This window comes from Onychostruthus taczanowskii, unplaced genomic scaffold (genome assembly GCF_017590055.1).
Source record: "Onychostruthus taczanowskii isolate IOZ18803 unplaced genomic scaffold, ASM1759005v1 scaffold58, whole genome shotgun sequence".
Lineage (NCBI taxonomy): Eukaryota > Metazoa > Chordata > Aves > Passeriformes > Passeridae > Onychostruthus > Onychostruthus taczanowskii.
Window position 1 is genome coordinate 4,743,810 of NW_024503457.1, and position 72,089 is coordinate 4,815,898.

Here is a 72,089-nt window from a genome sequence, read left to right on the forward strand (position 1 = left end):
TCTGAAGAGCTGTATTCATTTTCCTGCCTACGTGTGCCTACTGCCTTTTAAGCTGTGCTAGGTAAGATGTCCATGTGAGCTTGGCAGGCCTGATACAGGACCTTGAGAGGACCCACTGCCTTTTGAAGTGGCACACTGGGGTCAGGCACACTCCACAGGACATCTCAGGTGCCACCACCCCGCGTACATGGGCAGCTGCATTGAGCCTTTGTTGAGGCCAGCAACAAGAAGAACTGCTTAGTTAACAGATCCAGAAAGCTTCTGATCCACTGTCTGGTCTTTAGACAACTTCCTTTTCCCCAAGAATATCATACATTTCTTCTCCTTTGCTTTCATGCGTGTTCCCAGCTACCCCAGTAAATACAACTTTTACATTTGCCACTGCATATAGTGGATTCCTATCTTGAATGTCAATATGATCACTTTGCAGCACCCTAGTAGGGTTTCAAAATTATGTAGGTAATTTATTATCACAGATATGAACTGGTTATTAACACCTGATAAACTCCTGTGAAAATCACAGAACAGAACATAAACATTTGGCTACAATATAAGATCAAAGTAGGGGTTTCTTGAGTGTGAGAACCAGTAACATTGAATGTCCAAAAAGATCATTCCATTTTTTAAAAATTATAAATTTCCTATGCCTTGTGAAAATTACCCTCATGTTTCCAAAGATGCCTGGAAGAAGATCAGTCCTTGACATTGCTGAATGAGTAATATGAGGTATACTTCAACAGATAAAATTGCTAGATAAAGAAATGGCATCTCTCTGGTAACATAAACTGCTTTTTTTCAAGCCTGACCTATTGCAGTGCCTAGAGATTTACACTAACATTTAGTTCAAACCTTCAACTTAGTGTTATCATCTGGAATTTCAGAAAAACAGGGCCTGTTCTTTAAGTCAAATCTCACTTCTCTCTGGATCCATTTCTTTATTAAAGACACATGACAAAGTGTATCTACATCTGAGGCAGGTAATGGATTTGTTTCTCACAGTGGCAGTAGGCTGGTGAGGATCAATGTACAATATTGCTTGTGAGAAGTAATCACATTTAAAAATCTACCTCTCTTGCATTCCTTCATGCTCTTGATCACGGATTTTTGGTACTTTAGAGAAACCATCTTTGTGCCCATTGCACTGAATCCATGAAAAGCAAATTTGAGTGTATGATGGCATTGATCTGTAGTAATGAAGTGCTTGTAAAAACATTGTTTGCTTTGCCTTGCACACAGTGCTAGAAGGTAATAACAGAACAGCTGCCATGAAACAGTGTTCCCAGGGCTGCTGAGCCTTGGAGAGCCCATCTTGGCAATCACCATCAGAAGTCAGTCTGGAGCTTTCACAGTAGGAATTCAATATCTTTTCTAAATACAGGCTTAAGATGGCTGTCAGTTCAGAGGAAGCTCTGTGAGGGGTGAAGTCTGGCACATCTGGGGACTGTCTGTACATTGGTCTCAGTGCTTTAAATGTGTCAAGACGAGGACTGGTGTCCTCAGCCCTGTGTCCATCACCAGAGTTCTCCAGGCCACTTTTGCAGAGGGGTTTGCATTAATGTTAACAAAGATTACACATAGAAAGGAGTTTTTCAGCCAGTTATTTCCTCACATACACACACACTCAAAACCTGCTAACACTGTTTCTAAGTAACTAAAACAATTTATACATTCAGTTCTAATTCAGAAAGAGTTTTAGACAGTAATACTGGCAAACTGCTTTGGAAAATACAAAGCAATTCAAATGTAGGATTTGCTGTGTGAAACAGTTTACATGTTTGTAGCATTTTACCTGATAAAATTGCTTATTTATTTTAAAGGGAGCAAAAAATCTTTCCCAAAATCACGGGGAAAATCATTCAGCCAGGCCTTCTTTGTATGCACCGTTTAATCCCTCCTCAATTTGGCCAGTAAAATACGCTGGAAGTATGTGCTTATGCCCTCCAGCCATGCTAGGAAAGCATTTGCTGCCTGGAGGCACAGACTGCTAGACCTGTAGCAGCACCACTCAGCCATCTCCAACTCCAAAGCAGCCAAGTTTGCTCCAAAGGCTGAGGAAAGGATGGTTTAGTGCTTTCCATCTTTCCTAACCAGAAAGCTGCTGTCTTTGCTCATCCCAAAGGAAAAAGAAGGTGGGAGAGCAGCTCAGATAACAGCACCATGGCTTTAGGACCCAGATTGTAGCAACCCCAGTGTTCACAGTGTGAGCCAAGTACCAGACACCTGAGAGCACTGAGGTGCCCACAGGGTGTCCCTGCTGAAGAGCCTGGCAAAGGGGTACCAGGGAGGGTCTCCCTGAGATGCCTGTGTTGAGAAGGAGGGTGAACTCCAGAGCATTCCTTAGCTGCTCTCTGGCATGTCTGTGTAGGGTTCTTGGGGGGAAAATATAGGCTTCCTCAGGATCACTGCTCAATACCATAATGGATGGCTAATTATAGGTCTTGCCGTGAAAGAAGCAGCCCCGCAGAGATCATAAGCTACTAGACTTTCAGTAGAGACCTTATTTCTGGGATATTATTCCCACAGGCCAAGGTACAATTACAGTGTTGGTTTATATTTCCTTAAAAAAAAAAAAAAAGTTAAATAGTTAAATGAGCAAAGTGTACGGTTTTAAATTAAATTAATCATCTTATCAAAGACTCAGACAGAGTTACACCTTTTGCTTCCTCCTTTTAATGTCAGTGATATCTGGGAAAGTCTCTGGTTTGAATCTTTGCACAGCATAGGGTAAAGGGCCTGAGCAGGTACAGGGTGGCAGGCTTGGTCCTGCCAGGTTGGGTGCTTTCTTTGAAATCATCAGGAAACCTGACCCTGTATAGTAAATGAGCAGAGAAAGAAGCCCTTTGCTATGCAGTATTCCTCCAAAACAGCACAGAGAAATTAATGTTGTTCCCTCTACACATAGGAGAACAAGTTCTTGAAGCAACTCAGGGGCCTACTTCATTCATATTGGGAGCCTTGAAATATTGTTATTTGCACCTGACTACTCTAAGGGGAGATAATTGCGGTACAACTCTTTGCATGCATCCTAATAATTGCCTAGAAATATTTTCCCACAACTTGTCCATAATTAGCCTCTCCCTAAAAGATAATCATGTGAAGAAAAGATTGGGAAAAATTAGCTCTGATTTCCAAGTAGTGAGAAACCATTTTGCTCTCTCTAAAGTGTCACTTCCTTGGGCAAAGTGACAGAAAGACTGATGCAGTTTGAAAGCTTTGGGCTGTCATTGAAGTGGTCTTTTCTAGGACACACATTTCTGACTTGGAAATAAAAATGGGCAGAGTTTGACAGAGTTCGGAGTGGTTTGCAAGCTGTTTCTTGGGAAAAGGCAGTGGAAGAGAGAAAAAACTATCAGAACTGAGGACTGTGCATGTCTGTCTGGGATAAACAAAGTCAGGGCACTGTTTTGAGGGTCCTTTGAGTTCATTCAGGATGCCATTGAAGTGCAGAAGCCCAAAGTCCATATGTGTCCAACACTTTGTGCTATATTACTGAGAAACAGCATGCAGTGGGATGGTGAGAGGTCATTAAAAATAAGGAAGATAATAGATAGGACCATAATTTTCAGTCTTACTCGTATAACTTCAATCCCAAAATACATGGAGGGATTTTATAAAAGGATACACAAATTGCATGTAATGGTTTTTCACAGCAGCATGCCACTGCCTTTTAAATATATGGTAGAAAACACAGCACTGTGTTGTGCTCGGAAATACCTTCCATTTCCATTTAGGGTTTGTGTGTTTAGAGCATGTGACTGGAGGGGTAATTGTTTAGGTTTAACAAAAATGGGCTCTGGACTGTACCTCATAGGGGAAGCTCAGAGATTTCATTTAGAAAGAGCAGCGGGACTTTGGTTGCTTGGCCACTCTGCAGGGAGTGGGGTGGTCCTTTGTGGGCCTGCATTCCCGAGACTTGAGCTTGATAACATTCCCTTTCTCAAGCACCAAGCATAAATAGGATGCCTGCTTTCTGATCTTAAACAGCACTGTCAGCAGCTTGATACTTCAAAGACCGTGCTGGGCTGCTGGCTGCATGCCAGTGCTCTGAAGGAAGGGTGCCCACATCACTTGGCACAGCAGCTGGTGTTTCTCTTTGTCTTGTCTCCAGTCACCAGTGCCAAACCTGCCCCTTTGGTAAATCCCAGGATCTCATCTGAGGCCGTGCCCACTAACCACAGGCCACATAAACAATAGCCTTTGCAAACATGATTAATTGCCTCTGAGATGCACAGCAGCCTGGGGAGTAGCTCAATCTCTAGCAGCGAAAAGCTCTTCCCTGAGATGCAGGTATATGGGAAGAAACAAGAGTGGAGGTGGGCACTTTAATTACAAACCCAGGAAGTCTGTAGCAGAAGCATCCCAACCTCCAGTTCTCTGAACACATTTAAAGGATGAAAGTGAGTGATTCATCATCACTAAAAAAATCATCACTGAATATCCCAGTCCTGGGGAAAACGGAGTATTGTTTTTAAAGCCTGTTGCTTTCCCAAGATATCAATTTGTGTGACAGGATGCTAGCTGTATTGTCCAAATGCTCTGTCAAACCTATCACAGTGACAAGGAAATACTGTGCTTCCCTCTGAAATTCCTTGAATACCTGGTGCCAGCAGTTCAGCTGATAATGCAGAGAGGGATGAAAGCAGACGGCCTTGTTTAGAAGAAGTGACTTTTCAAATGGGCTTTGACACACTCCCTTCATCTTTCTGTAACATGTCATTTCAATGCAAGCAACAGACTACAAATAAACCCTTTAGTACAGCAAAGGCTACAGCACTTCTCATATGTTCTGTAACTGAACTGCTACTTAATTGTTAATATGCTAGTGATTATTCCATTACTTGGAATGTATAGAATGTTGTATTTCAGTCTCTGAGCTCAGATTTGGCTCTTTTCAAGATACTTTTCAGGTTTCTGATCAAACTGCTAAGCATAGGTTTATGTTAGGGTAGGTCTCTGGTGCTTATAGTGGTATTGTTTTGATAGGGAAATTATACTACTTCCTTTGAGTGCATTGAACACCCACCAGTTTCATCTACATGATTCTCTTTTATTAACTCTGTCAACTGCCATACAGAATCTGCTCTTTGTGTCTCATGGCTCAAATCCAGCTGCCGCCAGCATCGCTGAGAACTTCACTGCAGACTTCAGGGGGGTTTCACCTGCACAGCTGTGCCTGATGCCTCACCTCAGGGACGAAGCAGTCTTGTTCATCCTCAGCTGCCAGGCTGTACTTTTGAAACAGGGTTGTTCAGACAACTCACGTCCTCTCAAGCATCTCAGCCCCTCCTAGTCTGGGAACAGTGGTGTTTATCCCTCCCAGGCCTGGAGTCAGGCACCTCAGCATACACCCCACCTCAGCAGATGGAAGTGAGTGCCATCACACAGGGAGCATGGGACTGTTCAGATACACAGCTGTGTCCCTCTTTGCCTTCCAGGGCAAAAAATGCTGGAGATTACAGATTTTAAATCCCTAATACAAGAGAAAAATCTCTAAAGGACAGGGGAAAAAAGCCTACCTAGGAAACAAGGCTGGGCTGACTAGGTCTGTTTAAAAGCACGATGCAAAGTGTGACCAGGAGCTACTGCATGCACACCATGTACTTTGTATGGCAGAAGAAATATATCCCTGTGGCAACAAGGGCCTCAGCACAGAGCCCGAGGTATGCCTTGGGCTTTGCCTCTCCTGGCTTAGTCCCAAAATATATTAAAGTAGCCTGGAAGCTGCTTTAACTCGTATCCAGCTATAAGGGCTCCAGTGGACCATGGAGGCACACAAGGCAGGGTGTAGTAATGGTTACAGGTTTTCTAAGTTATCTGAAGCATCTATGGCAACTTGTCAGACTGATCCATAGGAAGATAACTAAAGTCTACTCAGCTGCACATGAGCTCACCCACTTAAGACAGGTCCAAGGCTTTAGAGAAAAAAGCTTGTTTACATAAGAGAGAATACGTTTCCCATATTTGCTGCTTCCAAACTGATCTACAGCACTCAGTCTATCATGGGAATTATCCTTCTGTGCTTCAGCCTCTCCCTTTAAAGCAAGTTCCTACTATGCAACACAACAAACAATGCTGCTAGTCTACTTACCTATACACAGGTCATGCTCCAGCCTCCATTACTGCAGTTCACTTCCCAGACGGCCTTCCTTCCCTGCTGGATAACCTCCAGTAAGTGAGGCCAAGAACAAGAGCAGCACTACACAATAGCATGCTGTGTTTGAGCCACCTAAAGAAGGACCTGCCTGGATTTCCTACAGGTTGGAAAGGCAGAATTAGTCCTTCCTCACACTTGTAGAGCAGTTTCTCAGACATATATATATATATATATATATATATATATATATATATATGAGAAGACCTTGTTTTTCCATATGAGAGGAGACTCCCCTTTTCCAGCTGCAGCACAGTCAGGGAGTTTCATACAGATACATCTCAGATAAAGCTGCAGCTAGAATGCAGCTAGAAGGGCTGCCAACATGCAGGACTTAAGCACAGGATGGCAGCAGCAACTATGTCAGGCATGGGAGAACAATTACATGTGTGGCCCTCGGTGCTTTCGTAGCTTCATGGTGATGGGAGTCTTAGGCTGTTCCAGGTTTCTTCATGCTAGATGTTAAATAAATTAAGTAAGCAGATTGAGAATGCTCTAGCAGCCACCTTCAGAAGAAGCCTTGGAGGTATAATGTGCTTTAACTTCATAAGTTTTGTTCATATTACCAGTTCAGGTCCTCTCCTAGAAACATCCCCCCCCCCCCCCCCCCCCCACTTACAAACCTTTAGTATTATTTTAGCTTTTTGCTTATGCATTCATCATAATCTGTGAAAATCAGAGCTGACACAATGACAAAAGTTGCCACATTGAATACATTGTTTACTTGGCTTGAACAGTTATTTTTATAGTCTCTCCAGAGAAAGTTTCTTACTCAAATTTGCCAGAGGTACTCATCAAGTTTAACTAGAAACTTGGCATTTCTTCTTCCAAAAATTCTTTGAATTATATTTTCCAGCAACAGACTAACTGACAACATCTTGCTCCACTAGGCACACATCCTCCTGCATTAGATATCCTCAACATATTAACACTTGGAGTTGATGGAGGTGGTCAGCTGTTGGGAGCTGCATTGAACAGCCAGTAGATGGCTCACCTAGCAGGCACAGCGATCAATCTCCCAAATTCAATTCGGTGTAAACGAGGGAGAAAATTCCTGCCAGCTCGTGACAAGAGTGATTCTTCATTCCCAGACTGAGATTTCTCTGGTGTTCTGTGCTGTATATTTTACACACTGAATCTCTCACCATTTTAATTTTCCCCAAGGCTTTCATGATGTTCTAAGGGAAACAACTGCTCTTTTTCAAACTAGTGGGACGAGACAACATGTTTGACAGGAAAAGCCTAAAATTTATGTTTCTCTTGCTTCATGCTTAGACTTGAATTTACCAAAACAGCTTTTCCAAGAGGTAATAGTTCCTTGTTATTTATATCCACTGAACACCACAGTCATCTGTGTGATCCAGAACTGTCTGTCTGGGTTATTTACATATTGATAGCAGCAGACATTTTAACCTGGAGGAAGGGCAGAATTACTTTAAATTTTATTTGTGACCAGTAAGGAATAACCACCTTGCTGCAATTTTTAGATTAGAAACACTACCTCCCAAAAATTTGGGCTAGGTGAGTTTACCAGCACCATAAAATACTTTATGATATATGCCTTTGGACTCCAGAAACCATGGACCTGTTTGCAAGAGATCTGCAGCAATCACTATTAGTTGCCTATAGGGCTGCAAAACAATGCTTCTAGGTATAACAAATTTGTTAATATTAGTCTGACTTCCAATCTACAGTGTAGTGAAGGTGGAAGGGTGTGAGGAGAGATGGTAATCCAGCAGCCATGATTTCAGGGTGGTCAAGATACCTGGCCACAAAAAAGGAGCTGAGTTCTGCATCCTAGAAACATGTTTATTAGAACAAACTTTAAGGTGAGATTACTACCAACATCTGTTCCAGCTCTACAGAAGACAAAAGAAATAGGTTAAAGTCTGGCTATCCTACCAGCCACCAAAGAGTAAAGCTGTTTATAAAAGGAAAAAAAATCCCTCAGAATTTCTCATTCTACAAAGTCTCATCCATTCTGTTTCCAAGTTGTTTAACATTTATAGGTTTTAAGGATTAAACAGTGTATTTCTGCTTCTGGCTCTTCAAAGCTATTTGATGGATTTACCATTCTCAGCTCTAAGACAGTGATTTCACTGCATGTCCTGCCTTGCCTCCTGTCTCCTCCTGGTGTGTGGACACCAAGCTCTGTGCAGGCAGCAGCACCAGCTCCTCTCAAGTCCACATGTTGCCCAGGAGCACCCAGCATCAGTTCTTTTGGGGCTGGTTATCTTCCTAAACCACATGTGCCTTATCTGTGCCACCCTACTTCACTCCCCACTGCTGTACATGCCTGTCCCATCACAGATCCCAGATCAGATGTAGGCATCATTTTGCTGTGGATAAGGTTTTTTCTAACTTGCCCTGAAGAAGCAACATACACGTTTTTAACATAAAATGTAACTAAATAAAATATATCAAGTTGATTTGGGAGGTAGCTCTCAAAATCTGTCCTGTTCAGGGCGAAGGTTACTACACCAACTGACTCTAGGCAGCACCTCAAGGTGCTCTAGAAAGTACTGAAGGAGCTACTACCAGTATGGCCTAGTTGTGTGTGAGCTGATTCAGGCAAAGAGAAGGCTTCCTCCATTCCTCCAGCTGGCTTTCATGTACATACAAGCTTTTTACTCAACACAAACTCAAAACAATATGGTCCCATCCCAAGAGCTAGAATTGAGAGTAGCTGGCAGGTAAGACATGGTCTTCCCCTCTCCTGTACTTCTCCAAAAACATTCATTTAGCACTGGCTTGCTCATGTGATAGTGTAAGCAGAATTTTGACCTGTTTGACTCTTTCAAAGCAGATACTTGACTCCAGCAAGTGCTTTCTCAGGGTGCAAAGTCAGGTGAGCAATAATGTACCTGCATGGCACTCCAGAATATTTTCAATGAACTACCTATTTAGGAGACTGGAAGAAAAGCAGAAAGCTAAAAACATATATATTCATCATCTCTCTTTTGTCCTTGGGGCTTGATTTTACTGCAACCTGTAAGATGGGATCCTTTAAAACTTCACCGCCTGCATGGAAAATTCCCTCTGACTGCCCTAACTTTGGTTTAGTAGGGGTCACATAGTGTTAATGATGGGAAAATATTAGGGTTTGTATGCAATCAAAGCTTTCCATATTTCTTCTAAGTCGTTAATCTTCAAGGTACAGAGGTGCTGGCTCTTGGAGGAGCAGTCACTGCTTTACACTAAAGAAAGCTTCTGAGAAGCTCAGTGTCTCCATGTGAAAGCCATCCTTCAGTCTTCCACACAGAAAAGAAAATGTACCCAACATTAAGCCATTGCTGATGTACTCCAAAAAGACAAGATATAAGCTTCACTATAACATTTCCTAGGCTCTACTCATTACATATCACTCTGCTTTGCTTTTATACTCAGGGATATACTTAAGGATTTAACCAAATTTTAACATAGCTGTTTTAAAGAGCAGTTAAATATGTGCAATGAATATTTGCAGACATTGATAGTTTAGTATTGTTTTGTTAAAATAGATGTTATCTATCAAGGCATCCTCCAGTAGTTTGAGCTCAGAGTTGGCCAGCAAGTGACATAGGAGATACTTTAAGTCAATGGACAAAGGGGAGCAATTTCCCAGCTCTGTTTAAAGCAGAACTGGTCTTCCCAGCCCTCACAACTGTATTTTCTCCTGACCATGCAAGTGTGTTGCCTGTAAAACATTCAGTCCTCAAAAAAGAGACACTAAAATTCGAGGATGAAAGCAGATTTTTGTAGTGGAAATATTGCAAGGATATTCTGCCAGAAAAATCTTTTTCAGCAACTTGAGCATCCAACTCAAAATAGCAGCTCATGTTGCTGGAGTCACTGCTTTCATCCAGCATCACAGCGAAAAGATGTGAGCTGGCATGGCTCAGCAGTCTGCAGGAGAGACGATGACAGCTTTCTGAGGGTGCAGATTGCTTTTGTTCTCCAGATAAAAGCTCTCTTACCATAGCAGTCTCAACATCCCCTTTACCAGCCTGGCAAAGCAAGGAGCATGAAGAATGGGAATGTGTTGCTATGGCATCACTGGCAGAACAGAAAATTCAGTAGAGTTTACTCCAGCAGAATGAAAAATGCAGGACAGTTGTTAGGCACAACTGGAATGTATTTGCTGGGGCATAAATAGAAACACTACAAAACTGATATATGTCTTACAAATGCAGGATATTTTTTTCTCATCTTGGTAGTAATGCCAAATAGCTTATGGGGAAGAAACATGAAGAGCAAGTCAAAGACTTACCAGTTTCAAACATGTAGCAGCTTAATACATGAGATTTTAGTCTTCAGCAGATCCCTAGCTGAATTCAGGATCTTTATTCTCTCACAACCTCATTTGGGGATGTGTGAAAAAGAACTAATAATCTCTTTAATGCTCTGTCTATCTCTCTATCCAGGGTGGCCAAGGCTTTCATAAAATTACTCTGTTCAGCTTTACACATTCATTTCAAGAAAGATGAAGTCATGGTGGAGAACATCCAGGTAGAAGCACAAGCAGACAGAGCTCTAGAAATCATGGGTAATGGTGCAAGACTGGATGAATCAGAGCTGTTTTACATAAAATATGACCAAGCTGAGGTCACAAATATCTAGAAGACTATTGCAGAGCAGAAGGAAATAATCCTTCATGTCTGTGGTGGGTAAGAAAAACAGCAGCAGCTCCAAGTGAATGAAGAGAGATATGCAGATGAAACCTGCAGAGAAGCTGCCTAACAGCAGGAATGGCAAAGCAGTGGAATGAAGAGATGAGGGAAAACTGTGTAGTCTCTGTCACTGGAGGTTCCCAAGATGCAGTTAGATGAAAGTTTGTTGGTGTGGCAGAGAATGATTCTCTCAGTAAGAACCAGAAGGGTAACTTCTCTGAGTGTGAATCAGACATTAACTTCTTGAGGTCCCATCTTGTCCTGGTGTTTTTTTGACAACTGAATCATTTGATAACTCTTATATAAAATAAGCACTTATCACAGGAACACTATTTTTCATTTTCTGATAGGATGCACTTTAATGTACTAATACAATGAATTATCAAAGTTCTGTATAATTCTTTGCAGAATCTGATGGCTTTATAGTCTGGTCCTTTTGGGTGTGCCTTGGAGGTACATATACTTCTAAAGAAAGTACAGCTGAGAAGATGCAAGAATTTTGTTTTAAATAGGTTAATTTAATGTAGTTCTGAGATTTGTTTCAGAGTAAACTTTATTCTATAAATGTTACTTCATCATCAAAATTGCTGAAAAAAGTGGGAGATGAAGTATAGGAAAAATATCCTTTCTGGCCTTGCAAAAGGAATTTTTATGTTAAAATACTTGGCCGCAAATATTGCATACATAGATACAAACTACAAAGCTGTCAGATGTGATAGAAATGAAATATAGGGAGAATTAATTTCTTCCATGTTTAGTAATAAACTGCATGAAGGCCATAAGACGGAGATGCAATATGCACACCAGGAAGTATCTATGGTCCAAGTTTTCCAATAAAGATCCATGAGAACTAAAGAAATGTTTGCAATATCATCTGAATTGCAGGCAACTGTAATCCAAGGAGACCCTTCAGCCTCTTATTGCTGCAATCACAGTGTGCCAGGACAGTAAAAAAAGCACTTAAATCTACAGCTGTAAGCTATTCTTCTTCTTTCTTATAATCCTGATAAATATGAATTATCCATTAATTGCCAAAATTATTTTTAATCTTCTTAGAATTATCTTAGCCAGTTTTAGTCAGATCTGCTTTCTGCCTTGCACTGCTGTGCTATCCACAAGCCGAGTGGAGTGCCATACCTCCAGCCAGACATGTGGCATTTCTCCTCTGCCAGGGACCTACTCCTCTGCTTCCCAAGAGCCCATCTCTCCCCCCAGAGCCTGGCACATCCGACTCCACCCCTCACCCTGCCATAGCCATACTACAGCTTAGCATCTGTGTGGGACCTAGTCAGGTCCCACACAGATGCTAAGCTGTAGTATGGACCTGCTGTAGTGAGGACCTGCTCATTTCTCCAGTCAGGCCTCCTCAGCACTTCCTTTCTTCCTTGTGAAGTCCAAGTGTGATCCACCAGTCTGTGGTGAGGTAAATCTGTGCTCTTGGCTGCAAGGCTCTCAGACAAAGCTCTTCATGGCATGTCCAGCCCTGAAAAAAAACCAAAGCAAAGCAAAACAAAACAAAGCAAAACAAAACAAAACTCAAAAAGCCCAGTGAGAACCTCCTTCTCCACAAGCTCCAAACATCCAATGACTGATGAGTAAGCACAAACTTCCAGCAAGTTCTGCCTCTTCCTAGCCTAGAGGAATGCTAAATAGCTCTAACACTTCTGCCCCAGTCTGCTCTGAAACCTGTTCAAATATACCCAAAGGGAAACAAGAACAGTGTCATTAGTGCAAGTCATCCAACGCAGGTATAGTCCTGGCGCAGGTATCAGAATCTTTAATGTTGGAAAATACCTCTAAGACCACTGGGCCCCACTATTAGCCCAGCACTGCTGAGTCCACCACTAAACCATGTCCCAGCTGCCATATCCACATGATTTTTTAACACTTCAAGGGATGGTGACTTCCCTGGACAGCCTGTTCCAATTCTTGACTACCCTTACAGTGAATAAATTTTTCTTAATATACAATCTAAACTTCCCTGGGTGCAACTTGAGACTATTTTTTCTTCTATTGCTTATCACTTGGGAGAAGAGAGAGACCTCCACATGGCTACAGCCTCCTTTTCGGTGGTTGTAGGTCCCTTCTGAGCCTCCTCTTCTCCAGGCTAAACACCGTCAGCTCCCTCAGCTGCTCCTCATCAGGCTTGTGCTCCAGACCACTGCCCATTTACCAGCTTCATTGCCCTTCTTTGGACACACTTCAGAGCCTCAGTGTGCTTTTGGTAGTGAGGGGTGGATATGTTACATTTCTCTACCATTTGAAACACCATCTCCCCTCAGCTGTGCAACTGCAAAACCATTATGAGGACCCTAGTGAGAGCACATTAAGGCCCCAGTGAGAGGGTGATTGAGTTACAGAAAGCACATGCCTCTCCCAGGGACATGTCCTGGGCAGTCCCAGTCTGCCTGCCAGCTCAGGCTCCTCTGAGCTAACCGGTTCCTCCACGTGCACTGCTCAGGGCGAGGGCTTCACTCGGAAAGGCAGGTCCTGCCCAAGTGCCTTCTTTCCTGCCATGTAATTCCTGTGTTTCACCTATGGCAGCTGCTCTGTGTATATGCATCCCTCAATTTCCAGGCCCTGGGTTCAGGCCAGAATACCTACATGTCTTCAGGCTGGTGTGTAACTAAGTTTTGTCCTGCTGACTAATTTATTGCTCTAATTCTTGTCACCATCCCTAGGCACTTGGCACAGCACAGTGGAGCTCTGCTGGGGAAAGGTGAGCGGGTCTCTCTATGCTGCCATAGGCCAGACATCCCAGCTTTCTGTCCAGCTGTCTTTGCCTATGCCTGCCACTAAGAGCTTGAGCCTCATCACAAGGCCAGTTTAAGGTTCATCCTCCTCCCCTCCCACTGCTCAGCACAGGATGGCTCCAGTTCTGCTTTGTGAAGCCTCAGCAACCCAGTCCATTCCATCATGCTGTGATTCCTTCCAAGCCTGGAAGCTCTATGCACTCTGATTACCTCTGGACCTGGAGGCCCCATTCCATTTTCCAGAGTCATGTAACACAAACTCCACCAGGCAACTGGCTCCAGGCAATGGAGCAGCCAGCAGGCAGGACCCCACCAAAGGGCCACTGCAGCCTGTGCTCGGCTCTGCTGCCTTCCAGTTATGTCACATTTCCCATTCCTGTTTCTACCCTCGGTGCCCTCTCTCCAGTGCAGGCTCCTGATCTGGACAACAGCACTCCATGCCAAGACTTTTGCCCTGGTTTCTTCTTCTGCCCAGCTTCATCTCTCCTCCCCAGCTGCCCTCTGGTCTTCATTTCACGTCTAACCAGAGAGCACAGAGCACCGTCCCACCCAAATCCTGGTATAGAGGTGTGGCAGCACCCTGTGGGGTTTAACTCCTAGGCAGAGCTCAGAATAATTAAGGGGCCAGATGGATTCCTCCCACAGTTTGGCGGCCCTGGGAGAGCTGGGATGTGCATACATTACCCCTGCAATCCTGCACACGGCGTTCTGACACCACACAGCTCCTGGTTTCATGCTGTTCCAGGCAGCCTTTGACGGATACAGGTTTGCAGCATGCAGACAGGACCTTTGCCATGTCAAAATGCCTGCAAGCAGCAACCACCCATGTTGGCAGGCTATTAGGTTTCTATGGAATTTTGACAAGTCTCCAGATGAAGATCAAACCATCTCAAATCTCCTGAGGGGCTAAGAATTAAAAAAAAAAAAAATAATCCCACACCAAACTGATTTCACATTTCAGGATTCCCTGCAGCTTTGTAGCTAATTTAGAATCTGTTGATCCTGGTGCCAATAAATAGTTTAAACTATCTCTGTACTCAGACTTGGTTTCATCCTCAGGTTAGCATTGGTTGTTTAGTGAGCAAATCAGTAATCTAACAATACATATAGGAGATATATTCGTGCATATCTGTTCTATTAAGCAGAATGTCTCACGTTAGCTAAACATTTCTCTGGAAATCTTGCTTTCTCAGAAGCAGGTGAGTGCATCATTAATATAAGTGCTAATGCACTGCCCCCCAGTGGAGCTGGACTCCTGTTCAGGAGATTGAGCTTTGCCAACCTTCACTTGTGAAGTGTGTAAAGAGAACACTCACGGGACATATGGTAAAGCAAAACTTTAAATTAACCATTGGTGGGGTAGTATTAAATCTATTAAAATGCTTTTTTATGGGGAGGATGACTCACATCTATTTTAAATTTGCAGTACAATTAGTGCTGTCCCTGCATTTCTCCCTTCTCAGCAAGCACTGCAGGTAGAGGGAACAGAAGGTATTCAGCTGTTTGTGGGTGATGCTTTACATTCCCAAGATTCTAAGAGGAGCTATAGGAAGTTCTCATTTTAGAGAATAGCCAGGTCTAAAATGTCTTACGATGAGGTATTACACATAACTATTAAAGCAGCTGTCAGGACCTGTATTTATTCAAAACAACATTCCTCATCATCTGGTAGGAAAAGGTGTCACTTTCTGGTAGGTAACAGAAAATATTGTATTTATTTGATCATACTGGATGTTTCTGGAGATAACTGTAAATGCTCCCACTGGCTCCTTGTCTTCCGTACATCTTAGGACTGTCATTGCTTCACAGAGTCCCTTTCCTATCCTCATTTAGTTTTTCCTACAGCAACACAGAATAAAACCTGAGGTTAGGTTCAAAATTACAGTCAGACTCATGACATGTTGAAATACTCTTATCAAAAAGCAGCTTTACATGACTGTAAATTTTTAAACATGCAACTAAACATCTAGATGACAAAAATCAAGACCATGACACTCATGCTCTTTAAGACTATGACACTCTCTGTTGTGTCATTTATTCTCTGGTGTCATCCTCTTCATTTTTTCCACAGTGCTCTGCCATATTTCCATCACATCACCTCTGTGTCAGGACAGGGTAGTGCTTCTGAAGCTGCATCTCCTTGTTTTCTTGTGCCCATGTCACTGGAATGGGATGAGGCAGTAGATGTGATTATGAGTGATAAAAATATCTTTTCTTCTCAGCAGTTTAGTTGGGTTGTAGCACCATAAAAGGCATCTGAATCAGCTAAATGGACAATTAATGAAGTTAAGAATAAATAATTATTAAATATTTATTTAATATAAATATTAAATAAACTCCCTGCCCATGACTGTGGAAGGGAGTCACGGACACCTGGCAGCGCACAGGGACAAACTTACCTGGCACAGCACTAGCAGCAGGAATGTGGCTTCCTTTCTGCAGGTACATTTTCTGAACACCACATAGGCTTGCCTTCCAGGTCATTCGTTTGGCAGCCTGAATTCCCCACTTTGCCTGTGCTTTCTGGAGTGCTTGCTGTCAGCTCAGCAGTGTCAAAGCTTGGCCTTCATGTATTGCAGGGTGGCCTGCAGTGTGTGCAATGGTTTCCAGCTACCTCAGCTCCCAGGCCACAGGTATCAAGGCTGAGGCACCAGTGGGACCCATGGAAGGCAGACCCACACCTGCCCTGACAGGAGGCTTGCTCAAATACCTGCAGCAAGCAGCCCCTGGACACTACTGGCCCCTTCTTCCAAGATGAGTGCTCGTAGCCTATTCCCTCTCCTGTAAAATCGCAGTAGAGACATTTCACAAATTAAATGTGCAATATGTCCTTGATAGGTAGTACTTGGCTCCTAAGTTCCCCTTGACAGGAAGCTTTAATTCCTAATAAGGAGGTCACCGTGTAATCCTTTGACTTTGATAAAACATTTGACACTCATGCATACAGAACATGAGACCTGTCCTACAGGTCACATCAAAAGAGCAACCACTGAATTGAAGACTCCTGCCTGGTCTCTCAAAACCAGTCTTATTTAAATGACTGTATTGGGCTGCAAGCTGCAATGACAAGTAGCTGAGTGTGCCATGCTGGAAAGCAATAGCTGTTCCCAAACAGGCAGGGTGCAGGCACAAGGCTGCTGCTTCACAGGAAGGAGGTCAAGTGGCTTCTTCCACAAGCTGACACTTTGTGTGGCAAGGAGGTGGTGTCTCAAAGTTTTCCTGAGTCGTGTGATGGTGGTGTTGGGAAAATAGGCATGGAGAGATAGGACAGATGTCTTTTATTAGACCAACTGACGGACCTAGAAAAAAATAAACATTTCAACCCTAGTTTGTTTATCAGGTCCAGAGAGCACCAGTAAAATCCACGCTAACTGCAAGGCAGAAGCAAGAATCCTTGGATCAGTCTTGTTATGCTAATGAATCCCTCCACATGAGAGAAAAAGGTGGTTAACACCTGTGGAGCATGGGGGGTGTTACTTGGGAACAAAGTGACAGGCTGTGAGCTCCTGCAGAGAGGAGAAAAAAGGAGAAGGGGAGGAGAAAACTAAAAAAAAAAAAGTTATTAGCACCTGTGTTGTATTTTTAAATATATTATTACATTTCTGGTATTTTGTAATTAACCCAAGTTAATTGTGAGCTCTTGGTTTGCATATTTTAGCCCAGAGGATAACCAGTTTTAAAGCTAGCTTGCTACCTTGAAAGGCTCAGCTTGACATAGTCTACTAATGGGTTTATCAGATAAGGTACCACTAGGCTTAATGCACTCCTTAATTAGGAATGTAAACACCTTCATTAAAAAAGAAATGAGGGCCTCAGAGAAATTATGAAGAGATTTTATGATTATCGACTCGAAAGAGAAAGTATTCCAACAGAGAAACCCATTTCTGCCTCCTTCTCTAGGAGCAAAGGCAGCATACTTTGTAATTGCAACCCTACTAAGCACGTTGACCAAAGAGATGTCACTGCACTAGGATATTCCTGGAGTTTTGGGACATCCTGGCTGAAGAGAGATGTGAAGGACAGTCACAGACTCTCTGAGGGCATGTGTGTATAAATAGATGTGTTTGTGTACACACGCATGCCTGTAAACACGCGATTCCTGTAGGCATGTCCAACTGATGGGCTGGAACTTCAGCTCTTCTTAGCCAAGGTGGTGGTTGCTGCCTCTCCTGCCTGTACATGTGGTGGTTGGCATAAATAGCAGCCTCAGCAGGCCGGAGCTCGCCAGTACCCACAGATACCGGGCTTTGGCTGCTTAGGCGTGTTCCTCTGCCCAGCACTGGGACTGGGAGCTGGTTTAGCCTCTGTGCCCCTTCCCCTCACTGAAGCCCTAGCAGGAGCCTTGCCGGTGGGTGGATGGGGTACATGGGGGCTGCTCCCATGGCCTTGCCGGGGGCCCCGGGGCCCGCAAGCCCCGGCGGGTGCTGCAGGCCCTGCAGCCGCCGCTGCCCCTGGGCACCCCGGCACGGCGCCTGCTCGCTGTGTGGGCCCTGCTCCCAGCGGAGAGCTTCCCCTCCCTCTGCTCCCTCTCCCTGCTCCACCAACAATGGTGGCCAGGGCGGCTTGGGATGCAGCTTTGAATTTAAATGCAGCCAGCCTTTAGTTTACAAAAATAATAAGTCCCCTTCAAACACAGTTATGTAAAAAGTAGAATAATAAAAAACTTAATGTTTGTTGGCAGCATACGTATCCCTTTGTCTCTGAGACAGAGGCCCATTGACAAACAAGAGGCTTTTCTGGGATTCTAATATCAAGTACCAAAGTATACATGGCCACGACTGCCTCCATTATCTTTGCCAAGCAGTGAAACTGCTGCACCATTGTTCAGTGCACTTGTGCAAGGAGGGAGAATTCACGGCCGGGACTCTGCCGGTGCCATCCCGCCCCGTGCAGGGACCTGCTGCGCAGTGCCTCAGGAGGCACCACCATGCTGGGCTGTGTCCCTCCTGCTGCGCCCCAGCTGCTCGTCTCTGTGCCCGTCACATGCAGCAATTCACATGTTTTCATGTAAACCATGGAAAAAAACCAGAACTGTGTGTTGATCTCTCTAACAGTATTTGGCTTTTAGTTAAGAAATGCAAATTTACCGTAGAGCTAAGAACAGACGTTATTTGCTGAATGGTCACCATGGGACTTTTATTCAATTTACGATTTCAGTAAATTTTGTCAATGATCACTGCAGGATTTATTCTATTTACAATTTCAATAAATTTTGTCAATGGTCACTGCAGGATTTCACCTCAGTTCCTTCATGTGAAGTATTTCTAAATTTCAACCATTATTGTATTAAATAATAATACCATAATAAATACAATAATGAACCATTGTTGTATTTAAAGAATGACAGTGTCTACACTGTCATCTGCTTCCCAAATATTATGATTGTTGAAGGTAATCAGCAGCTCCCAGGAACAGACCCTGAGAAATGGAAGCAAAGTGTGAGCTCAAATCCTTATTTGTCCTAATAATGAAAAACAAGACTCAGACTGTTCTTACTTTGTTACTTGTCACCTAGAGGAGTAAAGCCCAGCAAAAAGGAAAAGGTGTTAGAAAAGCACCATCATTTCTTTGGGAGTTTGTACTTTCCTAACAAGCTTTTAATCTTCTGCTCCAAATGGAAAGCAATACTTGTCTCAGGAGAGCTTCTGAATTTAAATTGTTTCCGTATCAGCAGTTTTACCTTGCCCCTTGAAGCAAAATTCCAAAAACAAGTTTCCTGTCCCTTGGGTAGGAGTAGATAGGGAAACTTCTTAGGAAATGGTGATGGAGAGAGCACTGAGCAGATGTGGCACTGAGACAATCCAGTGAATGACTGTGTTGCTGCTCATTAATTTTCATCTTAGAAGTATTAGTCTGGGAAGTCTAGCATGTTCACTTGCAATTTTTCATGGTGATGTAAGATTCATCCTCCCACTATTTCCATGGAAAACTCAGATGCCCTCTGGCACCTCTGAGCTGGCAGCAGGGTGTGCTCACCTGGGTGGTGGAGCAGGAGATAGGCTGGGGAGGATGGGGTGCAGCCCTAATGTGCCCCCAGCACCACCACCTTTGCCAGTGCTTCTCAAAAGAAAAGCCCAAGCCCTCTGAAAACAAATACCTAAGCAAGGAGACCAGAAGGAATAATATGACTGTTGTAGCACTTTCTGCAAGACATTAGGAGGAGCTGAAAATAATCAGAAATAATTGGAAATCACCTTAGAAGAACAAGCAGAGGTGGAAAGCAAGCCTGTTCCACTGAGGAGAATCGTTCTGGGGACTGGCCAAAGCATTCAAGATTTATATATAAATGTGTGTGTGTGTGTGTGTGTGTGTGTGTGTGTGTGTGTGTGTGTGTGTGTCAGAAATATAAGGTTTCTGGGTTTTTTTACTTAACTATGCAGCAGGACATCACAGATTTATTGATTTATTTTATTTTTTAAATTTAGTTATAGTAAAACACTTCATAAGAAAGCAAAAGAGCCTATGTAACCTCTCCTAAGATCAGGGCAGCCTTTTGACTGGGAGAGATGCAAATCCCTACTCACTTTTTTTCCCTAATATTTTGTTATTTTTACAAAGAAAATATTGTTGAATGGTCACCATGGGACTTTTATTCTATTTACAATTTCAGTAAATTCTGTCACCAACTGCAGTAGCCTTCATGGCAGGGGGTCATGAGTGCCTTTTCCCTTCAGTATCCCTTCCCCACCCAAACACCAGTCTGTCTAGCATGAGCATCACTGATGAGGATATGTTGTGGTGGCAGGTTGTGAGATTAATTAATTACCATTTTTCTGCCCAAAAACCCCATCCTCACTCCCCTCTCACATCTCCAAATGGCTTGGAACAGCACCGAGAGGAGTTGCCTGTGAGCCATGTGCCCTGAGTGGACTTTGGAGTGGGAATGGAGACCACAGTGGTTCTCCAGCAGCCTGGCAGGGTTAGGCTTTGAAGGGATGCTGCTGGCAGGTAAAACCAATGTCAGCCCAGTGGAGAGGCTGAATCAGGGCCATGCCAGCAGCAAGGGGGCTGGGGCACAGCTGCCTCGGTGCCAGCCAACAGTGTGTGCACTGTGGGAAACACCAGGGTCCTCTCAGACCTTGTAAATGCCCTTTCTGCACAAATGTGTGTCAGTCGTGCAAAGTGTGTTAGAAAACCCTTTCCTTATTTCCTGCTTTTGCTTTGTTCCTGCATGGTAGCCTCTTTTTCCCTCAAAGAGTGTTTCATAAAGTTGGTGGGCTGCCTACCTGAGAGCTGACACATGCCTTTATGAACAGTGAGAAAACAGGTTCAAATATCAACTTCCAGATATAGTTTCCAAATAAGCAACCCTGTAGGAGATGGATGGCTTTTCATTAGGTTTGATTGTCCCCAGGTCCTCAAAACACAGTGCCCCCATTAACAAATTAAAGAATCTTTTGTCTCCTCTTGTCAATACTGTTCCCACTGGAAAAAGTATTGTTTCTGTGCTCAATTAATCAATTATTTTTCTGACAGGGTTGCCAGATCACAAGGCAAATAAAGTTTTATGTGCAGCTTGGGCTGTTCTCACTGCCTTTTGAAGTTTTGGGTAAAAAGGGAGAACAGAGTTGTATCATTTTAGCACTTTTTACATCTCTCTGAAGAAATTCTTAAGGTATTTGCAAGGTCAAAGTGATAAAGAAACAGTGGGAAACAGTATAGCTGGTGTTGTCCTACGAATGTAATAATGTTCTGTACAGTATTTTCCCACAACAATGCAAACTGTAATTAAGGCTGCAAAATAGTTTTCTTCCATCATCTCTGTGTTTCCGTTTACTTTTAATTCGCTGAGTTTATTCTGTCCCTGAGCATGCAGTGCCATCATTGTCATTCAGTCATGGGCTTCCCTCCTGAAAGCAAAACTCAGACTGCATCTTTTCTCAGAAGTCTGGAGCCAGGCTGAACTCTGAAGCCTGTGAGGCCCTGCAGTGAGGATTATATGCTTATCTCAGTTAAGAAGGATTTAGCACCATTGGGAGCATACACAGATTATCTACTGAGCTCATGCAAAAAACTGTGATAATCTGTGGAAGAGGTGGTTTGCTAGGTTCTTCCCATAAACCCTGGGAACTCAGGGCAAGTGCTGGGTTTGCTGGTGGCCCTGTGAAGGGCATGAAATGTGCCCACCTTTATTTATATGAAAGCCTTTGTCTCTGTTGTTAGCTGGGGTCTTGAATGTGGATTGATGATTGATACCAATTTGGTATTTAGCTACTTAGGGATTACATTCCTAGCCACAGACCTGATAACCAAACTGCTGCTTAGGAAAGAAATGTGTATAGACCTATTGGAATTGGCAAAGTTGTTTGAGACAGTGGTTGTGCCTTTCCCTCTCACAAGGTTGTTTTCTGTTGTTGAATTGTATCTATGTCAATGATGAAACTAAAGAAATACAGAGATATGAAAAAAACCCCATCTGCCTGCATAAGAAACATTTCTGTGCTTCAGTCCATTTGTCTGTTTTCTTCCTTTTTTCACGTGTATTTTAAAAACCAAAAAGTCTAGGATAGGAAATTATTTTTCCACTGTATTATTTACTGAAGCCAGAGAATTAGAAGTACATGTAAGGTCGTCCATTGAAAGCTGTGAGCTTTGGCTTAGTCCACCAGCTGTGGTAACCTCATTGTTTGCACATTTCATATATTCACTCTGATTATAATTATGGATGTTGTAAATAAATCATGGCAGTGCTAGCTAATAATCTAAGTAAATTATAAAATTTGAAGGCTAACTACACTGAACCATGCTTTTTCTTGTTTAGACAGCATGAACTAAATATTTTCTACCTGGTGGTTTACTTATTTAATTACTTAGTTACTTATTTATTTGTACCTACCAGTTCTTGATAGGAAACTGCAAGGACTGTATGGAAGGATTTTTGGTCTGAGAGGAAAAATATTTTGAGTAATAGGGTTCCAGTCATCTCTTTTTTCTGTTCCCCAACTTTCTGCTTTGCATCTACAGGAAAGTAGCTGAGACAGGGAGTCTCTAGCATTTCTTGCTGTGGTTGCCACTGGGAAAATAGTCTTCCTTTTCCTGTCATCTTACAGGTATATTCTTACCAGCTATTAACGAATATGCCCAAAAGACAAATATAGCTGTAATTAGCAACCCCCGCTAGTCATGACGAGACTTGCTGTGTATTGCACACCTGATCCACAAAGACACCATCTATGTTTTACACCTCCTCTCTGGAGACACCCACACGTCCCAAACAAAAACACAAATCAGGATCTCTGCAGGGCTTGGCAGACAGGCGGCCGGAGATCCCGAATTCCTTAGGAGCGAGACCAGAGTCCCAACAAAAAATACACCTCCAGCTCCTTCCTGCTCACTGCTTCATTCCAGCCCACAGGAGAAAGCCATTTGCTTCAGCTGAAGGAGAATAATTAAATAAGAACTAATTTCTTTCAATGGGTAGGGGCCATAATGTCTGGCCAGTCTTTTTCCTGCTTCTTGGCAGAAGCTGGCTGGTTGAATGTATCTTCATAGGTGTCACTAGAAAGAGAAGCAGTCTTGGCACTAGAAGACCCTTTGTTGTGTGGGTGGGATTAATGAGATGCAGATAGCATGGTGGAGATGTAACTTACCGTGCCTGAAAACTGACAGCAAGCCCAAGAGCAGCCTGGCATATCTTGGTAGATACCTTCAGGTATCTCCCCAGCCAAGGAACTACATGTGGCCCTACTCCAGAAACCTTCTTCATCCCTCCCCCCACTCCCATGTTCACTCTAGTGTTATAAGTGTTTTGAGTTTTGATACCAAAGGAGGAAAACCCCAACCAAACAAACAAATAAAACCAACAGAAATAACACAGCCAATTTACGGCAGTGTACTTGAATGGGAGGATGAATACCAAAATTTAACTTTTTTGATATTGCAATTTGTGGGAAAAACTTCCCCTGGAGTTCTAATCTAGCACTTTGAAATAGCTTTTTCCAGTTAAAAGAAGTATTTCCCATATGCTTGACATATTGCTGCATAAAATGAAGGAATGCAGGAGGGGAAAAAAGTATGTTTACATACAAAACATACCCCACATGCATATTTATATTAAGAGAGAGAAAAATATTTTATTTATGTATGCATAATTTGACACTTTCAACATTTTATGTAAATAAATGCCAAATGAAGAAGACTGTATGGAACATTAGAGGGCTGTACTTCTTTGTTTCCATTTTTCAAATCTGGCTATCATTGCATACAAGTACCTCAAACAGAGAACATCTGGGTGGTTGAAGCATGGTTTTGCTGTAAGATAGTCTCTTACTGTAAAGTTACAGATTCAACACTTACTGCTGAAATTTTTGGTTCTGAGCAGCCTCAGACCAGGTTTGTAATAAATGTGATAATTAAGCAGTATCAGTGGGGTCTTAATAATATTAATATCTAAGGTCTAACAAAGTCTTTTATAATTAGCGTACAGTTTAACATACATGCATATTAAGACTATGTCCTTGGAACTTTTCCAGGCAACTGCACTGCCACAGACAAAGCCTTCATCCAAGTTGACGTCTGACACTTTATACAATGGAATTACTATTTTCCATCTCTTACCTCCAGATTTAGGACAATTTATCTCTGATTCTCTTTTGTTTCTAGGTTTCAAAGTGCAATTTCCTGCACAAACGAATATACTTATGATTCAGGTTGTCCACCCACCCACCCAGTTACCTGTCTCAGCTAGCCCAATTGCTGGAAGGAACATATAAAGCAAGTTCATAGCTTGATGCTGGAGTGATATAATCTTTGCTTAATCTACTTAGTGTTTAAAAATGTAAATGTTAGCAGCTATCTCAAATGAGAGCACTGCTCTCATGTAAGTTGTATGCTTGAATGTGGCACAAAGCAGTAATTGTACTCTTCTGGGAGACTAAAAATCTCCTAGCGTCTGAGACAAGGAAAATTGAAAGAGTCGTTTACATCTGGTAGGAGCAAAATGTCGCAACTGTATCTCAAACACTTACAAAATTTGGAGCTCTAAAACCCCCAGGGCATATTGTGTGCTGTAACAATATAATTAAATAGGTTATATCATGCTAAAAAAAATCAATTTGAGCCTGCTTTTCCTGTCTCTTTTTTCACCTTAGAAAGAAATGTGGAACATTAGCTCTTATTCAAAATTAATCATTTTAAGAAACTAAAAAAATTAGTATAAGTGTTTGTAACATTGATTTCAGCCTTTCTTTTTTCCCCAACTATTTCAGTAGCTTTTTGGATATAAGGTTTGGCTGCTTCCTTGGGTTTAACTTCTTAAATCTGCAGTTTGCTTATCAAGAACAAAAAGCAGCTGATGCTTCCTAAAGAAGGGAAAACAGCTCTGGGCTTTCTCAGTGCAGCCACAGGAGCCGGAAAGGAAAGTGCAGCCCTGGTGTTCTGACTGCCCACAATGCTTGCCATTGGTTCACTCCCTGCCTCTGCTTTGGCTGCTCCATACAGATCTTTCCCAGACAAACCTGATGTAGTGTGGTCAAGCACTAATTGGTGTGGACACAAGCCAGGCTACTTCATTTCAGTGGTCAAGACACAGCCCTCCTTTCCTCCATGGGAGGATGTCTCAGCAAGCCAAAAGGTGCCAGAATTCAAACTTGGTTCTTTATCTTTCACAGATTTTTGTAAAAATGGATCCCCCCCTGCCATGATCTTCTCAAAGAGAGGAAAGAGATGTGCAGTAAGGGGGTATGGTGTCTGTGTGTGTGCATGACTGCACGTGCACATCTCCCCCTCTCTTTGTTTAGACCTCTGGGCATTGCTCCCATGTAACCTTTGTTCTGCTTATGAGCCCTTCTGTTCTTATTTTGGCAACACACACAAATATTTACTCATGTTCATAAACAATCACCAATTCTATCTTTTCAGGTAAAATATCAAGAGAGCATGGCTCACCTGGGTGAACATAAATGGACTCACGTGTTCCCTTTCCTGATGGTAGGTATTTCTGTGTGTACATGTCTCTCTAGTGTGCAAAGATAACAGGGTTCTGCCTGGGTTATTCATAACCACCTGTGAATTGTGGCAGAGCCACACATGACCTGGGGACTGAACCTCAATGCAGTGATCATTTTCATTCCATAAAACACCTGAGAATGTGCAGTTTAAACCATGGCTGCTAGGAAGGTGGGGGAAGGAGAAGAACCCAGGATGGAGCAGAGACAGAAAGTGCTAGAAGAGCACATTAGCCTGGCTATCACATGAAGCACAGCCCTATTGTGGTTGAGGCCTGAGGCAGTGCATTATCTCTGGTTGTTACAGTTGTCCCTTGCAGTCACATTTATGAAGGCTTATTAGAGCTGGGAGTGATGAGGGTGTGAACTCTGGCATTTGCTTGTGTGGGAGAGCATGTGAGTTTACAGGTCAGGAACCATGGCCTTCAGTGTTTTTAAGGAGTGGCCGTGTCAACAAGCATGAATGTCAGTCTCTGAGAAACTCTTGGAAGTATCAGGTTGCTGAAACCTGCGTCCGCTTCCCTTTAAATATCGTCACCACTTCTGCTTCTGAGCTTTAGGCGTGTTTCACTCTGCAGTGCTGGCCCCGCTGCCTGTTGAGCCATGGCAGAGGTGCAAGGGGAGGGGGTGAGGAACCGAGGACGATGGCAGTGGAAGTGACAGTGCTCTGGAATGCTCTTTGGTGACAGGTCTCCCTGGTGTACTCTGCCAGTGCCGAATACTCCAACTGCGGTGAGAATGAGTACTACAACCAGACCACTGGAATGTGCCATGACTGCCCCAAGTGCGAGCCGGGTGAAGAACCTTACATGGTAATACCAGCTTCTGCTGCTGCTGGGGGGAACGTAGCCAGCACCAAATGCAAAAAAACCCCAAATGCTTTGTTGTGTGGAAGTAACGGGTAGGAAAGGAAATGGGAAGGCTGTGGATGCCTAAACAGGAGCACTCACACCTCCGCGTGTGCTGTGGGGGCGAGGCATCTTGCATGCACACCAGCAATCCATATCCCAGGAGCAGCCTGTTAAAAGGGATACTGTAAAAATGGAAAGGTAGAAGTTCCATACACAGTCTCTGCTAGTCTGTTCTCATCTCAGTAGTTATTTAGAATCTGAGGTTGACATTCCAATACAGAGTGATAAATTGGTCAGTCTGGTTTGCTTGCTGGTCCCTCACACTGACAAGTTAATTTTGCTCTCCCGCTAAGCTATTTCGGCACTAGAGGAACTTGGATGTTTCTGCAATACTTTAAATTATGGTTCCTAAGTAACCATTTGATTTACAGCAGATAATTGTTGCTTATTAAAAAAAATAAATTACTGAAATCCTGTTTGGTTTTAATGGGATAAACATCCTATTGCAAGTATTTCACACAGTTGGTAGTCCCAAACAAGTATGTTTAAATAACCAGTTGGGTTTAGTTTTATTTAATCTAAATGTAATGCTCAGCTGGGACATGTGAGTTCAGAGGTTACAAAATCTCATCCAAACATTGCCTTTTGGGCTGTTCCCTCTGGGGTCTCCTAGCCTGAAACTGCTGATAGCCCTGCTGCAGCTGTGTTTCTCCTGTAGGAGTCTTCTCTACTCTTCCATTTTTAGTTCACTTTCTATCCAAGCAGCAGCTGAAATTCACTTCCACAGTTTGCTGGACTATGATAGAAGTAGTATGGGACACTAACATAACAAACAGTATCATTCTCCAGTTCCCCTTCTCCCTTTCCAGCACACAGCATGCTGCATCCTTATATCCCTGCATGGTCTTTTTGGGATAGACACCAACAGGCCAAATGACAGACTCCTCTCCCTTTCTGCTGCAAGGCCAGCGGGGCAGGCTGTGGACATTCTCCTTTGCTAGAAGTTGGTGTGCAGCACAAGACTGCTTTTGAGTGGCTGTGTGTTGTTGCAGACATGTGGATACGGCACCAAAGATGAGGACTATGGCTGCATCCCCTGCCCTTCAGAGAAGTTTTCCAAAGGAGGGTACCAGATATGCCGACGGCACAAGGACTGCGAGGGATTTTTTCGAGCCACAGTCATGACGCCTGGGGACCAGGAGAATGACGCAGAGTGTGGTCCTTGTCTCCCAGGGTAAGGACTTATCCACGGACCTTTGCTCTACCCAAGGCACTGGGAAGTACTTTTCTAATGTCAAAATCTCTGACAGCCTCTCCATGTCAAAGCTGACTGTAGGTACAATACTGGTAAATTATACTTTTTCATTTCTGCTAAAACAATACATTTAAATGTTTCAAAAGTATTGGTGAGTTTAATAAACACAGAATTATAAAATAGTTAGGTCTGGAAGGGACCCTAAAGAAGATGTTTTTAATCTTACTGAAATCGCACTGTTTGGAACAACTAAAACACTTTTTCCTCTTACTAGAAATGGAAAGAAAACAAAACAAGCACAGCTGTGCAGTGCCATTTTAGATGCTCAAAGAAATCCAGCTTGGCCTCCAGCTGTAGCTTCAGAGGGCCACCTTCTACGTCCTGCCTCCTACATATGAGCTGCATGACAGCACCTTGCATACCCTGTAGGGTCTCTGGTGGCACTACAGCATGTTAGGGGCATAAAATATCTCCTCTCCAGATGTGAACAGCTGGCACATTTGTCAGTAGTTGACAGTATTAGCTAACAGAGCTGTTCAGTGAGATTTACCAAGGCATTTTAGTCTCTCGGGTCCTTTCTACACAACAGTGTGGAGTCTGAGGGGCTGTTAATGTAGTGTGTGTAGTGTTGTTCAGAGTCAAAACAAGTTTCAGGGCTGGCTGAAGTGGCTTAAAATAGGTGCTGTTTATTAAGTCCATCTTTGTAATGGTCTCTTACACTCAGTATAATTCTGATAATAATGGTGAGAAAGAAATTGCTACATTGGATATGTATATCCTTGACAATATTACATGTGAAAGTTGCAAAGCCAAGCATACATATGCACTCTTGATGGTTTTTTGTAGGGTGAGTAAATACACTAAAATACAACATCACCTTACATACCTTCTCAGTTTCTGCCACTATTCCTCTTTGGTTTAGAAAGTAATTCCTACTGACATTTGGCTTTTGTGCAGTTTGCAGATGCTGTATAACCCACACTCCTTATAGCACAGCCCTGTTAAAGAGGCCCTGCAAGCTTCCAGGTTTATTTTATCAGTAAGTCTTTGTGAAATTTTCACAGTTTACAAATAAAATGAAGCACTTGACTAGCTGCCAGCCAAACAGACTGATGATGTGACTTGAAAAACCTCCCTCTTTACTTCCCCTCATACATCATAAAGAGCAAGAAACTTAAATAGTGGTCACAGTTGCTAGTTTGCAATTTTTGTCAGGACTAATGAGGTCACCCAGGTGGGAGCAGGGTGCTGGCTGAAAATAATCAGCTTGCACAGCTGGTGCTTGGGGAGAAATCTCAACACATCGTGTTTGCACAGGTGTAGCCTGTAGCAGAAACTGGTCTGCCGGAATCTGGCTGTGTGCCGCTCCTCCTGCAACGCTCAGGTCCTGGGACTGTTTGGCAAAGCCAGCAGTTAAGGAGAAACACCCTCTCAGTCCAAGCTTGAATAGATGGAATTCTCTAGATAAACTAAATATGAGCTAAAACAAGCTCTGAAGCTGCCCTGACTCCTCATGCTACTTAGAGTCCTCAGAGTTTGCTCCTGTGTGCTGGTGGGTGAAATGCAGAGCCTGTGTGTGCAAGCAGAGGGCTGGTGAGTAGCTGATTGTCCTTATTGTCCCCTGTGCCATAGGGACAGCCAGGTACCAGGGGGAGTGGCAGCTGGCAGGGTGCTTCCTTGCCTGGGCAGTAAACCTCAGAGAGCCCCTGAGCGGATGTGAGGGATAAAAACAAGGTTTCCATTTTCAGAGGACTCCTTCCATAACACGCTGCAGACCTGCCCAAGGTAACAACCCACATGCTGCTGTTTGCACTTAAGGACACCTCATCCCTTTTCTATTTTTCACCAGCTCAGTAAAGAAGCCTGAGGAAAAGATGAGCATATAGCACATTCTGCACCAAAGTTTTCAGACAAAATGTCACTGAAGTGGCAGCCTTTTCCAGTGGTTACAAGAGCCATCTTCTGTACTTTATCTTAAAATAAATGCTGGATAATTATATATTTTTTCTTCTAATTTCTTTTTTTTTTCACTATTACTGATTACCAATTTTAGGGAAGACGGAAGCCTTTGGTACAAGAGAGGAGGTCATCCGCTACTTTTTTGTGTTCCCTCTCATATAAAATAGAAATAACACTGTCATTCATGCTTACAGGAAGTGTGCAAGACAGGAAAGATTTTAAAAGCTTAGTTCCAAAGCTGTGATCCTCAAAACCAAAGTCCTGTTGCCCATGAACTCTAGAGGTACCTAGACTGAACCTCCTGGGACACTGCAGGCTTTGTCCTCTGCTCCCAGTGCAGAAGCTCTTCCATCATGCCAAATAAACAGGTTAAGAATGTGGAAATTAGGTGTGACTCAGACTATTTCCCTCAATGGGGTGATCCATTAGGTGTTCCTGGAGTGAGACTGAGATCACAGCTGACTACAAGCAGCAATGGCAGGTCAGAGCAAGGGTCCCTCTAGCCTGATCGTCTGTCTTCATTCCGTAGTGGCCATAAGGAGAAAGAACAGGTCAAGTACAAATAATACATGTTCCTTATGCTGGCCCAGCACCTATTTTCACCTTGGGGTAAGTCTCCAGTCCCCTACAAGATAGAACTGCAATGGGATAATTTTCTTTTTAAATGCAGTCAGAAATGCCTCTGCCATAGACATTTCCCCATTTCATGTGTTTGTCCAAGGGTACAGCAAATGCAGGATCATTCTCTGAGAGGTTTTAAGAGAAGGAGTAAATGCTCCTCTGTTTTCTGAATGAAAAGGTTTAGCCAGTGAATTTCTAATGAAACTAAGTCCCACCCTTGCTGCTCTGGCTAAGGTAGCAGATGCCTCCACTGAAGATTCTCATCCTTGATGTCTCTCTGCAGACTGTCCCCTGCTGAGAAGAGCACTCACCCCTCTGCACCTCCTGCTCCAGTCAGTCCCAGGCTCCCTGTTAGGGTGGGAGGGCAGACCTAAACCTGGGTCCAAGTCCCTGAGTCTGGAATGACACCACCAAGGCTAGCCCAAGATAAGCCAGTATGGTGTTAAGCAGGAAAACAAGTCCAGTTTTCAGTCTTGCCTCTATTCTTGGATTTTGCCTGTAGCCCCTCCAAACCTGAGCCTGGCAGGTGCCAAGGAGAGAAAGAATAAATATCATAGTGGAAGAGTAATACTGTGAAAATCCATTTTGTCATTATTGGGTCACTTCTCTGTAGTTGGTGATACAAAGCTATCGCATATCTCCAACATTACCTTTACTATCTGGTGCTTTGGAAAGTAACCAGAAACACAAACCTGTTGCCAGTACTTCGTGGGGATGAGTCACTAATGCTTGCAACTGCAGAGTTTCCTACTCGTGTGAGTGAATGGTGGCCTCCCATGAACATCCTCTTCAGTTTTCTTTACATGTCCTCCACCATTCTGCATTGTGGTGAAAACCAAGAATTCTTCCACCACCTTGATTTAATTCATTGTCAGAAGGATTGTTTGTCTTTCCTGAACCCACACAGCTATTGGACTGTGGATCCTAACTGTCCTGTATTTTTCTTCATAGATTTGTATGTATATTTGGACTTCCACTCTTTTGTTTTTTGGTTTGGCAGCCTTTTTCTGTGTATTTAACTGCTCTGCAACCTAAAATGATGTATGCCCCATAAGAGAGGAAAGATGAAGTTTTGCTCCTGAGAGAATGGTAGAGTGCCCCATGGGGCACAAGAGACATTTGAAGGATGAAATGAGGGTGAATCTTTTAAAACCAGTAAGAAAAAAATGAGGAACCATGTGTAGTTCCCCTGCTCTCTGAGTTTGTTCCAGTCCTTATCTCCCCTTTGCATCTCTGTGTATTCCATTTCCTGGACCTGTATCTCTTCTTTGTCATTCATCAGTACACCAACTGATTTTGATGGACCGTTTCAGGAGTGATTTCCTAACAATGCATACATTTTCCAGAAAAAAACCCATACTTCACATGCATAGGCAGATCCCCAGTTGCATAAAATGGTTGTAGTGTTGAGTTCCTGTCTACACAGAATAAATTAAGAATTTATTCATCTCTTCATTAAAATATGTAGTGATTTACAAGTGATTTGTAAAGACATATCTGCAACATCAACAGTATGATGTTACATCAACATATGTATGATTCTGATGTAATTACTCATTAGGGTGCATGTGGATCCAGCTCTTGAGTAGCCAATTACCATATTTCAACACTAACTTTATTAGCAGCCCAGAAGTTCACATTATGAAAACCTTTCCTTCACACTGTAATTCCACTATCAAGGACTAATTTATATACAATAGAGCAAGGAAATTTTAAGAAATGAACCAAACCTGTAAAACCTAATCTACCTTGCCCTGTGAGGGTGTTTTTTTCCTATATTTTTTTTATTATGATCTGGTTCAGATTTGGTTCTCAGATTACAGAGATTATTCTTATGGTGTTTGCGAGTAAAATTAGCTAACCATATCCAACTGGTGGTCTTGCTTGAAAGATTACTGCTTCAAAAAACTGCAATCTCTTACTTTGAAAAATCTTATTTCAGGGCATGCTGTAAACTGCAGCTTGAACTCAGCAGGGAGACTAATGTTGTTTTAGGCAATGTTACCACTTCTTGTCATGTCTAGATGTTTGATTAATTACAATTTAGGAGGAAAGGAAGAAGACAAACACAGTGTCTATTCAGGCAATTTAAAAAAAAAAAAAAAAAAAAAAAAAGAACAATCTTTGCCTCAGATTGCTTATAAAAGTTTTTTTTAAATGATTTTATCTCCATATAATTGGTTGCTGCTGAACCATGTTCAGTCATATCATATTAACTTGCACTGTTTTGCCTCTTCTTGCCCTTCACTGCAGTTACTACATGCTGGAAAACAGACCTCGGAACATCTACGGGATGGTGTGCTACTCGTGCTTGCTGGCACCTCCCAACACCAAGGAATGTAAGTGTTCTGCTGTTTCTATGCACTTCATCTGGTTTTGACTTAAAATCATCTGGAAGCTCAATGTGAAATCTTTCAGTGATGATGATTATGTTCAAACAATAAACCCAGCTCCAGTTAAGCAATTTCTGCTTGCAGCTAGCCTTGCCAACAAAGGGAGAGAATGCTTATCATCTGAAGAAAAATCAGAATCTTTTATTTTAGAATCTACTATTGCTCATTTGTTTTCTAATTTGCATCTGTTAAGAGATCCCATGAAGGACTTATTAGGGTTACTTAAACAGTAGGTCCAGGAAATCCCATGTCTTTGTATTTTTTTTTAACTGAGTTTCAGTTCACCTCTGAAGAAAACATGGGACAATTTGTAGATTTGTAATTTGTAATTTTTAAGAGTAAAGGGCCATCACACCTTTTCATATCCTTTTGCTGCAAAGTGATTCCCGGGTTAACATTGATGTCTGGTGGCCAGCACTGATAAGAGAATTAGTTCTGTAGATTTCACTGACAAAAGGGTCTGTATTTGCTAATTGAGGAAATCATGTATGAATGTGTGTGTGACACCCTAGAGGCACCTGTTGGTTTGCATACCATGTATGTGCAATGGCTTATCCATCCTCGTGCCATGCGGAGAGGGACAGCTCACACCAGCACTGTCCTGCAGAGGCAATCCCCCACAAAACTGCTGTCTCCTTTAGGGGGAAAGAAAGAGAAAATGAAAGTGAAAAAGAAAAAAAGAAAAGGAAAAAAATGAGGCTCTTTGTGAATGACCAAATTACTTTGACACCCCCTCAGAGGATCTGGAAAAGATCAGGACAAAAAGCTTTTAAAATAAAGAACAACAACAAAAACCCTACAAAAAACAGAAAAAATGAGTAGATCCTCAGCAAAACCTGATGCCTCTAAAACCAAAATCCTGTCCATGTTCTCTTGTTTTAGAAATCTTGGTCATGAAAAAGATTTGCAATATTTTGTCTGCTTGGTTTGAAAGCAGGGGCTTAAAGTCCCGGAGCATTTATTTATGTATGTAAATACTGATTGCTTTGTTCAGATGCTGCAGAACTGTGTGTCACTGGTGCTCTGGGAGTCACTTTAAAGGACAGGACATGAACATCTACCACTTTCCTACAGTTTAAGAGCTTGGAGGAGCCAGGGAATAATCACCACCTCACAGAACTCCTGGTGAGCAGCAGCAGTCAGGAGGCATCTCCCTGAGCTGCATGCCAAGGTCTGCTCTGTTGTACAGCTGCTCACCCCACTTGGCTGCAGAAACCCACCCAGCCCTGAGATTGCCCTTCTGCCTGAGACAGTGGGAGCGGGTGAAGGGCAGGGGGAGTGTGGTTTTGGTGAGATAACATCTGTTTAGGAGATGAGGTAAGGGTGCTAGGGAGGACCCAAATGCGAGATGTGGGAAGAAGGTGCAGAGGTAAGTGAGAACACAAGGGTAGGAAGGTTGTGGTTTAACCCCAGCTGACAGTCCAGCCTCAGACAGCCAGTCACTTACTCCTACCCACACAGAAAGACAACCAGAAGGGTAAAAGTGAGATAACTCAATGCTTGAGATAAAGGCAGTTAAATAGGTAAAGGAAAAGCTACACACATCCATCAATGCAGAACAAGGAATCCATTCTCCACTTCCCGTGGGCAGTTCAGTATCCAGGCATCCCCAGGAAAGCTGAGCTACGTCACATGTAATGGTGACTTCAGAACACAAACAACCATCACTCTGAATGTGCTTCACTTCCTCTTCTTCCCCAGCTTTATATGCTGACCATGGCACGATGTGGTGTGGGATACCCCTCTGGTCATCTGGGGTCGGCTGTCCTGGCTGTGTCTCCTCCCAGCAACCTTGTGTACCCCAGCCCCCTCACTGGTGGGGTGTGTTGAGAGCCACAAAAGGTGCTGTGTAAGCACTGCTCAGCAATATTGAAAATCTTTCTGATTTTCAACAGATTTCTCTCTGATTTATTAACAGCTTTTTGGTCACAAATCTAAACCTCAGCCCCATACTGGCTGCTACTAATAAAATTAACTCTACCCCAGCCACACCCAGCACAGAGAGTCGTGGTAGGACGTGAGGGGATAAGGTAAGAGGGTGTAGCTGCATCTGGCTGCCCCACTAGTGGGAATAGAACCATGCATACTGCTAACCCCTAGCTGGAAATTAATCCCTTCCTCAGCTCTGATGGTCTATCTCCAACACATGCTGAAATGGGTTGTTAGTAGTATCAGACATGGTATTACTTACTGATTTGGGAAGAAAGTACTACTTCTTATGGCTATTACTCACCTAAAAGGAAAGAAATCTTTATGTTTTGTAGGATATCTGGCAGATACAACAGGAAATGTGTTTCTGTAAGGAAAGTATGATCAGCACAACTGATCAACTATATGCAATTTTTAGCTTGATAAACACAAGAATAAATATGTATTATCTTTGTGAGGCATTTAAGCAGGTGCATAAACCAACAAATTGATTGGGTAATAAGATAAAAGAAAACATTAGTCCTAGAAACACTAAATATTTCCATTTTAATCAAGTCTATGAAGCCAACCATTTGATTCCAAGTGTTCAAAAAGCAAGAAAGTGTCTCAAAATGCAAGTCCCTCAAACCAATCAGCTCAGGTAATTTGGTTTATGATATCTGAATCTCCAAACCCCATTTGGAATGGCAGTGCCCCAATTCATGAGCATTAATTTGCACTCCAGCTGGAAAATCAGCCTTGCTGCAGGAGCCCCCTGAAATGCTCCCTGTTGCTGTGGAAGGTAGTGTAAAATCTGGTATTAGAAGATTATCTTTTTCACACATTTCACTGTCATCAGATTATACCAGTCAGAGCAAAGAAGAGGTGATATGTCAGTGTTGCACAACAGTGCATTTTTTGAGGTTTGCAAATTCCAAACTCATCTAAGTGCTGTGCTCCGAGCACATGACCTTAACAAGAGGATGAGGTTTCTGTCACATGAAGGATAATACCAGCATTCTGGTAGGAATGGTTCCTTTGTGCAGAACAACCTCTGCTTATTAACTGGCTGTCAGGATGGAGAACCCAGTATGAAAACTCCAAGTGGCCCCAGGAATCTTCTGTTCCTTTGTGGAGACTTCAGAATAGCAATGAACAGCTTTCAGGAGCCTAAACCCCACACTACAGTGTTGCCTCTCCCCCAGAGCTCCTTCAAACTCTCCTGCACACAGCACATCACTGGAGAAAGGGGACCCAGTATGTCACAAGGAAATGAGAATGGAAAATTGTTTCAATATAGGAAGCTCAGGGTGACAAGCTCTGAGTTTACAACTCTATACAGAAAAATGAAGGCAGATAAATCTTGTTTCAGGCTTTCATTAGGGCTGAGACGGGATGGGAGAACAGTGGTGCTCTCCTTAGCTGTAAACATTCCTTGCTGGGGAAGTGCCTGGACTATGTGTTACAGATGACCAAGTCCTGGGGTATGAGCCCCTGCATGGAAACTTGCTCAGGGAATTTGTCTGATGACACATTTTATCCGGCAAAAAAGTATTTGGGTTTGATCAAAGGGTAAGCAAATATCTTTCAGCTCATGTGCAGTCAATAAAACTTGAAGTAGCCAAGGACACAAGATGAACACCCCGTGCCCCAGCATCTGGAAATATTAGTGTAAAAAGGACTGGAAGTGAGAAAGAAATTCCTTGATGGGCCTGCGTCACCTTGTTGGGGTTTTTTCCGTCTCAAAGGACTTGAGACACAAATAACACAAAATATCATGGGAAAGAGGGATAGAAAGGGAGATGATTCACAGGGGCCAGAGGTTTGATTGAGGTAAACATGTCACTAGTTTATGGTGTTGAAAATCTCACTGGTCTGAAGGATGGGAGCAACAGTTCTGCAGCCTGGGAGGAATAGCAGGCTTCAGTGGCAGCCAGTGAGCAGCGGGCGCACAGGGGAAAGAGCTGTGCACACATGAGCATAACAATGTGTGTTGTGTAGCAGGAAAGCTTTTTCTTACTGTGAAGAAGGGGAACATCACCATAAAGACTACAGTTTGCCCCATCTTGTGCACTGTGGGACAGCTGTGTAAGGTTTCTGGCCTCTCAACATGCAGCCCCCTCGAGTCTCCTGTGCAGGAGCTTCTGTGCCGAGCACAGAGGAGCACAATGTGAAACGCCAAATGTGTGAGAGCTTCAGCTGAGCTTGAGGCACATCATGAGCCATCAATGCCCCTTGCTGGCATAAGTGGGGATCCGATACCTCTGTGATAAAGAACAGCACTGCAAAAGAGAGGGAGGCAGGTTTTCCATGTAAATCAAACCATTAAGCTAATGAACACTAAACCACACCAAAATGTGTCTTCCCACAGTTAATGGTGCTGGATTTTCCATCAACACCTCTGGAACTAGAGTCACTGCAGGCCTCTGACTATGTAGGGTGATTTTTTTTTGTTTTCTTTTTCTTTTATCCAGTGTAAAAGTACATGCAAAAGACAGAAGATTTAGCCATATATGGAGTTTCTCTGGCAGAGAGGTACAATTACTGCTGGAAGAGATTTTGTCTTTTAGGAGCTGAAACTCTAAATTATGTATATTAACTCTCCTTCTCTTCAAACTTTGATATTTTTCATTCCAAAAATGTTGGAGAAAAAAATCAGACCCTGCTACACTAACTTTAGGAGCACTTACTTTGAAGTTGAATTTACACAATTGCATCAAATATGCAAATCCTTTTCCACTCACATGTTGTTGGTCTAGAGAACTTCAGCAACTGATTGAGGATTTTCTTTTTAATCTACTGTACATATTCATAAGTGTGTATGTGCATAAAATACTTAATGCTATTTTATTTCACCTTTTTTTTCTGGATTTATATATGAAAAGAGATACAATAACCAACCTGTGTAAGTTTTTAGGTCTCACACCTACCAGTGATAGCTTGGGAAGTTAAACAAGAAGAAAAATGTTGATAAAGGAAAATATATGTGGTCAGGCTATTTTTTTAAATACCAGAGAGCAAATGACATCTAGAAATATAAAATATTGTTTTTATCATAGTGTCATTAGAACTTCAAAAATAACTAAACAGATGAGATGGAACAATTGACTAACAATTGATGTTTCATGTGACGAGCTGTAATCAGGGGGGCACATCCAAATCCGTGTACTGGAGACTCAGAACTCAGTTTCCTTAACTGAAAGGCTTAACACAAACAAGCCTATTGCCAAAACCACTTTATTAGTTAAAATAATTATTTCAGAGATTTTTATTTTAACTTTCCATTCTTTGAATCACTAATTTCTATTCCTTTCCAGTTTTATCCTTTTGAAATACAATCAACATCAGGACCTTTTTTTCTTCTGTTTCAAATTATGCCTACAAACAAATAGGCTTGTTATCTGGAACTAACATAGTTTTTTTTCTTTTTTTCTGAGTTGCTTGATCTCTGAACACCCATTTCCTATTCACATGTGTACCGGGACAAATGTTGAAGGCCGTGTTTTATTATTCACTGGTGGTATGGTCTGATTCTTCTTCTCAAGGCTTTGCCCATATTAGGAAAGGAACCTAATCTTAGCATAAAACTGGCCAACTCCAGCCATCAGCCTCCAAGGGGAGGGATCTGAGAAGAAAATGTGGGCTTTGCTGTCCTCAGCTGCTAGGAAAGCTGAGCTCAGGTATCCCTCAGGAGGTTAAGTGGTCCTGGTGCAATTCTTCCCAATAAAACCACTCCAATGGCTTTGATGTTTTCACTGGTGCTGGAGCTGCAGCTCCCACAGTGAGCACTACGTGCCCATGGGAGGCACTGCAGGTCTCTGCAGGATTGCTCTGACTGGGCTCAGGAGCTGAAAAACATGCAGAGCTGCAGCCTTGGACCACCCATTCTAACGGGCTGGCCATCAGGACATCTGGGGAATGGGAGACCAGCTCCAGGCAGGTCTGTTCTCTTCCTTATGGTGCTCTAGTCATGACAGCAAAGCTTAAATAGCAGTTTTCCCCTGCATGTTGACAGAGAAAGGGGTGATAACACTGAATTCCTGGACAGAGGCTTAGTTCGTGGAGTGTTTGTCTATGACTTTCCAGTCATACAATGCACACAGCTCCCCATGAGTCCTAAAAAAAATTCAACAATGCAAATAAATTGTCAGATTAAGGCCATGTGGCCCATAATCATCATCACTTTCCTGCCCTGGCAAAAGGAGAGAGAAATAAAATAGTTATAGACATTATAGAAAGCACAGCAGAAATAAAAATTCCTTTTATGTGATGTGATTACTTACAGAGAGATTGACCAGACTGAAAACAAAAGTTGGGGAGAACTTTCCTATCATCATTTTCAGAAGTTTCAATCTCAGGAATTAATTTACTTCATGCTCTTCTGGGTGTAATAGCTGCCTACCTAACTGAAGTATCTACCTGTGACTCTGGAAAATATCAGAGTAACTTTTAGTATTCTGTAAAATAAAGATCACTCAGGCAATCCTCCAGTGCCTAGGATATGTTCTGTTACCTGTTATTTTTTGTGATATTTTCAGAGCTGGTTTATGTTTGGTTCCTGAAGTCATATGTAGGCACCTCAGAAAGCAGGTTGGATGTGACTGCTGCTTTAGCTTGCATGACTTTCCAAGTGCACAGGAATTCCATTTGAAATGTTGTTTTCCTAAGTTTGAAAGCAAACCTTTCCCCTAAGTACCTGCATACAGATTTACATTATTTAAAAGTTCTGACCCCCACTTTCTACATATCTAGGTCTTTATTTATGACTATGTTTAGTTAAAATCCAGTTTTAACTTTGTCAGCCATAAACTGAAAACTTTTATTGAATTTCAACTCAGCATAATTTATTTTTCATCTCATATTTCAGTTTGATAGTTATTTACTTGTATGTGTGCTTTATCCTACTCCAGCCCATAAAAGAGTCTCAGTGATGGCACTCACAGCCTGTCTGTGCCATTCATAGCTGGACTATGCCTGGCAGAGGAGGGATGCATCAGGAGAAAGCAAGCTGCACTCAAGAGCACCAAATACATACACATATAGACACCAGGTTTTTAAAATGTGTCTTATTTTATGATCACTCCAACAGTCTGTTGTGTACAGACTTTGGGGATTTTTATAACATGTTATTAAGTATTAAATAGACTAAAAAAGAAATCTGTTGCTGGTTGTGAGCATCAGTCCTTTGAATGGACCAGTAAGCTGATACCCACAGCAACAGATGTCAGGGGCACATATGGTCTCCTACTGCACCAGATTTTATTCACTCACAAACACTTGCAAGGGGGCATGGTGGTAAAACCTCCTTTCCCTGTGCTCTCTCCCTCCTCCTCTCATAAATCTGGTGGGTTTTTTTGTTACTTCTTATTGTAAGTTCTCTCTCAAGGTACAAGAACAACCAGAATAGTCTGTTACATAAAGCAGAAGGTCCATTGAAACAACCAAAAAAAAGTATTTTATTGCCTAGTATTTGTTTCCTGAAAGAACAAAAGGCAGCTGCATGGTAATTTAAGCTAAAGCTATCTTTTGAGTTTAAAAGTCCCCAAACATTCAAAAGTGAATACAGATTCAATTGTTCTTTTAAACAATAAGTATGGAACATTTTTTTATTGTTTAGACTCCAAGAAATTTACAACTAAATCACAATTTTTTTGAATAAAAACATCTATAATGCAAAAGTTGACCAACCACCAGTGATAAACTTCTTTCCTAATTTCTTTATCACATTCCTACAGTATTACATACAGGTGTCTATGAATATAAACCACTCTTTTGCACAGCTACATTACAGCCATTGGTCTTTATTTAAAAAATAGGGTTGTTTCCATATGGTGTTCTAGAACACCTCAGGATGCCTCTGCCTGAGCTGTATCTAAGTCTTTACAGATTATGTGTCACCTATATTGAAAGCAGAATTAATAATGTGATTGGGATGCAAAACTGGATGTGCACAGGAACAACTGGCATTGTGGCCATGGTGTTGTGCTGACTGGGAAAAAGCAGCAGCGATGAGTTGTTTCTTTTTACTCATAGAAAAGGGATATAAACTGAAACTCAACAGAAGGTGGCAGTTTGGTTCCTCTTGTAGTGCAGGTGCATGAATTGGCACTTTCTTCTAAGCCACATCTAAAGAAAAACTTTGGCTCATAATGGATATGCCAAATTATTGAATTTGACAGTAGGCTTAAAATATGTGGAACGACTAAGTCCCTCCCAGGCATGTGTGAAAGGCCACCACGTTCTAGCACCAGCCTTGATTTTGCCATGCCAGCAGTATGGAACAAACGAGGTGGCTCCGTTCCCATGCCGAGGACATTGCACCCGTGGGGGCTGAAGGCTCTCGCTGCCGTGCACAGCAGAGGGGCTGAAGCACGCCCTGCCCTGGTGTGGGGTGGAGCTGGGTGAAGTGTGATCATGATGCTGAATGAAGAGTGGTGACCTTCCTCCTTACCCTTCCTGTGCTACCTTGCACAGATGGGTGAAAAACGTGACACTAACAATACCAAGAGACTGAAAGGTTATTAGGCAGAAATACTTCAATGAATTCATGTTTCAGGTGAGAGAAAAGAGAAGCAAGTTTGCTAAAACTCACTTGGGGAGGTGAGCTGAATCTTGTTAGCGGAACTCCAGGCAGACAAAGCAGCACGGCTTGCCTGTGCTCACTGAGGGGCAGTGTCAGAGAAGTTATTGTGGACTTGTTGCAGCTTGCAGGGACCATGCAGAATTCCAATTGGCTGTAATTGGATTTGCCAGGGGGGCTGCAAGAATAGACATAAACCTGGTGTCTGTGCATGAGCATGAAGGAAAGTATCAGGCCACAGCTCTGGCCATTTGCTAAATTTCCTCTGTTGTCCAGCTAGGGTGAGTAAACACAGAGGTCATGACCAAGGCTGATTCACTTCAGTTTTGTGAAGAATTGCTGAAAATTTTACAAATGACCTGTCTTTAATGTCCACTACATGCAGATGACAGCTTCATTTACTGATCCCTAGATAGTCTTACTGCATTGCAGTTTCTGGAGCGCATAATTCTTCTTAGAATTCTCCTTAGAAAGAAATCTGTCACAGAGAAAGGACCAGAGGCAAGATTTATGTAATAAGTCTTAGCCTTCTTTTCAAAATACAAAATGCATCTGAATTAATAAACTAGTATGTTTAAAACCAAATGAAAACCCTTATTCATTTTGAAAAAATACCAATTATAAGAGTTAATCCATTTCCTTCCAACAAATGACGTTTGAAAGTTTTATGATTGTTAGAGAAAATTTCTTTTGAAGACACCTGCAACTCATACTTTGCAGCCTCTGTAGGTGTACATTTCTCATTCACAACATGCAGACATGTTTTATTTTAGATAGTACTTTTTTTTCTTCTTTTTAAAAAAACATTTCTCTTCCTTTGAAGAATGTGCATCTTGCTTTGTTCTTCACCATAGAACATTTCTCAGACCATTCCAGACCACTTGTCTTTCTTCTCTTGATTTTACCGGGTGATTTTATTTGTTTGAATATTTACTTGGTCAAAAGAAGGGCACAGTGAGCTCTCATCTACTCTAGTTGCCAAACCAGCTTGTGGAGCCATGTGCTGTGCACACCTTACCAGATGACTGGGACAGCCTTTTGCCTTTAGGACTGCTGAATTTAATTATCACTGGACTTTTTCCACAGACAACTAATACAAAGCAGGAGGAATTTCATACTTCCTCCAAGACAGAAGATTATTTTAAGGGTCTGTTGATAGTAGCTGTTTGCATTACATACTAACCAATGGCATTAAAGTTCATTTGAGAAGGAAGATAACATTTACTCCCAACCCTAATATTTTTGTTTTGTAATACTGTGCAAACACCCTCCTATCTAAAAGCATTCCCATAAACAGCTCTATTCCAAATAATATCCACTATTGTTTGCTATTGTCAAAATATGTTATTTTATTACTTGGTATATTGCTTTGAAAACTTGGTGCATGACACCAAGTGAAAGACTAACTTTAACCTTGACTGTAGAATTTAGACCTGGAAACCCCTGTTGGACAATCTCATCCCTCTGACAGGATGAAGTTTTCCTATAACTTCTTCATTTATTGTTTCATTGAATTTTCACTCTCCCCAGAATATAGATTTGGAATGACCAGAGATAACAAGACACATACTGCCCAGTTTCATTACAGGAAATTCTAAAATTCTCTTTTATGACAGTACAGCTCCATGGAACAGAAAGCAATCAACTATTTGTCACCTTCCCTAGGTTTTCCTGTGGAGTCATGAGGGTTTGCATACCAGCTTTACAGTGATGCTGCTAGTGAAGGTTGCTTGTGAGATGCAGTAGTTTGATGAATCTACCAGCTGAGTCTCAGTCTGCAGTTGTAAATACTGGAGTGAGTTGTAAATTGAGTAATCAGCTGGACCCTGAAAAACTCTCTCCTACCCAGGACAGATCCATAACATGGGAATCTATGTGTAACAGTTGGCATTTTCTTCTGAGTTCATATCTGTTCAGGAGTTTGACTTTCACTCCTTCTGGACAGTGTGCACAAACATGGTCTGTAACCCAGCTTTCAGTGTATCAGTAACACATTTCGGGATTAGGGACGTCTCAAAGAGCAAGTAGTTCTTGGGTACTTTGCTAATAAATGGGAATGCAACCAAGCCAAGTAAAGGCTCTCTTTCCTTGAGCCAACCTATTCCTTTGACTGGACAAAGTAACAAGGGAATTTTATGACTTTTTTTTTTTATATTGCAGGTGCAGGCTCTAACTCTGGCATTTCAGCCATTTTCCCAAGCACCTCTGGCACAAGCACTTTCTCACCTTACCAGCATGCTCACAAAGGTAAGAATGCACTCACAGGGTTAATTTAGCAGCTCTTTGTTTTCAAAAGGGCATCAACAAAGTGCAACCAAACTGAAAAGATCTGTTGCTATTTTCAATGTCACTATTTCCAGATTTCTAGAACTGCTATTGGAAATAATTCAGAATTCATTTTTGTTTCTCAGTTAATCAACACTGCTGTTTGTCAGCTGAACATAAAAAGGATTTGAGCTGTACCCAGTAATGCCAGCAATAAATTTAGCTTATTATTTGTAGCTTTACAGAAATAGCACTCTGCCTCAGCAAAGCTTAGCTTAGAATGGTGAAAATAACTTTATGCACAAATATGGTCAGTCTCTTATTGAAGTAACATAAACAGTTCTTCAGCACGATCACTTGGCTTTTAAAATTTTTGAATCTGAGAAGACAAAACGGGAAAGGTGCAGTTAATGAGGTGCTGACAATGCTGTTCTTCTTGATATTGTCTGAAAACATGACTGTTAGGATCACATTTTCAGAGAAATTAAAGTTTTCATGCCTTTTAGCATATCTGTAATTTTCTGCATCCTTTCACACCTTTTCAATTCTAGCCTTTCGCATCCAAGTTTTCATTCTGAATATCTTTTCACCTAGCTTACTTTAAATTCACCTTTTAGCCATGCTGCTTTTTAAGTTTCTGTTAGAAAAACATCCATTATTCTATGTGTGCATTGTGTCCTCCTTTTAACTTAGAGCTTTTGAGGCAGCCACAGTTATCAACAGTCATTTTAGCTCTTATTCCCTTTGTATATTTACTGGTTTTTGTCTTGTCAACGCTAATTCCAAGAATGCAGTGCTACAAAAGCTTCTACACTTGCTTATGTACAGCTTCCCACAATAAAATACCAATTCCTACATCTTTGTATCTGATGGACCGTACCATCAAATATTCCTAATGAATACCACTAACTGGTTTATGCATAAATATCAAAATTTTGAGAAATGTTTCATTAACTTGCCTTTGAGATGCAACACTAAGTTTTTCAATGCTTAACAAAGTAACCAAGACTCAGATCAACTAAAGGATTATGCAAACTTTGTATAGAGCAGACTGCAAACTGTTAACTAGTCTCTGATTCTGAGAGTTGCTCCTTCATTTCTTTTTTTTTTTTTATTCCAGCAGATCTTTCAGGACAAGGACATCTGGCTACAGCTCTTATAATTGCTATGTCTACTATCTTCATAATGGCTATTGCCATTGTCCTCATCATCATGTTTTACATTGTAAAAACAAAGCCATCTGCTCAAGGTAATTGTTCAGTAGGTAAAATTTTAGTTGCAAATGTTATTTTTAGAAAGGTTCAGAGAATAATTAGTGTTATATTTATATATTCTAGCCTGTTGCAAGAGCCACTCAGTAAAAAACGTCGAAGCTCAGGCTAACACACAAGAAGAGAAGAAAGAAGTGCAAGGTACAAGTTGTTTTAGTTTTGCTTTTTCTATCCAACACTGGGCTTAAGTATTCCTAATACTTTTCTCTTAATTACATTTTCTCCTTTGGAGTATATAAAACCCTCATCCGTTTACTGGAGAATTGCCTATACTAGTTTTTGTGCTTCCAGAATGTCACTTAATCCTCTGATAGCAATTAAAAATATAGCAGAGAGATTTATTTTGTCAGTAGGGTTGCCAGCAGAACTGACTCCTGACATAAGGCACTGGTTTGGAAACTTATTGCCAATTTAAACTTCTCTAATTGTTGTTCTACAGATAATGTTGTGATATTCTCTGAGAAAGAAGAGTTTGAAAAACTTACAGCAACTCCAGCTAAGGCTGTCAAAAGGTGGGTAAAAGATAAATATATTGCCAGGTTCACTGAAATGGGGGAGGCACATGGTCATCATTCATCCTGGTACAGTGGAACACAATAACAAATTTGGTGGGTATGTTGGCAAGTTGCTGCAGCAGGGCAAAGACCAGATGCCCGAGTAGGCTCTTACCTCTGGTTTCTAAGAGATGATAGCAGACATTCTGAAGAGACACCTGTGTCCTCCCCATTCCCTCTGTGACCAATTCATCAGCTCTTTGGCCTCCATCTCCTCTTCTGAGAGGTTAATTTCTGGGACTGGAGTGCAGCTCTCACTCACATGGCCTCACTGAGATTCCCTTTCCCTTCTAGGCAGGAAGAGTAAAAATAGCTGCTACAGGCCTTAAGGGAGCACCTTGCCCCTAGCATCATCTGCGTGGCATGGTGTGGCAGTTTTCCTCATCTTGTCTCTGCCCAGCAGCCAAACCTGCCTGGGTAACATTTTTAGGGTGGGCTAAACACTGTCCTCTGTTGGGAAATCCCTCTGTGAAAGGATTCTTGCGAGCTACCTGTGAGTGTGGGGCTTGGTGGGCGTTGCACGTACACACTGGGCTGGTGAAGGCAGTAACATTCACAAGATTTCAGAGGAAAGGCATTTTAAAACATGCAAAACACTTTTATTTCATTACTCTCAGGAAGCAAAAAGAGGATGAGTGGAATCGACCCATGAGAGGCTTCACAAAGATAACCATATTCTTCATTTTACAGTGAAAATGATGCATCTTCTGAGAATGAACGACTTTTAAGCCGGAGCATGGATAGTGATGAAGAAGCTGCAGTTGACAAGCAAGGGACTCCAGAGAGATGCTTGTTATCTTTAGTGCATTTGGCCAGAGATAAATCTTCTACAAGCAATAAATCAACTGGGGTAAGGCTACCTTGAGATTTAAAAATTGAGAGCCTTTTTCTACTTTTTTTTAAGAAAAAAAAATATAAATTATCAACCCCTCAAAATGCATAGTAGGGTAGATCAGACTGAATTACAAGAGCTTCTCCAGACAAATCTGTTATAGAATCTCCTTTGCATAATGACATATATGCCTACGTGTAGTGTTCAGGGATAGAAGTAAAATTTTCTACGAGACTAATTAATTTGCTTTTTTGAGTATTATATTTTACAGTTTCAAGAAAGAAAACACCCACATAACAGCAATCCCCTGTCATAGCTAATGCTAAGACAGTAAAATAATGAATCAGGCTGGATTTGGCTGAACATCTGAATACCTTGACCCAGCTGCACTGGTATTTCCATGGCACAGACTTCTCAATAATATCCGGTGTGCTTGGTTTCCATGTGGAATTTTGAAAAACACACACATGGTTTGAAGGTGATTCCTGTTCTCTGAAGGACACTGTAATCCACTGTTTTGCTGTGGAAGACCTTTGCTTCTTCCTGCTGAGCGTGTACTGCTCAGGGCTTTTTATCTCACTTGGAGTATTTTAAGGCACAGTTAAGGCCACACCTCACCCACACAACCTTTCAGTTTGTGTTAACATCAAACTACCCTTAAAAAGAAGTTGTCTGCTCTGATTTTTTAGTATTTCTAATTTATTTTAAAATGGCTGTAGCTAGGTTCAGATCACATCATTAATATCAAATATCAGATACGGTTTAAGAAAAAATAGGTTTGAAAATGCATCTTTTCATGTTTGCATGTTTTAAATTGTTGGGGGAATCAGCTCAAAATTTGTAAAACACACCACTTTTCAGCTGAGATCAGACACACAAAATCTCAATACAAGTTAAATGCTTTTGTAGTTGTAGATATTTATGACCATCTGAAAATAACTTATTATTTCAATGCTCAGACGTTAAAGTTTGGGTTTTTGAGGTCTCTCTAAATATCCAACTTTATGATACTTCTGTAAGCACTGGCTTGAAACAGGATAATATACCTTGGGTAGTCATGAAATCACAATATTTCATAAGAAGCAGGTTACCTTTGAAAGACTCTGTATCATAGATACATTCTCCAGTCATTTAGATAGATAGCTCATAAGTGCACCTAAAGCATGGACTACTTCTTCCAGACTTGTTCTAACACATCCTCATGGACTAAAGACTGCGACAAGGCTGAAGACAGACTTTTCAATGAAAGAGCAGATTGCATCAAGATTCTCCACTCCATACCTAAGATGTCACACTTAAGCCAGTTACCAGAAGTTAGAAAAGCAGTAATTTTCTTCAGATTGGGAATTAAGTAGTGTTATTAGCACAGGAAAGAGTACTCAGAGCACTTAGACAGGGATAAAGAAAATTAGAGGCTTGCTATTAACCAAGTCTTCTTTTTCCTAGTTATAAAATACCCATTTGCAATGTGCAGCCACACAGAGGATCATCAGGCTAAACATTTCCTGCTTGCTTTCAGCTTAAGGTTTAAAAACCCCCCAGCTTCTGGGTCTGGTAAAAAAAGCATCTTGCATAATTCTTCAAGGAATTACTTAACCTGCTTCTTTACCCTAAAAGTGGAGGGAGAATGAAAACAAGCACCCAATAGTTTTCTTAGGAGGAGCTTTAATAAACCCCATTAAATTTCCTGTTTCAAGGTTCTAAAAGGTAACCCAAGCCTACAATGGCAACAGGACTGACTAAGCACACGTAAATTCCAGGAGGAAGAAGCGAGCAACATTCCGCGCCTGCAGTGCGTTGCCCCGCGGTGCAACGCGCTCGCGCTGCAGGTGGAGCGGCCACGCTCTGCTCTCCAGCTGCAAGCCCATTAATCCACATCATTAATGCACCTTGCCCTTCACTGCCCAAATAAAGTGAGGGAAATCTTTCCACAAAACAAAGTACTGAAAGCAGAGCTTTTATTCAAGCTTCGTTTGCAGTGAAAAGTGACAAATTTGTGGAGATAAAGCTAGAGTCCTGTCAAAAAGACAGCTTTTCAGAAAGCTCAGTCCTAATGAGAGCTGGCTCAGGGAAGAAAATTTCAGTCCCTGAGAGCTCATGACATTTTGACATTTGTTTTCACTCCACATCAAATCCAAAGCCAAAACTTGAGAATATTTTGCTAAATGAAACTATATAAAAGTGTCCATTTTTAGCTTGAAAAATGTCAGGTTTTCAGTCTTGTTTCTTGCTTGTCAAAAACTACTAGATCCCCCTGGACCCTCAGATTTTTCCTCTCCAAAACTTTGCTTTTTTCTATCTTAATCTATCTGTAAAATATTTCAGTTAATTAGTAATGCACTAAGCAGGTCTCCATCAACAGACAGAAAGGAAGAGCCCCTCCTCTACAGTCCTCTTAGATTATTGGAAGAAGGCAATTTCAGTCTGAATTTAACTCCCTGTATTCAGTCCTGACCTGGTTTATCTAGACATCCCTACGTTCATCATTGCATATATGGTACTGAATTTGTCCTCATTCTCAGGAGTTGGAGCAAAGTGCTTGCTCTCAAGAAAAGTCTAGACGTTGAAATGAAAGATCTCTAGCAGTGCCAAGTTAAATCAGAAATATATTTATGCATCATGGAATAATTGCTGTGTCATTTTCTTTGAGTCTTCGAAAGGGACCCTTGAGGACACTATGTGATGACCCCATAAAATTGAGAGGTCCCACAGACTTTGCACTGCTGTCTGCTAATTGTCTGATGTTGTAACTGAAAAATTAATGAAATAAATCTCTTCTCATTTAGATTCAAAGTCGAAGGAAAAAGATACTTGACGTGTATGCTAACGTATGTGACGTTGCAGAAGGTGAGTGTACAATTTGCGCCTGTGTTAAAATATGAAATCAGATCACAAGCATTTGCTATAAAGTAAGAAAGGCCTCTGGCTATCCATGGAAAATAGTCCCAAACCAAAGAAGACACTCTGTAGGCAGTTTTGTATTCAATCCAGGAACCCTGTGGTCAGCCCTGACCACAGAGCTTTCCAGGCTGGGCTTGGGCTGGAGCAGGGCACAGCCTCTCTCCGGGCACATGCATGGCATTCCTGTGGAGAGCAGGAAGAGTTGTGGGGGGCTGTGTTGGGTTACACAAACAGACCAAGATGCAGAGAAGCAGTTTTGCATTCCCTATCTAGAGGAAATGTGTTGGTCTTATTTCTTTAGATAACAGATTTTAAAAAGTTCCAAATATGAAAGTGTGATTTGGGGAGGGCCAGGATTGAGGGTAAGACACAAGTCTCAACCTACTCTGCTTCTCTAGATTCTGTCCCACATCTCACAACAAAATGTGGTGCTTCCAGGCTGTAAGTGTTTTAACCCTGTTTAGCATTTGATTGCCTGAACTGTTTTAGCAGGATATACAAATTAAGTTCCCTGCAGAATAGGAGATGTGACTCCATTTACTTTCCACACACACACACTTTGTGTGCACATTTATGAGTATGCTGTAATTCAGGGAGCTCTGTCTCCCATCAGATTATTTCTGATGGGTAAGAAGCAGGAAAACTGCAGAAGTGAAAGTCTGGTTTGGGAAAAATGCTGTAGCTGGTTCTCTCCTCTGTTTTCTGAATGTGAATACATAGAAAATATGTCCAGGAGAAAACAGCCTTTTCCCCACAGGATGACTGTTAAATCCTCCCTAGACATTCACGATAGTAATGACAGTTAAGCACTTGCAGGGATTTTTATGCTTGCATCTGGCATCATTGCTTCACCTCACTTCTCACTTTCCTACAAGGGCAACTTCAATTACAGATATGTTTCAGCAGCTGCTGGTGACAGTCTCCGGGAAGGGTCAAAGGTGTCTCCGGAGCTCAAACACTGAGCCTGACGTGTAGAAGTTTATTAATGGGGCTGCTCACTAGGGACATAGTTGCAATATACTTTTTCTGACAGCTAGTAAATTGTTGAAGGAAAGGGCAGAGCCATGGGAATTCATACAACCTATCTATTACTTCTTTTCCAGGCAACTTTTTACTCTAATTATGATATCCTACTGTCATTATGAAGCATTTATTTGGTAATATGCAGTAGTAACTTTGGACCTAGACAAAATCATGTACTATCACTTAAAGATTTTAGCTGTATTCATTGCTAACAGTGTAATCTGTTGTACTTATAATAAATGTCAAGACTTGTACCCAGAGCCACCTGACAATCCCCCCCTCCCTTTGCAGGTCTGAGCCCTACAGAGCTGCCATTTGACTGCCTGGAGAAGACCAGCCGAATGCTCAGCTCGACCTACAACACAGAGAAAGCCATAGTGAAAACATGGCGTCACCTCGCCGAGAGCTTTGGGCTGAAGCGGGATGAGATTGGCGGCATGACAGATGGCATGCAGCTGTTTGACCGCATCAGCACGGCAGGCTACAGCATCCCAGAACTGCTCACCAAACTGGTGCAAATCGAGCGACTGGATGCTGTTGAATCCTTGTGTGCGGACATTCTGGAGTGGGCACAAGCAATGCCGGCTCCTGAACCAGCAGAGACATCCTGACATGCCTGCACCACCACATCAGAAGTCTGATACCAGTAAGCACTGCATCAAAGACTTTGGACTAAAGACCATTGATGCTTGTCCTACATAATTGCTCACAATAGCCAATGGGAAGCTCTTCTCTTCGACTTCTGAAAGGGAAGTAACACATCCACCAAAATGAGAGCAGAAATTTCCCAAGAAGCTTGGCGTGAAACATGTCATCAAACAAAATGATCACGTTAAAAAGTTACTGGTAATAAGCATAGACACAAACATCCATTTTGCAGTCTGTGTATGAGTAGAAGGGCAAATGACTTCCTGCTTGGCCTTCAGAAAAGGCATTAAATAGCTCTCTGAAAATATTCATGTCTCTTAGGGCTTCACTCAATGGTTCCATGGTTTAACAGTTACAGTCAGAAGCAGTACCACAGCTACAGTTATCAATTAATACACATTAGGCACATACGTTTCTATCTGCTCCAACCAGTTTCATTTTCTGCCCTTACTGTGGGTTTGTTGAATCTAGAATTATGTGCATTATGTGCATAGGTGTATATGCACTGTCCTCCTACTGACTAACTATGCTACATAGAAAAAGAGTCACCATAACTTACAGACTGAAGTGCTTCAAAACAATCTACATAATGCACGTAAATGCACTCTTGGTCCATTCTGACATTTCAGAAATGATAAATTCAAACTGCTGACTTGCTGAGGACAAGCTGGTTAGCAAGTGGGCAGTAAAAGCGGGCAGTTACTCCTTGCAAGTGGAGAGCAAAATCTTCTTCTTTAAGAAAAAAGCAAAACCAAAACCAGATTGTCCACTACCATTGAAAATATACTTTTCCAATAGTGACATCTATCTATCAAATTATATTCCAGACAGAGGAATTCCAGACAACAGTGGTGCACGTGTGACACAAAGAACAAAAAGACTAGATTTCTTTAGAGACACTAGAAATGTGGAGGAAAAAGTGTTTTTAATGCTGTACTCTTGCAAGCCTAGACCATGAGCACAGAATCCACCAGTGACATTAAACTTATCTGGAAGGTAATGCATTACTGTGAGTTTGTGAAGTACAAAAATTGACCAAATTTGGTTTTCTTTAAACTAATGTCTGATTTTCACAGTTAAAATTTATTGAAATTCATTCAGACCACAAGTCAGTGTCTGTTACCAAACCTATTTGCCTAATTTATAGCCAAAATAGTGATGACAGATTTCACCAAGTGCAACCAATATATTAAAAGACATGTCAATTGCAAAGCAGTACTTCTTAAATTCCAAAATGCACAACTGAACAAATGCTATTAAAAATATTTACTATTACCCAGAATTTGACAACCAGTATTCCATCACTTAGTAACTAGATGTTATCTATGATAGTATCATAATTGTGCAAAACATTTATCATCACCCTTTAACATCCATATTTAGTATTGTTTCGTCACTTGATTTGTATATCAGGGGGAAGTAAATACTGCAACATAAAACCTGTCCCTCTCATTCTTTTTCCACCCTTTCTTTCACTTCATAACACACTCTTCATTAATCTGCATATGCCAAATGTCATAGGATCTTAACTTTCTTTCAATGATGCAGCAAGCTGCATTTATTTAACTAGCTGAATTTAGGTGTGGAATTCCTGCTGTCTTGAAATCAATGACAAATTCATACAGATTTCAAAAGGCTTCAATAAGATTTCTAGATCTGCTTACAGCTCAGCAATCTTCAACATGATTTTCAAGACCATGAATTTGCAGGTTTTACTATTGTTACTAAAATTTAAAAAAAAAAAAAAAGGAAAGAAAGAAATAAAGAAAGAAAGAAAGAAAGAAAGATCAAGATTCAATTTTTCTTGTGCAGTGTGTAACTACAGTGTTATTCAGTGGACTGCCTCCTATGTTTTATATGCCATTTAAAACAACACATCACATATTTGTTAAAAAGAAGACAAAGAAGATACAGGAATCTTCTTCTTTTTATGTTTATTGGTCCATGAAAAGTTAGGGTTTTGAAACTGATGGTGCCAATGCGAACACAGACTATTTAACATTATTTTATTTAGTATACAGTATTTTTATTATTATACAAGAGATGTATGGGATTGAAAAAAGAATCCTGTAGGTCTTGCCAAAGCTTACTTTCTAATAACTTTGTTTAATGCTGTATATATAACTTATTATATTGTAAAATATGAACATAAAATATACTAATAAATGAAAGAGGTAAAACACAGTTGTATTAGCCATTTCTTTGATTAAATAGCATATTGCCTTATAAATCTGTAACTAATTATGTTAGCCAAGGGCTGGCAGGCACATTCCTGTGCTATGGGAGTGTCTTGGTAACATATATGGAGCAATCTTTGCACTCCTGTTGGATACTGCTTCTCTGCATCACTTAGGAAACTTGAAGCAGAAACCATTTTGTTAAGAGAATTTGTATTCAGTATTTCACCTCGAAGGTAATGTGAAAATGCCAAGCCCCTTGCCATTCCTCAGAGAATCTGTAAGTTTTTAACTCTGTACTGAGAACTCTGCAGACTCTGAGACTGGTCAGTAATGTCACAGTAACAGTACTCTCATTAGCATGTCTTCATTCTGCATTTCTAAATTAGCAGTACTTCACAACATTACCAGAAATCTTAACTGGGAGCTTTCACTTCATGACAGGATAATTGTGTTCATGCAGTCTTAGGCTGCACAGGTGGGAACACCAGAAGAACTGCAAGCTTCTGTTAAAAAAAAAAACAAAAAACAGAGCACCAAGTTGGATTTCTCCCAGACTGAACTACTTACCAGCTTGTACGAATTTCCTCACCTAATCCCAGCTTCTTAGCCTCACCAATGTTGTCTAAGGAAAAAAACAGTTTTTTCTTAGAGAAACTTGCTGGGCTTTGCAGACTTTCTCTGATTTCAGGTTGCAATCAGGGACTGTCCTCTACGTAGTGTTCAGTATCTGATGGTCCTGGACTGATGACATAAATAAAAAGAAGAGAGGTAAGCTGGGCTGAAAAGGGTAGGTGCCAGATTTGCAGTATAAAGCAACAACAGCTGAATGCCTTTGTATGCTATAATTTGGGATAATTAATAATATTCACATTATTCCTGAACATGTGCCTTAATGGCCAGCAGTAGGGGTTGGATTATGAGCTGAAAAGTTCCATGCCAGTTCCATTTCTCCCTGTCAAACTCTAAGCTTCAGACAGTTCAGCAGTCCTGCTTTGTATTAGGGAAGGTGTAATTAAGAGAAAAATTCTTACTGTTGCAGAAAATCATTACCTAGAGGTACAACGATTATTCCTGTATGCAGAAGTCACTCTTCTGCAAGCAAGCTCTATACTTGTCTTGATAATAAAAAAAAAATTGAGCCAATGCCCTCATTATATATGGGAGAGGCTTCCTAGTGCACATTTCACTAAATATATTAATATAAACAGGGCAAGAATGGACTGTCACAGGCTATATCTAGTTCTAGATGCATAATATTGCGTATATATTCTATCCCCACATCCAAATAAGTGCTTTTGATTATTTATTGTGATATGATTTATAATGCATAGCACCTGTTACCTCAGGCATTAATTTATCACTCTCAACTACTCTTCAAGGACAGAAAAATGTTGATTCCTTTTTGCCACTGTTCTGTGAAACTAGACTGTCTGAATACTTAGGGAAGAATGGTAAGAAGCCATTGTATGCACTGCTGCAGAAGGCATCAGTGATTAGCTGTTACACAGGGCACACACAGGCATCTCATTTGTCCATCTGCTTTATTTTAAGAAAGAGATTTTTTTCTTTAATAATTGAGACTGCTATAATAAGCTTGTATAAGGATTCAAGTTAGTATGGCAAGACAATTCAGGAATTATTTTCCAACTTAATCTACCACATAGAAATAAACAAAAAATCAGGAGGAGGTAGTGCTGAAGACTGATTAGTAGAAGGACAATTGAATCACGGAAGAGGAAAGAGGGTTCATCTGCTTCTGAAATTCAGCCTTGGTGTGCAAGATTGCTGTGAAAAAAAATCCTCCTCACACTTCCTCACACTTCAGCAGGGAGGAGGACAAATCAAGCAGATATCCAACTGCTACTTTGCAGCTTTGAAGGGTCATAAACCGAGAAATTATGTTTAACTGCATTTCTTATATAAATAACTCTTGAATCCATGCACTAGAATATTGCTTCTTTCGAAGCAGAAAACCAGTCTGGCAACACTAGTTACCTCCAGCCTTCTTCAAAAGCCTGCTACTTTTCCAAAAAAGCTGATGTGTGGGTGGGATATTACGCCCCGTTTGAAACTCTACCGTATGATACTTTTTTTTTCCCCTGAGGCTGGATAGATTATTTTTACTGTACTAAGGATGCCATTTTATGGACCTGAAAAATGATCTTAAAGTAAACTTATTAGTAAGAATGTTTTTTGTGCTGACCTTTCAACTATTGTTAGCAGTATCCTGGCCACTGAATTTGCAGCCCTAGCTTGGGTACATCTATCAGAGCAATTACTTACCATTAAGCTGCAGTGATCAGAGAGACATGTTATATTCAGGGAAATATTCCTTGGGTCCAGTCTAAATATGCTTGAGTAATGGGCACAAAGAGAACTGGTTTCTGGGAAAAAATATATATGGCTTCTCACATCTCTTTTCCTCAGTTAATTCTCTCAGTGTGACTTTAGAGATCAGAATGTCTTACGTCTTGTTAATTTTCAACTCAGGATGACTCAAAAGAAAAGTACCTACAAGCAAGCAAACAGAAAGTGATTTTGTTCAAAGTTATCTCTTCTAGTAGTAATGAGGGAGTCATAGATACACTTACTTTCAAACTTATGTAAAAACCAAAAGCCTAATAAACAAGGATAATCCTAACCATGGTCAGAAGATGGCATTCAAGGGTTTCATCAGCCCAAAAGACAAGATGGATAGTGGTGGTTTTGACACAACACACTACAGGAGTCAGTATCACACATAAAAGTGGCTTTGCCCATCACAGTGCTCTTCAGGGGTGTGGAATAGGCAGGATCTCAATGCTGCGCAGCACTATTACTTTTACAATAATTTCTCTGAGTTTTAAAAATGAGTGAGCATACATCATTCAGAGGAACACAAGGGGTCACTGCTCTGCCACGGTAGTCCCTTTAACCATTCGGAAAGTGGAAGATTACCAAATTGTTTCATAGATCAAAATTTCCAACTTTCTGTACTACATTTAAATACATTACCCTGAAGATAAATGCTTTTTATCAGATCATCAATCTCCAAAGCCATATAAGTTTTAGGTGAAAAATTCAGTATATAATTAAAGGATTCAGTGTAACAGCTCTGAATTATGAGCTCTACTTACAGCTCCTTTTAAATCTGGTCTGGTAAGTTAAATCATATATTTTAGACATTGATGCTGACCATGAATAGAAGTTCTTCAAAATATGTTGCCTTTGGCATACCTTCACCTTCAAGGTAAATTTATCTGCTACAAGAAATCTTTCCCTATTATATATATCAAATTCAGCTACATAACATTAGAAAGAGATGCAAGTCAGTCATGCTCAGGAGAACAGGAAAATAACACTGAAATCCCACTTTCAGACCTTTTATCAGCTGCTGGGAGTCACAGATATGAAGAAACAGAGCACAACTGTGCAGGTTGGGTAATGTTGGCCCACTTTATTTAGCTGTGCCAAGCTTCTGCAAATACAACTGTCCTGTGCCCAGGGAACAATCTTTCTCACAGATCTGCTAAATCTAGGCTTTGTAGATGAGGTCTGAAAAATTTATCAATAGGAAACCTTTTAAAAACATTAAGGGTGATTACAATTCTAAGGTAGACAGGCCTGTAAGAAAAAAAAGAAAAAAAAAAAGGAAATTATTTTTCATCGTTTTTGGTAGTCTTTTCTGGTATGAAAACTGTCTCAACACAAAGAGATGCAATACTCTTGTTGACTTTCTCATGTTTTTTTCAAAGAAAACCAGCAAGACAAAATTGTGTGTTAATTCTTTATCTTTCCTTAAAGCAGTAGGTTGCGACTGCAAGAAATTTTCTGTTTCATGGCAGTGATGGTAGTTAATCACTTCTGGAGACCTAAACATAAGCCAGACAAGGCAGACTGTAGCCAGTTTGAACTCTGTGTTCTGACTGATCAGCTCACAGGAAGCGTGGGAGTCCTTGCCTTTCTTTTAAGGGCAAGTGGTCATCATGTCTCTCGCTTCCCCTCAAATTCTCTCACAAAAAAATGGTTGAAAAATTATGTTCTCTGGAAGGATATTAACTCACCTCTTGACAGAGGTGTTTGGCATATCTAAAATAGCATATTCCTCTGCAGGAAACCAGAAAACTGAGATCACATACAGCATGTTTCCTTAAAGAATAGGGAGCTGCAGGAAATAGCTAGAGGTACAGTTAACTTTTTCAAATAGCTCTTCTTGTAGACAGCTTTCTGGAAGAAAGGTGAAGTAGAAGAAATGCAGATACTCATAGTGTCTAAATGCCACAAAAGCAGAAGAATCTCCAGAAAATTCTGGATTCCATCTGTGAGGGAAAGACAACACAAAGAGATGCCCAAAGTGTGGCCAACTTGACAGAAATCTATCATTTCCAAAACCTAAGACAAACCCACAAATGACAGCAGGGAATGCAACTGGCTTCCTCTCTTCCCAACAGAGACTGCCAAGGTCACTCGGGAATGATAACAGGATGGGGATGTTTGAGCAAGGCCATGACAAGGGCTGGTGTGAACAACTGGGGTAGGCTGGCTCAAAAGGCAGATGTTCAGGGCAGGGACGCCTCTCACCAGACCAAGTGTCTCAATGCCCCATCTAACCTGGCCTTGAAAAATTTGCATAAGATCAAAATGACTAGTCTAATGCTTAGGTCATCAGTATAATGCATCAATATTTAACAGACTGGAAAACCCTTTTATTTTGCATTTTAACAGAAACCTAACATTGAGATATAAAAACTTGAAATTAGCTGTGATTCAACTTTTTAGAGTGTAAACAATACTGTATATAAACCACATGGGACCAATATTAAAAACCACACCGTACTCAATGTGTCTCTTTTAAATGCATTTGCCATTATTAGATGACCACCTTGTGTTAAATTGGGATCCCAGGAAGATTAGTAGATTAAACTACAGCAAGGAAGGCTGAAAACTAAGAGCATAATCAACATTCTTGTGGAGATAAGAAAGCTAGCAACTTTCTACAGGTTTTTTTGGTTATTGATTTTTGTAGTATTTTTAAATGGTAGTAGATGGAGAAGCACATGAGGACTGGGAATATTCTTCCTAAATAACAGGATTTTGTCTCCAGCCAAAGATATATGCAAGCTTTTGCACTGCTGGTAAATTTGACAGAAACCCAAAACTACTGATGAAGAAATACTTATTTCAAAATGTAATTGATTATCAGAAAATTCTTTTAGCTGTGATTAGTGTTATTTAAAAATTACCTAGAGCTGGTTTCCTGCCAAGAGAGTGCACAGTGCTCACTCTTCTAGAAATACTTGGTGCCAAATCTGGTGTAGACTCCTTTCATAGAACAGCTTGTTAGAAATGTTAAGTCAACTTGCTAGAAAAATATTTGCAGTTAGAATTCAATTTTAAAGGCCAGTTCAAAGACTTCTGGTAAAAAAGAACAATAACAAAAAATTCCACCCCCCAAAAAAATCAAAAATCAAAAAAAATTAAAAAAAACCACCACCCCAACCCACCAACCAAAAATCACCAAACCAAAAACAAATAGAAAAAAGGCAAAAAATGAAAAATTAAAACTCTGAAGTTTTACACTGATGTCAGTGTTAGTCAAAGACTGAAATACAGCATATCTTTAAGCTTTAACTGCATTTTCAATTTTAAAAATACAGGTTTTCAGTACTTACAGTACAAATAACCAATAGAAGACTAATTTTAATTTTTAAAAGTATCCTATTTCAAATTTGTAAGAATTTCTAAACACTGAACTGTGGCAGACAAAAAATATATTCATACTCAGAAAAGAAACATGGGTACCATGAAGATTGTATTGCAAATTAAAACAAAATACAGCAGAAGCAATAAAATAATTTTATGTTACAGATTACTATTCTTACATTTTAAGAAATGCTTTATTTACATTTGCAAAGATATTACCATCCAAAGTTGCACTATACAAGGCAGGATAAAATACTAAATGTTACTTAAATACAAGAAAAGATCAAACAAACTCTAAGAAAATTCAGAAATCAAACCAACAAAATTTCTTATTCAATACATCTAGTTACGTTAAATTAAAATCTGGTTTTAATCATTAAAACTGCAGATTTATCAAAAGATAATCTTCTAAGATACCTGCCTGCTACTTATCAACCATAAAATAAATTAAAGAATTTACAAAAGTCTCTGAAGAGTCAAAAGTAACTAAGATTCATACCTGTAAGGAAAGACTGGTATTTCTGATCTGCTTACTCTAAGTATTCAATTGCTGACATTGCATGAGTCATTCACAACAGCAGCATCATTTCACTTCTGTAGAAAATACTGAAGAGAGCCATCTAGCATATTACAAAGTTTTTCATTTTCCTTTTTAAGAATGAGTGAAACATAAGTGAGAATCCACACGATACACAGCAAATACACAGTACTGAGGTGCTGCTTAACATATTTATACAACTCAGTAAAAAAAAAAAACCTCCAAATTTTAAGCAACAACATAGGCAGCTGGTATAATTTATACAGAACAATACTTAGATCGAAAGCTCATGCTATTGACTTGTGCTTAGACTGGAGTCAAGAGAGTTACTTCTCAAGAATTCCAAATTCAGCAGAATTGAATTGAGGTTTATGCAGAGAAAGGTGTGATCTGGATCTACAGTTCTACGCAGTTCTTGGAACATTCGATGAAGACCAAACAATTCAAACAGCTTCTTATTGCTTCTGCAAAAGATTTTGAATAAAATAATTGTCAATTTAAAATGGAGAGGTTTCATATAAACACTAAAGATGCTACAGAAAATATATTTTTAATGAAGTTAAGTGTGCATTATTTTGAGTATTTAATAAAATTCTTCTTTGTATGTTTCTAAACATAAGGTTATCAATGCATGGTGAGAAAAATTTGGCAAAAATTAATAAAAATTATCAGTTTTCTTGAGTAAGTGATGTGTACACATAGTATAATGGAAGCTCAAGGAAAGTCTGTAACAGGGCTTTTCACTCATGTGAAACAAGATTTCAGAGAAAATAAATTTTAAAAAAATAGGATTTATGAGCCAATTTTACTTTCACTAGTAAATGCCAGTTATAATTTATATTAGATTATTTTATAGGAAACCCCTTTTTCCTAGAGTTCAATTTTATTCCTTACAAGAAATGAAAACCTCCGTTTTGTCAACAGCTTTAAGCCCAATGTAAAAATTCCTCAGTTTAGATATCCCCTTACGTAAATGAAACAACCCCACTGAGCAATGTGCCAGTGAAGCTCAGCAGCACATTATAGATATGATAACCTTTGTTACAATAAGCCAATAATCAGTAAGCAACACAGTTTAAAAAGTTGAATATTCCCAAAAAGGCTTAACTGGCTCAAAATCTTAAATTTTTTGAAGGAAATAAAAACAGATGAAGCTTGACTGCAAGTCAAAGATAAGACTAAATTTTCAAAGGAGCTTACTACTAGGTATCTGAGTAAAACTGAAAGTCTAGGATTCTCTTCTAAGAGAATCTTAGAAGAATCTAAGAGAATCCTTCTAAGCATTTTTGTCACCTGCAGACGTAAGGAATAATTCCTCTTTAAGTCTATATTGTGAGGCTTTTTTTCTAGTTTGTACTCTGCAAATTGAACTGATTTATGCACTAATTGAGAGGCTTGTTTTAAATCTCTGTGACTGAAAATTTAACTGCTACAATTAAAAGTCCAGCATTGTATATGGTGGAGGGAATAAACAGAAAAATAGAGATGAGTTTTTGGAAAAGAAAAAAGATAAAGGTCACCAAGTTCATTAACCTAATAATAGCTAACAGAATAATAGTAATAAAGGGTTACTTTATTCTGGAAAGTTTTTGCAGTATAACACAGAGCTTCTCCAAAACTGCAATATCTAGCTTAGAACTTCGAAGCAATACAGAGCAAGTGCGGAAGAAGGATTCATTACTGCAGGCTTCCAGGAAAGGCTGTAAGGAACCTGGAAAAGAAAATTATTTAAAAACTGTATCACAGAGTTCAGTGCAGAGCAAAATATAACTGCTATTGATACCTTTAGAATGCCTAAAATGCTTCATGTTGTGCAATAATTACAACCACCAAATATTTCAGTTTCTGTTGAACATGTGATGCAAAACTCAGATGAAACTAGAAACTGAAAAAATGCAGGTTCCTAAGAGTTCCGACACTACTGATCCTTGAATTAAAGCAGTGTCTATTCTCTTGAGAACAAAGGGAAAAAAGGAAACAGAATAATATTAAACTCAAATAAAAAATCTTGCAATGAAAATGTTTATGCAATGCTCATTTATCATGATTTTTTCCTTCAGACCATGGGAGGGGAACATTAAGCTGAGCAAAAAGACTCAGAAAGAACTATTTTAAACTGCTGCAGATCACATGGGCAGGGACAGTACATATAAGAGATTGTGTGAGACCTGAGAGTCTTTCATTTTTAGCATACTGTCCCTATACTCAGTTTCAAAAGAGTAAACACAGTAATTAAGAGGCAAAACACAGTAAGTAAGAGGTAAAAGTAAGATCTGTACAACAATTAAACACAAAAACCCCTCCCTTAAAGTAGTGGATGAGTTTTTATGTCACACTGAAAAGCATTCCCCTCTACCCTGTTTCCCAAAATCTAGTAACTTCAAAATAACGTTAAATCTGTTCCCTGGTTACCTGATTCTTGATTCTCATATTATAGATTAATTTATAGCAAAAACATAAAGAAAAGAAGTAACAATTTGTTTTTCTTTAGAATTAACAGACTTTCATATACCACAGGGCATTTGCATTATGAGAATACACATGCAAGGAAATATTTTAATTGCACAATGTTAAAATATTTAATGTGTTCCCCTTATTAAGAAACCACAATATGCAAATTACAGCATAAGTCAACAAAAAAGACATTAAGAAAAATTCATATCCTGAATAGTGTAATTTATAAATAGGATATCAAGATGTTTTTATCAGTACAAAAAGGGCTGGATGTATGTTTTGGTCCAAATTTTCCTTTTCCTCATTCAAGGACATATGACTTATTAAATGCAACAAGTAGCCTTGGAGTGACTTCAAGGTTTTAATTTATTTCAGAAGGTTTACTGAAAAAAATCTGAAGAAATGCTACAGAAAACTTTTTGAAAAAGGGCTTAAAAATGAAATCAACTTGGCATTTAAGTCAGCCTGAGAGCCTAGATAACTAATTTTCTGCACTCTGCATTTATGCTGAATATTCAGTAAGGACCCAGTTATTTCTATTCCAACAAATGACCAAGTGCCACCTCTCTGATACACAGGGAACTCATGAGACTTGTGGGCCTTTGCTGGTTTATACCCTCAAATGAAGAGACTGAGGAACAGCAAATGCCTCTATCACGAATCAGAGAAACTGCAGCTATAAATAATCTTTCCTCTCTTTTCAGCTGAGGTACTTTTGCTCCTTTGACTTAAAACGCTGGACTCAACAGATGGGATCCACAACATACGTAATGGAATGTGTGGATGGAAATCATACAGATGCAGGATAATAACAGAGTTTGGTAGCAAGAGGCCAACCTTGCAGCAATAAAAAGCAACAACAACAACTGACGTTCTGTAAAGTTTGGAAAAGGCAGGCAGATGTTTTGTGGTTTGTATAGCTGAAATGTCCTCTGTTCTTCACCCAAAGCAATGCAAAACAACAATTAGTCAAAGAGATATGCATTATCAAGGCAATAAATCACTATAAATTTATTTGCTTTTCTGTTTACATCTACTTCCATGTTTCTTGCATTCTTCCTACCATGTTCAATACACCTATGGTTTTATGCACGTTGTCCTCTCTGTTTTAGTACTACTTCCAGTTAGAATTTGCTGTTTCTAAATTGTAACAGTAATAAATATAAAACCAGAATGAAAGTAAAGTAGGAAAGAAAGCAGTAAAAAGTGAAAAAAAGATAAGTAAAGATACTATTTCTCATTTTATTTTAGCTTGTGGTCTTCAAGGCACAACACTTTTGATATTTTTTTTCAGTATTTCTGTTCTTTCTCTGCAGAAGGTATTATTTTTCAGAATCTGTCATATAAAAAACCTCAGGACTATCTGTCAATTACAGCAACCAGAAAATCCTTAGATGAGTTCACCACATGTGCTACATTTAGTGATACGTGACTGACATACACTCAAGACTTAGGGCTCTTTATTGAGTCACTGCTCTCTGTGGCAGAAATCTGGGGTTAAGTACATACAGCAGAGTCTTAAACCTGGAAAAATAATTAACTAAAATTTCACTTCTGGTATGATGCTGTAATGCCCTAGTGAGTCTAGCTTGTTAAAATCCATGAAAAGTGGAGACAAAACTATGAATAGAAACAGCAAATAAGCAAAGCCCAGTGAACACAATCACGATCTTAAGAGTGCTTCCTGACCAAATATTTCTATCATTGAAGAGTGCTTGAAGTAAAATTTCTGTGAAATAGCAGGAAGAGATAACCTTCTCTAAAGCAATGAAAATCTAGGACTACAAATTATGTAGTCTGTAACTTTATAGTAATTCTGTGGAGCTACAAATTTTAGAGATTCCTCTAAAATTTGCCACAGTTCCCCCAAATGATTGCCTATTCCCAAGAAACAGAAACGGTCAGTCCTATCAACCTGCACTGCACCCCTGATGAAATGTGTTTTAACAACAAAAACTTGAAACAGTATCTTTTACTTACCAAAGACGCTTATCAGAAAGGAAAGAAAAGAATAAATAAATGTGTGAGAATATTTGACATTCAAGAAACAAACTGAGAAGAAAGGCTTTCCTTCTTTCTATTGCCTGTTAAGACAAAAAATGGCTTTAAAAAACTCTTTTAGCATGACTGCTGACTCATCTGACCTCTGATTCATGAGAGATCTGAAGGTAACAAAGACTCCTTGGATGAACAGGGCAATCCTACAATTTATTCCTGCAAATACCCTTAAATAGCCAAAAAATGCTTTTAATTCCTTTTCTGCAGGGTAAACAAATACCATATTTAGCTGACCTGAATATTTCTGCCACCCTGCGTTTACTGGTTCCTTAAATATATACATTAAGAAAACAACACACACACACACGTTGTAACAATGTTCTGACTTTGATGTTTACAAATTAACATAAAAGACAACATTACTTTTAAGACAGAAGATTTTTCCTATAAAACAGAAAAGCTAACATGGTCTAAATGTTGGCAAAGTTAATCATGTGAAACCCAACTGAAAAAAGTACTTTCTGTACACTGTGTATATATCCAATTCAGATAAGCTTTTGAAGATTATATTCTAAGCAATCAGAAAATGAACAAAACAAATACATAATTTAAATGCATGATTAGTTAATCTAGCTGATTAACTACAAATAATAAGCTTCATATTTTTAAATATTTTGGTGGCTTAGTTTCTGCATAGATTTTGCTTTTCTTCAACTATTTTAGAAAAATATAATTGGAATTTCTCCTGCCAGGACTTTGTCACAATTTAAAATAATCTGCAAAAGCCTCCAGTGGTATCCTTAAAAAACTGGAGCGTGCTGTAGTTGCATTAACTTAGCCTGATGGGTAGACTGCAACGAACACTAAGCAATTTATCATTGTTGACAGGATTCATATGAAATTTACCCTCAAAGTAATCAGTCACACAGCATAAAATCTCACCAGCTATAGTTACCCAGAAAATTCTGTTTCATACCTAAAGCTATGTCAATTCAGGAAATAAAATGCCAACTCTAAGTTAATATTTTAACAAATCAACGATTACAGTTTTGCCTCGTTTTCTAATTGAGAGAGGATGTGCTGGGAGAAAGGAGAACAGGTCTCAGCCCTGCAAGTGAATGATGCAGCAGTGCCCCCACCAAGAGTATCACCATCTTTACTGGCTGTGGTGGAAACATAGCAAAGGATGAGGAAAAGACTACCTAATGCCTCCACTGGCTCAGTCTTTAATAACAAGACCAGTTGTTTTCCAGGTACCCAGCCTCCTGAGCTGGAAGACAGGGACAGAGAGCAGAAGGAAGCTCCTATAATCCAAGGGGAAATGGTCAGTGACCTGATACACCACTTAGACACACAGACAAGCCTATGGGACCAGATGGGATCCACCAAAGGGTACTGAGGGAGCCAGTGGGAAATGCTCACCAAGCCACATTCCATCATTTACCAGCAGTTCTGGTTAAAGGGGAAAGGCTCAGGTACCTGGAGACTGGCAAATGTGACCACCATCTACAAGAAGGGCCAGAAGGATGATTTAGAGGCCTGTCAGCCCAACCTTGGTGCCAGGGTAGGTCACGGAGCAGGTCATTCTGAGTGCCCCCACATGGCATGTGCAGGGATCAGGCCCAACCAGCACAAACACGGGTTTATGAAAGGCAGGTCCTGCCTGACCAACCTCATCTCCATCTACGGCCAAGTAACCTGCTTGGTGGATGAGGAAAAGACTGTGGATATGGTTTACCTAGACTTCAGGAAAACCTTTGACACCGTTTCTCACAGCATTCTCCAGAAAAAACTGGCTGCTCAATGTGTGGAAGAGTGCACTGTTTGGTGGGTAAAAAACAAGTAAAAACCCTCCAGACTGGTAAAAAAACAAGTCAGGAAGCAGCACTTTGCAAGGAGAGAACAGTCAATGCAATATATTTTTTGGATTTGGACTAAAAAATGGAAAACTGAACATATGTGCCCTTCAGTAAAAATCTAAAGATACTTTCAGGAACTAAAGCTGAGAAATAAAAAAGAAAATAAAATCTACTATAGGTTTATCTGTAGGTATGCGTCTAGGAACTACAGTTGTTGAGGCAGAATAGTCAGGTATTTCTGTCTGGTAAATAAATGCTACAGCAGTTATAACTAATCTATACATCAATACCATTTGAAAAAGCAACACATGATATTATATTGCAGAAAATGGGGGTTAGTAGGATGGCTGGAAGATGTGCTGTGCAAGGAATTCACTACAAATGAACTTCAGTTTTAAACACTGATTTTTGCAATTCTGCTTATCTGGTGTACTAGTTAATGACTACGACATAAAGGTAGGAATAGTCTAATGAAATTCCATGCTGGAACTGCCTACTTAGAATGCAGCAGATATAAAAGACATGGAAATCAGAATTATCTTACTTGCTAGAATAGCAGAAGCATAAAGTTGATATGCTGATAATCAACATACATTTTTTTCCTAGAAAATCACTGATTATCAGTGGATCAAAGCATGGATTTGATCATCAGAGGATGAAATCTTTTGCTGTGCTGATTGAACTCAGTTTGCATATGAACAATCAGCATGGCCTTACCATTAAAGACTGATTCTGATGAGGCCTGACAGAGAGAAAAAAACATTTTACAAATAACCTAGGTAGCACTTAAAATTGAAGTTGTACACTGCTATGGGTTACTTTGTTCAAGAAGCCAGAAAAGGCTCAATGAAATATCAGAATCACAGAAGGAATCACAACTCTGTCAGCACACACCTGATGAAGCTTTGCTCCAAACACAAACTCAAAGAAAACCTTAACATAAAAAAACATCGCTTGGCATCACCTGTAGTTCTGTAACATTAGATTGCAAGTGAGCAGGTATGTAAAGTCTGAGCTCTGACAATGCACAGATGTTACTCAAAATACACAATTTTAAATTTCCACTTCCAAGGAAAGCCTTTCTTTATGTAATTATATCAATTATGATGTTGATCCAAAAAAAGCTGGCTAAAAAGTACAGTAGTTCTTATAGTCAAATACAAAACAAAATATGCATAGAAATATTTTTCCTACTTAAATAATTTTATGGAAAACTATAAAACTGTAAACTTTTAATTAAAAATATGCAAGTTTACTAAATAAGAGCAAACAAGATCTTACTTAAATAAATTTCAATGTTCTAAAGATTTCATCACTTAAATTGACTGGAAAGGGGATGTGCATATCCAAATACTGATATAAACAACTCTTTTTAGCATAAAATAATTTTTAAAAGTTAGCATTCACATCTACCTTCAAAATTATATGCTGCTTAGGTACCACATTTCCCAAAATGAACAGTGAAACTTTAATTCTGAAATGGCTACTTGGCTCTACATAACTTTGTATTTAATGGTTCCTTCTATTTATTGTTTTGGAGTGGATGAGACAGGGGTCCAAAATTCTGAATGGCTAAGCATTACATGACTGTTACCAGAAGAGGGAGAAAATAATGACACAGATGCTATTTGTTATTAGAGAAGGGTACTTCATACTAAATGAATTTCATCAAAATCAAAGTATTCAAACTAAATTTTAACCGAATTAACAAAAATGTGTGCAAAGTTTTGGTGCACTTGCTTGCTTTCAGCACATATAGGTGGGTCCTAGCATTATCTAGTCTGCATTTAACAGAGTTAGAGATCCTTATCTGTGGTTAAAATATTAAACTAAAATGTCTATTAATACAACACAATTATCCACTATTCTCAGAAGAATGAATAAAAAAAAATTGCAAAGGCAAGATAGGATAATAGAGGAAGGATTTCCTTTTAAATCATTTGAATTTCAATGTTCATGCCATGTGAGCTGTAAATCACTTCTATCACTATAGCTTCAAAAAACAAGTCCTCAGGACAATTTCACATCTGCTTTTCATACAGGTGAGGGGAATCCTACCTTAGTACAATATTCACCAACTTGACATTTTTATGCTTTCAGTACTGCAGAATAAACTCACTGCAAAGCTGCAATCCTACAAAGTTACCAGTAAAGGTAATATGCTGGAAAATGTTGAATTTTAATCTGTTTAAACATACGGGCATTTTTTACTCCATGCCTTCACTGCTTGTAATCTGTGAAGTCTCAAAATGCTAATAATCAAGAGGAAACAGAAAGGGGTAGGTTTGAGTTTTCTTGCCAAATTCTGACCATTGACTTTTTAGAAGTACCTACAGTGCACCTTGTAGAATTCCTAGGATCAGTTATGGAAGCATTCCAGCAAAAAGGAAAAAAGAAGTGCCCTATAGATGGTCCACATAAGAAGACTTCAGTTTACATGTAAATAAGCACAGCTTCTTACTATGGAGAAAATCCTTTTATTTTCACTGGTTTCATTAACTTTTCTATGAGACTACACCTGGACGCAGACTTGGTTATCCATGACCAGAATATTTTCTTCTTAAAAGAAAGTTGAAATTAAAAGTAAGGTTCAGTGTATATGTAAATACAGCTCACTTTTGCAGTTATTGAAATTCTTCAGTTATGTCAATATGGTAAAGAAATCACACTTAAGCCCTACCAGAATGCGCCATAACTTACAGTAAACTTGAGAGCATCATTTTCAGACTTTTTTTTTGAAGGTGTTCTCATTTTGATTTGTGAATAAGTACACACTAATATAAAATATACTCTCCGCAAAACAGAAATAAGCTTGAAGACAAAGTATATTTAAGTTTTATTTAAAGCAAATGCCAATGTTTGTAATGTCCAGTGAGCAGGTAAGTTTTGATTTCATTGAATGAACTTAAGGCTGAAAAAGGGGAAAACACAAATCAACTTGACAGCAGTCAGGTATCACTGCAGGAGGAATTTAGGACATATGAGGTCTTTGTATAAAAGTGCAAAATGTGAAAGCGAGGCAGGGAGCTCTCTGCCAACAGGGTTCAAATCAGGCATGAACCAGACTGCAGTTAACAATGGTATTTTTGATAGGTGAATATAAACTCACTACATCATTTGAAACCTTTTTAACTGATTTACAAGTTTAAAAGAAACACAATAAGCTGTGTGAGAAGACAGGAAGAACACTATTGAACAAGATTGTATATGACAAGTATTCAGCTACAAGGTGATTTAATACCAATGACGTGATGTTCTTCAACACCCACAGAACAAATTTTCTTGATGAGGTCATGCTACTTATTACTAGATTGTTTCCACAAAGTGTTTCAAGTCTGGTGTCCAGGATTTCTCTTGAACAATGTGCTGCAACACTGTCCTAGAAACAAGGTCTGCCGAGGAAAGAAATTTGTATTCTTAGAGAGGGAGCTTTGGGGTATGAAGATGGCCTAGAAGCCACTGTTTCATACTATAACAATCTGGATAATTAGAAGTAACAATTACTTTAATTATCAAACATTCATTTTCACAGTAATTATAATGGGAGATGGTAAGGGCTTTGTTAAGCAATAAATACATTAGATGCCATTTGACTAAACTGAAACACTGGCATGTAGCAGTTAATATGTTTTGCCATCAAAATTTCAAAGACAGTCAGAGCACTGTGCATTTGTAGAAATCTATCACAAACCATTCAGCATTTAACAAGATACTAAAGCTACTTTTTATGACAATTCTGTCACAGAAGTTTTGGTTTTAGATCTGTCTTCATAAGGGTCATAGCTTAGAGATGGGACTAAAAACTGAACACCATGGCCTGGTAGCCTGCTTTCTGTAACTAAAGTAAGGAAACCTTCAAAAGCTGTGGTACTGAAATCTTTCTTCCCTATTAAATGAGCAGGAATAGATATCTTACCCTTTTCCTTAATGAAAAGCAAGGTAGATGCCTTTATAGAGCACTCATTACATTCATAGACCAAAGGATCAAGTTGAATGTTATGGCACTCATCTGAAGTCCCAGATTAAAGGAAAAGAACACCATGACTGAAAGAACATTGCAGGACTTGCTCCCTTGACTCTGCTTTTATCAGTCAGTCTTTGTAGTAAGGGAAAGGTGGGCATCCTCCAGAAAACAAACATGGATTGAATACTGGTAATGGGTATGGAGAGCAAAAAATAAATCGAAAAGGATGTAACTGAACTGACAGTCCTCCTATCTGACCATGGAAAAAGAAATGAACCAATGAGACAGCTACAGTAAAAATATAGCTAAACCAATTTATACAACATTCTGTACACTTTTAAACAAAAATATTAGCACAATGTAATAAGAGAAAAGAGATAAAACATCTTTGTGGAGTTGACTTTCTACAGTCAGGTTCACAACAATCTGTTAACTCCCACAACTGTGCAATTTAGAAGCAACCTATTACTTCCCCTGAAGAGAGCTGACTAAACCAACCAGACTGCAACTCAGGCCACTGAACTCATCTGAAAAAAAAAATTCTCCAGTATATAAACAACATGAAATATAAATTATTTTAAATTATATTGTTTATCATAAGAATTGCCTACATTTTCATTTCAGTTATTTATTAATGTTCTAGCACAAGTTAAAATAAGCAATTTGCTAAGAAAATGCAAGTGGTTAGGTAAAAACCCATACAGTTGCAAAATTTTGTTCCTCAAATCTCCTAACAGTAAATGTAATGAACAGAATCCACAGAAGGACTGGAATATGGAAAAAAAACCAGTACTATGAGAGCATAAAAGTAAACTGAAACTGAAGTTCTTTTTACACAAAGTAAACTGTCTGAATTACTGCATAACATCTTTAGCAGTTCCTCTCACTCTTATGCCCTGGGGAGCATACTAACCTCAACGTTTTTCACCCCTGACATTTAAAAGTCAGCCTTTGGACCAACTATGAATGAGTTTGCATATGACAAGAACAATGATCAGCAGAACATTTTATCTCCTCCTTAGGCCTTAAGATTTCTGTAAAAGAGGTGAGGCAAACAAGATTGGCATATATATATATTTATACCACATACATATACATATTCTGTATATCACAAACATTGTTATAATTCCAAATATGTTAATGATTGGGTGTACTGGGTCTGGCTGAGACAGGGCTAATTTTCTTCCCAGCAGCCCTCAAAGTGCTGTGCTTTGTATGGGAAGCTGGAAAGGTGCTGGTAACACATCAGTCCTTGGCTACTGCTAAGGAGTGCCAGCACAGACAACAACAGCACAGTCAACACTGTCTCTGTAAAATTCCCCCTCACCAGAAGGCTGGGGTTGGGCAAGGTCCTGGTAGGGGACACAGGCAGAACAGCTGAGCCAAAGTGACTCCCATATCAGTTGCTATTAGCTCAGCAACACAAGCCAAGAGAAGAGAGGAGGAGGAAGGCAGCATGAGAGGGAAAGGGGGGAATTCCTTATTTACAACACATCTTCCAGAGCAAACTCTATGCATGCTGAAGCTCCACTTCCCAGGAAGTGGCCAGACACTACCTACCGATGGGATCCTCTGGCTTTCTTTGGTTCCATTTGTGGACTATGCTTTTGCTTTAATAAACTGCCTTTAGCTTGACCCAAAATTAATTTCTTCAATCTTATTTTCTTTTTCCTGTTCTGCTGAGGGGAGAGTCAGAATGGTTTGGTGGGCACCTGGTGTTCAGCCAGGCCATCCCACTATATTGGGACAAAATAGTGGAATTATTTTTTTTAGAATTATACAATGGCATGGAAACTCACTGATGCCAGGAAAATAACAGTGCAGCTAAACTTGATGCAACTAAATTTCAAGAAACATATAGAAATTAGCTTCCTAGGGGTACCAAAATTCTTAAACATTTCTTCACAGAATTCCACAAGTGGCCTATCTGGAGCGGTACACTGATGTTATCTACCCTTGTACAGAGGAGATGTAGAAACAGAAAAAAAGTGTCACCTTTCAGTCCTCTGTCATTTCCCATTGAAATGTTGGTCTCAGGACTCTCACAGCTTGTTAATGCTAAACTCATGAAGAGAGATGGACTGCATGAAAGGCTGTCTGCCAGTAACATCCACAGCAGTGAGACTATTAATTTTAATTTGCCATTAAGTTCTTGGACAGAGAGAGAAAAAAAGATGATACTAATGCCTCAGCTGCTGCATTTGACATCATATTTTCAGTAAGTGAAGCACCATCAGTGTTGTGTGAACTTGCAAGGGAAACCTGAATTCTGAACCCACTGTACTAGACACACTATGAAGCCAAATCAATGATACTGATCCAAAATATAAGAACATGCACACCAATCCCAAATCTGCTTAAGCAGTACTGTAGACTCTCATTCTAGCTTCCATCAAGAGAAATATCTGTCTTACACTAGTCTAAGAAATATCTGTCTTAGACCTTCAGAGAGACCTTAACAAGTTAGAGAGCTGGGCAATCACCAACCATAAGAAGTTTAACACTGCAAAGTGCCAGATTCTGCGCTTAAAATGGGGCAACCCTGGATGTACAGACAGACTGGGGAATGAGAGGCTGGAGAGCAGCACTGAGGAAAGGGACCTGGGGGTTCTGGTCAGCAGAAAACTGAACATGAACCAGCAGTGCCCTGGCAGCCAGGAGGGCCAATCCTGTCCTGGGGGGCATCAGGCACAGCATGGCCAGCTGGGCAAGGGAGGGGATTGTCCTGCTCCGCTCTGAGCTGGGGCAGCCTCACCTCCAGTGCAGGGGGCAGTTTGGGGTGCCACAAAACAGAGAAGAGATTAAGGTATGAGAGAGTGTCCAAAGCAAGGCAACAAGGATGGTGAGAGGAAGCC

At 40.3% G+C, this 72,089-nt stretch overlaps 2 protein-coding genes across 2 annotated transcripts in view; one reads left to right on the forward strand and one right to left on the reverse strand.

The window, feature by feature from the left end:
• Positions 1-25,418: 25,418 nt before the first annotated feature.
• EDAR (ectodysplasin A receptor) lies at positions 25,419-50,522 on the forward strand. The gene is made up of 11 exons (XM_041418167.1): positions 25,419-25,481; positions 26,188-26,310; positions 27,402-27,583; positions 32,438-32,523; positions 43,226-43,312; positions 44,451-44,579; positions 44,668-44,742; positions 45,041-45,113; positions 45,846-46,005; positions 48,774-48,834; positions 50,203-50,522. Exons 1-11 carry the CDS (start codon positions 25,431-25,433, stop codon positions 50,520-50,522), a joined length of 1,347 nt encoding a protein of 448 aa, XP_041274101.1. The 5' UTR covers positions 25,419-25,430.
• An 8,729-nt stretch (positions 50,523-59,251) lies between these two features.
• The window catches only part of CCDC138 (coiled-coil domain containing 138), a 30,610-nt gene continuing 17,772 nt past the window's right edge, over positions 59,252-72,089 (reverse strand). Inside the window, exons 13-14 of the mRNA XM_041418029.1 lie at positions 60,532-60,670; positions 59,252-59,423 (exon numbers count right to left, since the gene is read on the reverse strand). Of these exons, the coding sequence (XP_041273963.1) occupies positions 59,252-59,423; positions 60,532-60,670 (311 nt within the window). The remainder of the gene's footprint in view (positions 59,424-60,531; positions 60,671-72,089) is intronic.

Coding starts and splice junctions, on each gene's coding strand:
- EDAR (XM_041418167.1), top strand. CDS start 25,431: ATGGCTCACCTGGGTGAACATAAATGGACTCACGTGTTCCCTTTCCTG. Junction 27,584..32,437: donor TGTGGTCCTTGTCTCCCAGG/GTAAGGACTTAT, acceptor CCTTCACTGCAG/TTACTACATGCTGGAAAACA. Junction 32,524..43,225: donor ACCTCCCAACACCAAGGAAT/GTAAGTGTTCTG, acceptor TTTATATTGCAG/GTGCAGGCTCTAACTCTGGC.